The 72,089-nt window shown below is 41.0% G+C and overlaps 2 protein-coding genes across 2 annotated transcripts; one reads left to right on the top strand and one right to left on the bottom strand.

Annotated features, from left to right (window-relative positions):
- Positions 1–25,245: 25,245 nt before the first annotated feature.
- igfbp3 (insulin-like growth factor binding protein 3) lies at positions 25,246–45,404 on the top strand. Its single transcript, XM_085376691.1, has 4 exons — positions 25,246–25,781; positions 29,394–29,641; positions 32,447–32,566; positions 45,274–45,404. Exons 1-4 carry the CDS (start codon positions 25,424–25,426, stop codon positions 45,397–45,399), a joined length of 852 nt encoding a protein of 283 aa, XP_085232817.1. The 5' UTR covers positions 25,246–25,423; the 3' UTR covers positions 45,400–45,404.
- A 5,105-nt stretch (positions 45,405–50,509) lies between these two features.
- igfbp1a (insulin-like growth factor binding protein 1a) lies at positions 50,510–53,196 on the bottom strand. Its single transcript, XM_085376712.1, has 4 exons — positions 52,663–53,196; positions 52,356–52,528; positions 51,919–52,047; positions 50,510–51,671 (listed from the first exon to the last, which is right to left on the bottom strand). Exons 1-4 carry the CDS (start codon positions 53,042–53,044, stop codon positions 51,561–51,563), a joined length of 795 nt encoding a protein of 264 aa, XP_085232838.1. The 5' UTR covers positions 53,045–53,196; the 3' UTR covers positions 50,510–51,560.
- Between the last annotated feature and the right edge of the window lie 18,893 nt (positions 53,197–72,089).

Genomic DNA, 72,089 nt, shown 5'->3' with positions numbered 1-72,089 from the left:
CACTGCCTCACTTTGGACCCAATCTATATGCTCTTTCTTCTCCCCTTGTATCTGATTCTGAAAGTGTGTCAAAACCAATCATTATGTTTGTTGCGGATATCGTTGACCTCTGTGTGTGTTCATGCACGTATCTGTGTGTACTTGGAAGGGAAACCTGCAGGCGTTTTTTTCTCATGCGCTGACTGTTCAGCATTGTACCAAAACCACACAGCAGAGGCTCTCTCTGGGAAACACAGCATTTCTGTCAAATCTGTTTTGAGATGCATGCAGCTCCAGAGGTCTAATTATGCTCGGTTTGAAAGTACAGACACCCCGATGTCAAAGACAGACTCTATAAATCACACACAGTCATTAGTGGGAAAATATACTTTTTTTCTCTATTCTTTTGAGGGCTTGGCAATACAACATAAGCCATGACAAATAAAAGCAATAAACTATTTATTGTTGAAGGCTTAGAAATGGTTGCATTACTCCACACAGACAGGAATGGCATTTACGCAAACGAATTGGCTGTAAACGCTTTTTATTTGAAACCCGGGATATAACTAGAAACTTGTGGCTTTCCATGAAAGGATATGTATATATGCATGTCTGTGTGTAAGCATGTGTGTGCGTGTAAGGCTGACAATCCCGTGTGCATGTGTGACAGTGTGTTTTCCTTCTCACTCACTTTCTCTTCTACAATATGTCAAGTAGCTTCCAAATATTTTGTGTCAGAAATAAAGTTTGCATGAGGAATTTCACAGAAGGCCGTGGCAAAAGTACATTAGACTATATGGTCAGGAAATATGAATCTGAATGTGTACAAGTTAGGTGAACAGAAACACTCCCGAGTCTTTCTTTTCCCTACTTGTGGGCCTCCAAGTGTGAAGCCTCCTACAGGAACCAAAAGAGAGAAAAAAAAGAAAAACAAAAAAAAAGAAAACATAATTTTACCAGCCACAATCATGTGAGTTTGTGTGTATATATGTGACATGACAAAATGAGGTCCTGGAGACCATGGCAGAAACACAGGTTGTTTTGGGTACTTTGCCTGGTGTAAGTTTCTGTGGGTACACCTTACATACAGGTGAGTAATTCAGGTCAGAATAAAGGAAAAAGATATGGCCTGACCCACTAATACTAGAGCAAGTATTCAGATAATAATGTGACATCAGGGAAAAAGAGTTAGAATAAGAAATCATTTATTCGTACAACATCATCTAGCAAAACTGTTGCTAGATCCCACCAATAATGGACAGTTCATGATTTTCATGGTTCTATATGGACACCCTGCACATACTGCACATGTGCAGTCACACTTCACATGCAACCTCTTGGTTGAAAATAACCAAGCTAATATCCTGTGGGACTTCCAGATACAGATGGAGAAACTAATGATGGCTAATCAACCAGACATACTAGTGATGGATAAGCAGAGGAAGATGGCCGTATCGATAGACGTAACTTTACCAAATGATAGCAACATCAAGAAGAATCAACACAAGATTGTGGGCTGATAGAGGAGCTAGAGAAGATGTGAAAGGATGGAGGTAACAGTGGTCCCTGTGGTAATCGGAACACTTGGGGCAGTGACTTCAAAACTTTGTGTCTCAAGCAGATTCCAGGAACGACATCTGAAATCTGTGTGTGTCACAAGATCAGGTACTGTCAGAACCCAAGAAGGCAGTTTGGCCATGCATGCTCAGTTAAGTGGACTGTATTATATAGTGAGGGGTCATGAATAAGCATGTTCAACTTGGGAGAGATCACAGGTCTTCTGCCAGAAAAGAGTATAAATTAGAGTGGAATCCAACAGGAAGATGTTGAAAATGTATGTTTTAGTGATCTCTACTTGGATCTAGCGTGGGTGGTGAGCTGAGTTGGCAGGTGAATTTCTAGAGTGGGTAGGGAATGAGCTGTAAGTCAGTTGGAGTGCAGGCAAGTGTTCCTTTGATTGATGAGGAGGTGCAAAAAGGGACCAGATTTGTTGGAGCCATCACCAAAAAATGCAGGCCAGTGGGTTCCAGACATACACGGTCCAGATGAGATTTTCAAGTTAGTTACTGGTGGAAGGATTTACAGACAAGGTAGCTGTGGCAGGGTGTGGACTATAGTGATGCTGCAGGGAGACTGTCACACCGGAGCTGCATCAGCTCATCACGCCTCCCCTGCATTAAAGTCTTTGCTGGGTCCTGACTGTGTTGTTGTTGTTGGTCTGTATGTTCGGAGGATAGTCAAGTGAGGAACCATGGCACCACCTGTGCGTGATATACTCTGCCTAATGACTGCAATGCAACCAGGTGTGGGAGAAATGACTTGCACTGAGATGGTCCACCTCTGGGCGGAAACCATCAACAAAGCCAGCACAGCAATTTCACCTGAGAATAATGAACAGAGGGCAGGAAGGATGGGAGAAAAAGAAAAATAACAAAAAAGACTTCTGCATTTATCAGTTATTAGGCTCACATCTGCTTCCACATTTTAATTCTTGGACTGCGTGAGAGTAGCTTTTCACAGTTCAAAATAATCTTCATTTTCAACTATTTCTTGGCGAAGCTTCATCCAACTTTATCCATTTGGGGGTGGCTGTAGCTCAGGAGGTGGAGCAGGTTTTCTGCTATTTGGAAGGTTGGTGGTTTGATCCCTGACTGCCCCAGTCTGTGTGACAAATATCCCTGAGCAAGCAACTGAACCCCAAGTTGCTCTCCAATGCGTCCATTAAAGTGTGAATCTTAGATAGAATGCACTTTCATAGAAAAAACATTGTATGAATGGGTAAATGAAGCTTTGAGTAGTCTGATAGAATAGAAAAGCAATATATAAGAACCAGTCCATTTACCATAGTCTGAAACAAGCCATTTTGAGTCAAAGCTGTGTGAGCAGAGCATTCTCATTCCCAACGCAAAAATACGGACAACTTGTCACGCCCCTAGGCGTCTCATAGTGAAGCAAAAGGTAACCTTCCACATATATATAAACCAGCTTGCGGCGGTAAGACACGCTTAGAGAAGAGGCTCCAGCTGCTCATTTGAACACAAAAATAAAAAAGTCTCATTGATAAGTCAACAATAAAATAGCTTGATGTAGTGGCCATCACATAGTGTTTTCCCTAGTGACTCAGGATCTGAAAATGAACAGATTTAATGTACATAATGCTTTATTAGGTTTATTATTTTTACTTGGCACGAAAAACACATCAATTCATTTCAACCCGCTCTCATTCCCAAAGGGTAAAGACGACTTATCACAATCGTCTGTATTTTACACATTGGGATGAGAATGTGTTGGTGTGAGACAACGGTATAAAGCTCCTACCACTTATGTCATAAAGAGCCATGGAAACCAACTGACTGGAGGAGTTTGAAGTTTGCGTTGATAGACATGCGGACCTCATTATTTGAAACATTTTGTGGTGACAGACGTTTTTGTTGCGTTTGGTGATGGTTTGTGCTGCTATCATTTTAAAGATATTAAGAAAAGTTTCTAGAGGTCATCAGAGGTCAACCACACACACACACACACTTATCAAATCAAACAAATATTATGTCAGTCAGTTTTACTTTCATTTCTGAAGACATTTAAAAAGGCCTGCCACTTGGTGAGTATCGGTCGGACCTGAATCAGAGGTTCTGTTGATGAGTTTGGTCATCAAAGGTTAATGGTTGGTTGACCTTGGATGACCTACAAGCATGGCACACCTAGAAACTTTTATCAATATCTTTTAAATGATAGTGGCACAAACAACAATTTTTGCAGCACAAACCAGCACAAATGTTTGTGGGGGGGTCAACTTCACTCTGATGTGAGAGGGGATGGGGTGGAGCAGAGCAGTAGCACCAGTGATGACAGCAAGTAGATGAGAACTCGTCAGTCTGCAACCAAAGTTTTCTAACAAGTGGTAACTTGTGTAAAACCACAGTAGGACAGAGGCTGGCAGACCCCAAGCGTATCGAAGACCGATGGCAAGGAAGCTTATTCTGGTTAAAGCACTAGCAGCCCTGCTGCTCGGTTACAGCTGAACAAACACAAGAGGGCACGATTGAAATCTCCTTTCATTTAGCAGGCATAGGTGGAGTAACACATTAGAAGCAGTGAAAAACTTCCTTGGTGGAGAACAGTGAACTAGATTAGTTTGAGATATTTTCCTTGATAACATCAAACTGATTTTCTGACTGATGAGTTTGTGTAAAGCTATGTCATGAAATGTTGAATTCTGCCTTCTTAAAGCTAAAGAATCCTTCAAAAAAAGAAATTCTGCATCTGCATGTACTTAAAACGTTAATCACCCTATTAGTTTGCACTGATTAAAAAAAAGAAAGAAAAGGTAATCCTGCTAACACAGACAAACACACAAGCCAAACCAGTCACACAACATCCTAGGCAGAGGCAATAAAATGAAAAAAGAGTTGTAAAAGTAAAAAGAACTAAAAGTAAATCATCTGTCAGCACTGGAGGATTATCACAGACTGACATTATGCAACTTACTTTTTACTTCTAACAGGTTCTTGCCATGTTTGGAACATCTGTGAAATTATCCATTAACATGATTTAGATTTTGTTAAAAGTGACTTATCCTGACAAGGTTTGTACAAACACTCCAGCATTCTGCAGCTGCACAATGCAGAGCAGGTGGCATGGAAACACAAGTTATAGGAGGCTGGAGACAGTGATTTTAGTTTCACTCCTGGCATCTTTATTATTGCTCTCCCCCACACTCCCCAAAAATCAGATAATACTATGCACGCTTTAAGCCTTTCCTAGCATCTTCGCCTGTCATCTCTCCCACGCAGCCTTCCCAGCACTGTGAGAGGACAGGATATGACCGCGCATGAGTTACACAAGATTAATCTGCCACTTGATGGGAAATGTGTTCTCGAGGTCTCGCATGGGAGTTAGGATTTAAAAGCCGGAGTGAGATTACATTTCTGTTCTTCTCTTTTTCCATTGCTGACAAAAGGAGCCCACTTTATTTACTTTACCAACCTTTTACTGCCACTCCTCCCCACCACCACCACTGTCTCAACCAGCATCTCTGCTAAGCCATGAGCTGGGGAACCATTTACACCCCCCCTCACCACCACCACCACCACCCCATGGTCACTCTTTTTGTTCCTTTAAACAATCTTCACAACTCAACTTGACACATGAATAAGGTAGTTTTTTATTTTATTTATTTTATTTTTTACAAAACACACACTGTGTGGAACTTTTCCTTCAAGGGTTTACTTAGTCAAGATTAAATGAAAAGAAGGAGTAGTGAAGCAGCGTGGAGCCTACAAGACTTATTTTCTTCAACAGCCTCACATTAAAAATTGATCTGATGTGCAAGGTTGCAGATTGTCCTGTTTCTGGCATGTGACACACACTTTTACTTTTAACCTCACAGAGTAAAGACCAGCCTCAAAGCCAGTCCTCTTGAAAGAAAGCACATTATTTCCTTGTTTTTTTAATAAAAGACATGTGAGGTCATCAGACTTGTTCCACATTTCAGCACTACTCCAACACTCGTCCATAAATGCCAGAAAAAATGCATTTGACATGTTTGATTTGCCCAGAGGCATGACTGACTGTAAGCGGTTATTAATCAGATTCACCAGTGAAGCCCAATCCTGGTTTGTCAAAAGTGTCCAAAGATGCTGAAGTTGCATTTTTTGCTTTCAGCCATTCAGGTTTATTAAGAGCCTTCAGAGGATCCACAGACATGCCTCCAAAGCTGGAGAGTAGCACAAATTTACAAACATGGCCCAAAAGCAGTACTCCATTAATATTCCATGACTACCAGTGGTCAGTCAAGACCTAATAGTGAAACACAAGCTACAAAAGCTGACACTCAGAGGCACAGTTTTCACTGTTAAATCAGGTTTTACAGAGCAAATTTTTCAGGATCACAAGTTCTAAGCTGCACTGCAGAGGTAATATTTATTTATATAGCCACAAATCACAACAGTCGTCACCTCCAGGGACTTTATTTTGTAAGTTAAAGTCCCTACAATAACACAAAGAAAACCCCAACAATCAGACAACCCCCTTTGAGCAAGTACTTGGCAATAACGGGAAGAAAAAACTCTCTTTTGACAGGAAGAAATATCCCGCAGTGCTAGGCTCAGGAAGGGGCAGTCGTCTGCTGTGACCAGCTTGCAGTGAGGGAAGAAAGAAAAATTAAAGCTTAGATAGAAATACTGCAAAGTCATTCAGTGTTACATAGCATGAATTCCCTGATTTTATGCATTTTATAGCTTAACTGTGGAAGTAGCAGTCTGCTGTCCACTCACATGTTTCTTAATTATTTGACATTTTTTTCTAGAGGCAGCGGCCATTGAGAAAGCCCTGGAGATCTATGCTCTCACGTGGATATTACCGTATTTTTCAGACCATAAGGCACACCGGATTATAAGCCGCATTAGGCAAAACAAAACAGTCAGATAAGTCAAATTTTACTCATCTCATTCTTCTTGCTTCCTCCACTTCCGTACCATTGATTCATTAATGTTGAATTCTCTTGCAGCTGCTCTATTCCCATGTTGTTGCAGTATATTAATGACTAACCTCATATTGTGGATGGATTATCTCAGTTGTTCTCTCGACTGAAGTTTGGTCCATTTACAGCATCCTGCCATGCAATTGCCTTTGTCCCTAACCATCAGGAACCCTCACGTTAACTGTTATCCAGTGGAAAAAAGTTAGCGTTCATCCTCCAGCTTAACTTTGTTTATATTATGCTAACATAGCTGTGTCGCTAGCGATCACATAGCACATCATTATATACCAGCTAGTCCAACTTCAGTAACCCTACAAACATGCTGCTGTTTAGTTTTCTGTCTTCATTTATGTTGGAAGTGAGTGTTAATTTTTTCAGAAATCTCTCAGTCAGAATATGCTATATCATGTTTAGTTGGAAACTAGCGAGCTAACTTCCTGCTAACTTCTAACTCCGTTAAATGTAATAAATTCTGTTTTCATGGGTGCCTGGATGTTAAACTTAATTGTTTCACCTTGTAAAGCAGTAACGCTGATCATTTTATTAAAGATGAAAGAATTTAGACAGTTTTTAATTCTCAGCGATGCCGCAGTGTTCGTTTGACTTTGGGACCTGAGGCGGATGGAGTTTTGGTCCCAGATTACTCCGCGAGGCTCCTGACTACGGTAGCTGTAATGCTCCGAAAATCCATCAAGCAGTGCGGATTATAAGGTGCATTGACAACTTTTGAGAAAATTAAAGGTTTTTAAGTGTGCCTTATAGTGCGGAAAATACTGTAATCACATTACATGCATACTATGCCTGACACCAGCTGAAATTAATCTGGGCTCACCCTTTGAAGTATGCATGCAATGATCATAACAGTGGTCCAATGAACTGGACAAGAGAACAGTTGCACCCAGATAGCCTGTGAGTATGGCCTGTAGAACATAGCAATAAGTGTCATGGTAACAAATTAAAATACATTCAGTTATGTTATTAACTGCTGAATGAAGACGAATACTATCCATCTGGAAAGAATTTGCAGTGCTTCACTTGTTCCACATTTTGCCTTGTTACAGTCTGATTCAAAAATTTATTACATTCATTTTTCACCCTAAAATTCTACATAAAAGACCCCATAGTGACAAAGTGAAAAGGTTTGTTTGAAAAAAATGTATTAAAATAAATAAAAAAGTAAGACAACATGTACATAAGTTTTCAGCCTTTGCCATGAAACTCAAAACTGCGCCCCGGGTCACACTGTTTCCACTGGTGTTTCTACAACTGGATTAGATTTCACTTAGGGTCAATTCAGTTGACTGGATGTGATTTGGAAGGGCACAAACCTGTCTATGTGGGATCCCATAGTTGACAATGAATGCTGAGGCACAAACAAAGCCATGAAGTCAGAGGAATTGTCTGTAGACCTCTGAGACATGATTGTATCAAGGCACAGATTTGGGGAAGGGTACGGAAACATTTCTGAAGGTCCCAGTGAGCACAATCTGACTGATCAGTGTAGAAGGGCCTTATTTGGGGAGGTGACCAAGAACCTAATGGTCACAATGACAGAGCTTCAGCATCTCTCTCTGGAGCAAGGCGATCCTTCCAGAGGACAACCATTTCTGTAGCAATCCACCAATCAGGCTGGTATGGTAGAGTGGTCAGAAAGAAGCCGCTTTCTAGTGACACATGACACTCTGCCTGGAGTTTGCCAAAAGGCACCTGAAGGGGTCTCACATAATGAGAAACAAAATTCTCTGGTCTGATGAAACAAAGATTGAACTGTTTAGCGTGAATATCTGGGGTACACCAGGCACCACTTATCACCTTGCCAATACATCCCTACAGTGGAAGCATGGTGGTAGCAGCATTGTGCTGTGGGGATGTTTTTCAGTGGCAAGAACTGGGAGACAAGTTAGGGTCAAAGGAAAGATACAGCAATGTACAGAGACATCCTTGGTGCTAATCTTCTCTGGTCCAAGTTGTTGTGGACCTTAGACTGGTGCACAGGTTCATGACCTTCTGCACACTGTGAATGTCTGAGAGCTCAGACTTAAACCCAGTTAAATATCTCTCATCTGTAAATGGTTGTACACAAATCCAGCCTGAAGCAGCTTTACAGGCTCTACAAAGAAGAATATGAGAAGCTACCCAAAATAGGTGTGCCATGCTTGTAGCGTCACAGAACTAAAATGGTTTTGGGAGCAACAAAGAAAAGTATTGTGCTGTAACATCTTTTTGTGTCTTTCACGCACAGGGGACCTCTGGCCTATTCAGGCTTGACTAAATTTGTTCTTAGGAGCCTGTGGCAATAACATGTGTAAATGTTACATACTATACCTTTAAAGAAGCATTCTAGTTTCATGGCAAAAAAAAAAATTGCACTTTACAGGTAGCACATACATGCACACAAATACATGTACAATATTATTAGGAACATAGAGCTTCTAATAATAGCAAAAACTGAGGAATGGATGTCAGAAAGTGAGTGCCATGCATTACCTTACAGGTGGAACATTGCGGCAGCGCCCCACCAAAATTTTCTGTTAAAGCCTGTAAGTCCCTTCACATGCAGAAGATGGAAGACATCCATAAGAACATGGCTAGGTGGACTGAGCAGCTGTTAGTTGGATGACTGTAAGAGTTTAGAAACATTGTGGTGTAAAGGGCTCCACATCCTGACCTAATCAGTTACCCACAATCCAAACAGCATGTCAGACGCACAGGTTTAGCAGGCGGTAGGGTTTAGACAGATCCACTCTGCAACTGGTGCCAAGGACATGCTGCTTTTTACCCAATTCAAACACACAACTGCTCAGTGTCAGATCAGGCCCCAATGTATGTCAAAATACAAAGTGTTACACTCATACATAATGGCCTACACTCTGATGTTTTTGACAGCACACTCTGGAGCAGTAACATTTTATCAGAAACAGAGGTTTTTTTAAGAGGTCTTTTAATTTGAAATCCATAACCCTCTTAATATTTAGGATAAGATTAACTTTATTCCCAGAGTTGGGAAATTCAGATTGTTATAGCAGCAGAATGGACAGGGCAGGAATAAATAGATGGAGCATAACTTAACAACACACACACACACACACACACCCATTGGAAATGTGCACCCATGCAATCCTCCGAAATCCCAACACGCACATTGCATAATGTGAATAGAGCAACATCCAGGGGTCACAACTTTACTCCTCCAAGGTAAAATTTCAAAGCCAGCAAACCTGAACATGACATCCTAAATCATTGCATTTTTTTTTTTAGTTTAAGCAGTCGTGCCAGCATAAAACTGCAAATCAAACTACATGTCTTGTTCAGATTGGGCTGAAATGAGCGTCAAACAAAATTTGGGAACTACTGCCAATAAGAGCTAGCTGGTGATACCATATAGTAACATCAGAAACTTTGCCACATTAGAGTTCTTTAGCAATAGGTGAAGCACAAAATAAAGATCAAAGATTAAAAATAGAGTGAAAGGTACAGACAGTGGCTGCACCAGACACTTTTCATTTTTTTTTAAACACTTGGTATGTTGGAACTTGTTTTTTGGGCCAACAACATCACAAAGACGAGTAGCCCCCAGACTAGTTTTACTATATATTTTTTACACTGCCCCCACCTGACAACAGACACTCCCTGCAGGTAGATGGGTCGTCTACCACTGACAGTTTTAGTGTTTTCTCTGGATTAAAACTTGAGTCACTGCAATGCTTTTGTGCAAGTCTCAAGACTTTACCTCTGTGAGATCTTACATGGTGAAGTCTATTCATCTTATGGTCAACGTCAAGTCTTTGTCTGTTTGTCCTCATTAACTCTTTTAATTTAAATTGTTATCAAGGAGCATTGCAACAAGGAATGAGCTTAAGATTGACACATCTCTGTGTAACATCCACCAGGTGATTTGTGATCCAGCTTATGTTCTTTAAACATTCACTCCTTTTAATAGAATTCAACTGTTTGAAACACCAAATGGTGCTTTACCTTTAATGCCAAAATGAATAACACTTTACATGAAATGTAACGTGTTAAAGTTTCATAAAATTTGAAGTTCTTAAAGGTTGAAGAAGAAGCGTCTGCAAACATTGTTGCTTTTTGAAACAGCATGCATAGGCTGAACACATACTGGTGACTTTGTTAGATAAACCTTGCTAGTTAGTACGAGGTTGGACCAACTTTTGCCTTCATCATTACACCACCACCAGCGTGAACAGTCGATATATGGCAAGATGGATCCATGCTTTCATGTTCCTTGCAACATATTCTGACACTACCATCTAAATGTCACAGCAGAATTCAGACTAATCAGTGCATACAGAAATTTTCTAATCTTTTATCTTCCTATTTTGGTAATCTCGTGCAAATTGTAGCCTCTTTTTTGTTCTTACCTAACAGGAACAGCATCCAATGTGGTCTTCTGCTGCTGTAACCCATGTACAACAAGATGTGTCCAGAGATGCTCTTCTTAATAAATTAGCTGTAACGAGTGGTTATTTGAGTTATTGTTGCCTTTCCATCAGTTCAAGAGTGTCTGGCCAGTCTCATCTGAAATCAATTTGACATTTTCACCCTGTCACTGTGTCAAGACTAAGAGCATTTAAATCAAGCCTTTGATTTAAATGCTGGTCAGAGAAGTTCAACAGGTTAACTGTGAAGATTAAGGGCTGACACATTAATAAAGCTGTTTAGGAATGAGGGAATGAGGCAGCAGACAAGTAGGTAAGTCAACAGATTTAGTTTGTTTCCACTGCAATATCTCAAAGTCACAAAGCACAGAGGGAAGTGAGGTGAGTTCTAAAAAAAATCAACACATAACCCCAAAAATCCACAAGGCAAAACAGCACAAAGAAGCCAAACCACGGGTAGTGGTGTCTGATCGGACTGCTGTCGAACAAGGGAATTCTTCAGCTTTAAACCCTGGTGACCTATCCAGGGTGTACCCTAAGACAGCCCCCCCTGTCTTAGGGTACACCCTAAGGCAGATGGAAACAACTGATTGTACCCAGTTGAATAATTGCTCTCTCTCTCTCTCTCTCTCTCTCTCTCTCTCTCTCTCTCTCTCTGAAATACTGTACATTTCACGTTGAAAAATGTTAATAAGGTTTGATCAAATTTCCCACACAACCTCAGGCAGAATAAAACCATGCTCAGAGAGGGGCAGCCATCTGCTGAAAGAGCAGAAAGTAGAGAGAGACAGGATAAAAGGTAAACAATAGGAGAGACAGCCAGAATTTAATAATTGTTAATGATTAAGTACATCAGTGTTGTACAAGCACACAGAGAGTGAAAAGAGCGAATGAGCTGCGCCACTGTCCCGGAAAGAGCTGAGGAGAGTCCCAGATGAGGGCTCACTCAGCAGCCGCGGAGCAGAAGCCAGGGGGAGTTGCAGTGACGCGCCCGTGAGCTCCGCCGGCAGCCAGCTGCGCCTGAGTGACCGAGCCCCAGGCCGAGAGGCCGGGGGCACCCCACCTCCGAAGTGGCCCGAGCGAGCCCCAGGCTCCAGGCCCCGATAAGCGGCCGCCAAGGAGTGAGCCGGTGTGTACCTGGACGCCCATCCCCGGACACAAAGAACCACCAACGCACCGATGTCTGAGGGGGTCCGCCACTGGCAGGGGAAGTTGCCCCTCTGTTGGTCTTCCTTGGTCTCTTGTGTTCTGGGGGCCTCTGGATGTCTGGAGTTTTGATCTCCTCCACACCTGCTTCACGCCCTGGAGGACGGGGCTGTGGCCCCCCCACACCCTCTAGCAGATTATTACATGAAGGAACCTTTTAAAAAACAAAAAACAAGCGCGTCCATGCTCACAGGTGTACACACGGGTGATCACACCCACAAACTACACCCTTTTTGGCTCCTACCTCAAAGCACACTGTGTTCTGTTGATCTTATGTGCTGCACAATAATGTTTAACATTTAGTATTTACTGTCATATTCCCATATATCATTGTGATGTTGTTTATTCTATTACTCTTGTTCTCTTCTGCTTGCTTTCTTTTTTCTTTCTCAGCAGGTGATTGATATATGCATTTTTTTTTCTCTGCCCGTTCTGTTGGTTTTTGTCTTTTGCCCTTCTCCCCCGTCCCTCTTCTCAGCTGTTTCTCTTTCCCTCTTTCTTTCTCCCCTTCTTTCCCCCAGTCAAGTCTGTCCCGTATTCAGTAAGTGAAAATAAAATAAACAATAAAAGGTGAATCAAATGGACCATTACGGCAAGGCTGGGATGGTCAGTTTGGTAAAGTAAATCCGTTGGGCATCTTTCTTTGCCTTTAGACAACAATTCTGATGGCAAAAGAGCCAAACGGGACAGGCCAAAAAAAAAACAAAAAACAAAAAAAAACAAAACAGTAATTTCCAGCTGTAGTTGGAATAATAACAAACAGTGAATATAAAATGCAGTACTTTAGTTTTCCATTGAGGCAAAGTGTTGAAAATGAGTGGAACTGCAGTGTGTCATAATGTGGATTGATGCTCTCATAATAATCATGCTCCACTGTAAAAAAAAAACAAAAAACAAAAACCCTTCAGCTATCTGTCTTTCCTGCTCTTTTTATTTCTCTTTCACTTCGACTGCATGGCAACTCCAACCACAACTGGTCTCACTTATCTTGTAGCCTGACGTGATGTGCACAGCCGTGAGTGATTGCATATAATGAAATATTGCCGTTTAATATATCTGCATAGTGTGTACAGTGTCACTTTAGTGTCTTGTTTTAATCAACTTTTGTTACACACACACAATGGCGGTGTGGTTGGAACAGAGCGCTGGTTTAGTTTCACAGAGAAAGTCTGAATATTTGTCCTTTTATCTTTTCTTTGCAAAAGCCACACACTTATTTGATTTGAAAGTTGTTTAATTTACTTTTGAACAACAACATAAAAACAAATCAATATTTCAAACTGGAGAGACTGAGGCAATCAGCCCATCTCAGTCTGCAACAAAGCTCCATGAAATGTTTTACATCTTAGTCTAATTCATGCTCCTGTAAACAGACATTTTTTTAACATAAAGGAAGCAGGAAGCTTAGAAAACAACAATTGTGCTCTCAGTCAGAAAGCCATCTATATAAATACGTGCTAGTTCAAATACGTGAAAATGCAAATCGATCGTGGAGACAGTTTTCACGCTAAACTCTCTATAGGCTAGTTTGGAGTGGAAACAATGGTTACATCGCACGAGTTGTACATTCGATCAGGAGAAAAGCAGCAGAAACAAAAGTCCTGCTGGATTTCAGAACAAAATACTGTTGTCGAAGGCAAAAACACAGTTGACTGTAAATCGTTGGATGGACTAAATGAAATAATTCAGAACTAGAGTTCACTTCTTATCAGGCTACATTTCGAGGTTTTGCTCAATATGACACACAGTAAAAACAAAGTTAACAATCTAATTACCAAGCATACATTTGCAGCTGCAAAGGTGGCACTTCCAGCTGACATTGGACACAATGTGAGCAACAGTTTATACCACTCTATATAATTTATGCAAGCTTTTGGTGAATTAATAGAGCATATGGTGATATTACGTCTACAATATAAAATTTCCTTTAAAAGAAAAAGAGGAGAAAAAAAAAAAAAAAAAGAAAAGAGCGAATGAGCGAAGAAGAAACAGTACATAATCAAAAGTACCCAAGCAGCCTAGGTCAATAGCAGCATAACTAAGGGTTCAGGGTCACCTACAAGCCTTCACTGTAAGCTTCATAAAAGCCTAATCTTAAAAGTAGAGTCCTGAATCCAAATTGGGAGCAGGTTCCATAAAAGAGGGACCAGAAAGCTGAAGGTTCTGCCTCCCATTTTACTTTAATATCCTAGGAGCCACAAGTATGCCAGCAGTCTGAGAACGAAGTGTAATAGTAGTGATGCTCAATAGTGTAGTGGTTAACACATTTACTTAGCAAGTGAAAAGTTGGTGGGTCATTCTAGCCATGAACATAAATCCCTTTTGTGGTCGTCTCAGAAAGAACAAAACTCTGCCAAATCAAACATTTGGAGCAACCTGTTTAGAAAAGAGAGGAAAGTAGCTTTTTCATCTACATAGCAATTACATGTATGCACCATTTTCAAATAATACCTGCTAATGGAAGCATGTATAATTTAAAATACTCTAATCTCTGTAATAAAAAATTGTGGTCAGCAGCATTGAACATGGCACTGAGGTAAAGCAGGACAAGCACAGAGATGAGTCCACTGTCAGATGCTATAAGAAAATTATTTGTAACCTTCACCATAGGTCATGCATCATAGCTGTTTCTGTGCTATGATGCATTCTTAACCCTGACTGAAACCATACCTTTGCAAATGACATTAATGACATGTCTGTGGGATGGCTGTGAGTAACTTTTTTTTTCTCTAATGGTTAAGCTTTTATTCACAAGGCTGTGTTCAGCTCTTTTGAAAAGAAATCTAAGGTTGTTTCAGTTTCCTGTTCAGTGATAAATAGTGAGATGTCCATTTCCTCTCCAGCTAACGTGTTATCTGCTTTATGGTGTGTTTGTGAGTTCTAACAGGGAGTCAAGCATTTGGGGCTTCCTTTTTCAGAGAAAAAGGACGTACACACAGTATGGATGTAACACTATTAATCAGATAATCAACCTCTGTCAGAGGAGAGTGAAGGTAGCTGCTCTGCACTGTGCTGGCACATGGCATTGAAGAAGAGCACAGTGGAGGAATCACTTCCTCACACTTAAAGCACTCCCAGAAAAGCTTGTGCTTGTGCTTTAACGTCAGATGCTGTGTATTCTATAACTGTAAAATTCAATATTATCAAAAAACAATCAGACAAAAGACTGTTTTCAGGAAAAACTGTTGCATATCCAGTTTGTATGTCATACGTGTGTGTGAGTGTGATTAAAACAATGAATGAGATTTTGAGAGAAGCCAATTGAGTCTAATAATGAATTAAATGTTGAAGATGTTATTTTCAACATATACAGGGTGGGCCATTTATATGGATACACCGTAATAACATGGGAATGGTTGGTGATATTAAAGTCCTGTTTGTGGCACATTAGTATATGTGAGGGGGCAAACTCCTCCAGATGGGTGGTGACCATGGTGGCCATTTAGAAGTTGGCCATCTTGGATACAACTTTTGTTTTTTCAATAGGAAGAGTCCATGTGACACATCAAACTTATTGGTAATGTCACAAGAAAAACAATGGTGTGCTTGGTTTCAACGTAACTTTATTCTTTCATGAGTTATTTACAAGTTTCTCTTTGTTCAAAGGAGCTTGCAAAGAAAAACGTCTGGACTTCTTTAAGTTACTTGAAGACGTTTCACCTCTCATCCAAGAAGCTTCTTCAGTTCTAAGGTCAAATGGTGGAGAGTCCCAGATATAAACCTAGTGGGAGTAACCCCCCACAGAGGGACAAAAGGACCCCCTGATGATCCTCTAATCGCCTGAGCCAAGGTGTGAAACTGGGTGCGGGTCCCAATCAGCCAGAGTTTCGGGTGAGTTCATTGTGAAACCTGGCCCCACCTTATCATGCGAATTCCTGAGATCAGATGGCCCAGGATGTGAGTGGGCGTTAAGGCGTCTGGGAAGGGATCTCAAAACTGGATTATAGATGGCAGAGAGTTGGTGTCGTAAACCCCCGCCTCTGTTCAAAGATGGTTGCTCACAGTGGACATAGATGGCTTCTTTCACTCCTCTTTCAAACCATCTGTCCTCTCTGTCCAAAATGTGAACATTGGCATCCTCGAAAGAGTGTCCTTTATCCTTAAGATGCAGATGGACTGCTGAGTCTTGTCCTGTGGAGGTGGCTCTTCTGTGTTGTGCCATGCGCTTGTGAAGTGGCTGTTTGGTCTCTCCAATGTAGAGGTCTGGGCATTCCTCGCTGCACTGTACAGCATACACCACATTGTTAAGTCTGTGTTTTGGCGTTTTGTCTTTCGTGTGAACCAGTTTTTGTCTGAGCGTGTTGCTGGGTCTGAAATGCACCGGGATGTCGTGCTTGGAGAAAACTCTCCTGAGTTTTTCTGATACACCAGCTACATAGGGGATGACAATGTTGTTCCGTCTGTCTTTCTTATCCTCCCTCGCTGGTGTCTGGTCTTCTTTTCTGTGCCTCTTTGCTGACTTTAAGAACGCCCATTTAGGATAGCCGCACGTTTTGAGTGCTTCCTTTACATGTGTGTGTTCCTTCTTTTTTCCTTCAGGCTTAGAGGGAACATGTTCTGCCCGGTGGTGTAGGGTCCTAATTACTCCAAGTTTGTGTTCCAGAGGGTGATGGGAGTCGAACAGGAGGTACTGGTCCGTGTGTGTGGGCTTCCGGTAAACTTCGATGTTGAGTTTGCCGTTCTCTTCAATGTGCACAGCGCAGTCCAGGAAAGGCAAACTGTCGCGGCCTTTTACGTTCCAAACACCAAAAAGGTCCAAGAAAAGGCCGTGGGTGGCAACGGGAGGTTTGTTTTAGAACGCACTTCTGACTCCATTGTTTAAAAATCATATGCCGTTTATTTCGTGGAAAATTATAAACAAAAATCAGCCAAATAACTTCTTAAAACTTAAAATTAAACGAAAGTTAACTTAATTTGCTTTAACAACTTCAAAAGTGTTCAAAAAATCATTTTCTAACCCTCCCATCTTCCCATCTGACATTTGGCAAACAAAAAACGAAAAACCTTTACCACACCCATCCGGGGTGCTCTTAATCTCTTGATTAATGGGAGGGTCCATAAGCTAATAAACCAATCACTTTCCAAAAGCTTCTCCAATAAAATTAATTACAAATTTACATAACAAAACCAGGTCAGAATATTCTTACACCTTTAAAGAAAAAACAAAAATGAATACAAATTGCATTTTATAAACATTCAACAAAAATGGCCACAACACAAACAGTTGTCCTTTGTGTCTTCCCTGGTGAACTTGATGTTTTTATCCACAGCGTTAATGTGCGCAGTGAAGGATTCCACTTCTTGTGTCTTGATTTTGACCCAGGTGTCATCTACATATCTGTACCAGTGGCTGGGTACTCTTCCTTTGAAAGAGCCAAGAGCCTTCCTTTCCACTTCCTCCATGTAAAGGTTGGCTACAATAGGTGACACGGGGGAGCCCATGGCACAGCCGTGTTTTTGTCTGTAAAAGCCTTTGTTGTATTTGAAATATGTAGTGGTGAGGCAGAGGTCTAACAGTGTGCAAATCTGATCGGGTGTGAAGTTGGTCCTGTCCTCCAAGGAGCTGTCTTCTTGTAGTCGTTTTCTGACAGTCTCCACGGCCTCCGTGGTGGGTATGCAAGTGAAGAGAGAGACTACAAAGGACACCATGGTTTCATCTGGATCCAGGGTAAGTTTCTGGACCTTCTCGGTGAAGTCAGTGGAGTTCTTGATGTGGTGTGGGGTGTTCCCCACGAGAGGAGCAAGGATGGTAGCAAGGTGTTTAGCAATGTTATAAGTGGCTGAGTTTATGCTACTGACTATGGGTCTGAGTGGGACAGCTTCCTTGTGGATTTTAGGAAGTCCGTAAATGCAGGGTATGGCATCCCCTGGGTAAAGGCGGTGATATGTAAGGCGGTCAATAATTTTGTCCTTTTCAAAGTCTTGAAGGCAAGCTATAACTTTCTTTTTGTCGCTGCTTCTGGGGTCTCGCTTTAAGGCTTCGTAGGTATTGTTGTCACTGAGGAGAGTGGTGATCTTTGTATGGTAATCTGTAGTGTTTAGGACCACGGTGCATCTTCCCTTATCAGCTGGTAAAACAGTGATGTTGTGGTCTTTGCTCAGGGAAGCGACGGCCTTCTTTTCCTGTATTGTGAGGTTGGATGGAGGGACTTTGGCACTGGAGAGCGTGGCTGAGACTTTCATCCTGATTTGCTATGCTTCTGTCTGTGATAATTTATTAATCCGTATGGCAGATTCTGTGGCTGTGATGAGGTCCACTATGGGCAACTGTTGTGGAGAAATGGCAAAATTGAGTCCTTTGGCTAATACTCTCTTTTCAGGTTCAGTGAGAATCCTGTCTAAAAAGTTCTTAAACCATTTCTCCTGACTGACTTCAGGTGTGTTTTCTTCTTCCATTTGACCTTAGAACTGAAGAAGCTTCTCGGATGAGAGGTGAAACGTCTTCAAGTAACTTAAAGAAGTCCAGACGCTTTTCTTTGCAAGCTCCTTTGACTACGATGACCTGGATGACTGAGAACCTTCACAGACATATTTCTCTTTGTTCACAACCATTGACATGTCGAAGAGGTTAACACATGAGGAGCGGATCGAAATTGTGTTGATATCTGGTGAATGCAGTAACCAGGTCATTGCAGCAGATTTCAATGCAAGACACCCTACGAGTCCACCCATCTCCCATGCTACAGTTAGCAAACTGCTTGCTAAGTTTCGTGAACCTGGTTCAGTGTTGGATTTGCCAAAATGTGGACGCAAAAAAAACTGTCACTAATGAAGAAACATCAGTGGCTGTCCTAGCTTCATTCAGCAAGAGCCCACAGCGTAGCACTCGCCACATGTCACTGGAGAGTGGCATTAGTCTAACATCCCTTCGGCGGATATTAGCTACTCAAAAATGGCACCCTTACAAACTCCAGCTACTGCAGCATCTCAACGAGGATGACCCAGATGAATTTGCAGAATGGGCAAAACAAAAATTGGAACAGGACCCTCAGTTTACGCAGAAGATTTTGTTCAGTGATGAGGCAAACTTTTATGTGAATGGTGAAGTTAACAAACAAAAACACCGCTATTGGTCTGACACTAACCCACATTGGATGGATCCCTCCAAGACTGTTGGAACAACAAAAGTGATGGTTTGGTGTGGTATGTGGGGTACAACGGTAGTGGGTCCATTCTTCATCAATGGAAACCTCAAGGCCACTGGATATTTGAAATTGCTACATGATGATGTGTTTCCCTCTTTGTGCACTGAAGCTGGCACGTTCCCTGAGTTTTTCCAGCAAGATGGTGCACCACCACATTATGGGTGCCAGGTCCGAGCATTCCTAGATGAACAGTTTCCTGGAAAGCAGATTGGTCGTCGTGGGCCAGTTGAATGGCCCCCTGTCACGATCCTGGGTCTTATGACCCAGCGTTTTGAGTTTTAGATTATTTTGATGTTTATAGTATATGGTTAAGCTCATTAGGTTTTCTAGTTCATTTGTTATTAGATTCCCCTTGTGTCTTCCAACCCCTGTTAAGTCTTCCTTGCTCTTCATGTGTTTCATGTCTGTTATATTGTCAAGTTCATGTAGTCATGTCTGCGTTTCATTAGGTTTCCTATTTTATTTTCTAAGAGGTTTTGTGTTTTGTTTTACTCTTTCCCTGTGGCGTTGTTATGTTCACCTTGTGTCTACTGTGCCTTTCTGTCCCATGTTTCAGGTTCCCATGTTCTGTCTCCCCAGTTGCTGTTAAGTTTACATGTTTAGAGTTCAGTCAGTGTGTTTCCTGTTTTACTTTCAAGGTCCGTGTCTCATGTCAGCGTTTCTAGTTTTGCTTCCCTTGTCTCGTCCAGCCTGATTACTCCTAGCTGTGCTCTCCTTCTGTGGCTCATTCCCTTGTTATCCCTCAGTGTATTTAAGCCCTGTGTTTCTCTTTGTCAGTGTTGTAGTCTCCCTCATGGCTGTCTTTCCCTATGTGTCAGTTTATCCATGTCCCAGTTTAGTTTTGTTATTTTTTGTGCCATTCTGCAATAAAGCAGCTTTTTGAGTTTAATTCCTGTGTGGTGAGTTTTGCGTTTGGGTCCTTCTCCTGCCTGCGCACAGCCAAAACATGACACCCCCAAGGTCTCCCGATCTGACCCCTTAACACTTTTATCTTTGGGGTCATCTGAAGGCAATTGTCTATGGTGTTAAGTAAATTAATTTGATTTGTGTTATTATTACTTTTATGTGATTTGGGTCTTGTAATAATACCACGGTGGTATTATGGTTTCTCTGTCCCAAATACCCATTCACAGATTCTGCTAATGGATTTGTTAGCCTGCCTGTTCAGCTGTCATGTGACTGCATGTGAAGTCCCAGAGCAAGCTGTGCTACACCAAGATCCAAGATTAGACACGTCTCTACGTCACATACTATGTCATAATGCTTTTCCTCTGTCTGGATGTTCCCTTTCTATAGAACCGATTCCAATACCTTACCTCACAAATCTATTTTGCTCCTCTAGCAGACCTTTGCCTGCTTCTGACCAGTAGAGTTTCTTGTGTTTTTGTTGTTTCCGTTAGACTGAGTCCAGATTCCATACTGCAAAACCCCACTAATTTTGGAAAGCTTGGAAAAGTGTCTGAAAAGTTGGTGCCTGATGAACAGCAATCCTGAAGATTACTGAGTAGTGCTAGCTGAGTATGTGTGTCATGGCAGAAAGGGGAAACTGATCCTCTTAGCAGCCTGGAATTGGCCCACTCTCAGGAAAGTGTCACTTGAGTTGGTCAACCTGAGAGTGCCAGGCAAGATTGTCTAGCCGTGTATCTCCTTCCCATAGCAACCTCCTACCTCCGCCAACTCGCAGTGGGAGTACTTCTGACCTGAAGACAATCAGCACTTGTGAGCACATGACTCTGATCTTTCCTTGAAAGTATGCCAAAGCATGCTGTACCTGGCCTCAAGGCACAAGTTCAATCCAAGGTGCCACACTGCCTGTTTGTACAATTAGTGAGCTTCTGCTGGGCAGGACCTCCTGCTGAGAGCTGCCAGGCATACCAAACTCTAGTCCAACAGAGCCCAACAAAAGACACAGACCTCACCGCAAACACATCATAACACATACGCGAACCCTAACTTCTTTGCGTCTCTTTGCTCCCACATGTAGTTTCCTTGATTTAAAAAATGTAGAGCTTGTGATCTTTTTTTATTCTTCCTTCACCTTTTTAACTCCCCACATTCTTCTTCTCGTCTTTCTTTCTTGCCTCCAGATGTTTCTCTGCACATGTCACGCAGACAGTGACAGAGGGCCGTCAAGCCATGCTCATTCCATCAATTTATTGAAAACAGATACAAATATGAGTTCATTCCTGAAGTGCAGCCCCCATTGTAACAATCAATAAAAGAAGGGCTGGTTTTGAAAGCATGCTTGGCATCTGACTGATATCAACAAAAAGCTGTACCATTGTCTCTAGGAAAGGCCTCCATTATGTTATTGAAGAAAAACCTGTGTCACAAATTTGCAAGTGAAATAACAAAAAAACATATTCTATTTTTGTATATTGTTTCAAAAGTCAGCACTATGCTTTCTAAGAATGTACATCCCTATGTCACTCTGGTTGCTGCGTGGAAGAGTCATGTCTATGCAAGTGGGAAAAACTATCAGGGAACATTAAGAGAAACTCTAACTGATGTGACTACAGTAACATCAACTGCAGGCCTTTAAGTTTCTGGAAAACAATTCAACTGTCAGTCCTGACCTCAAAACAGCCAAATTAATAGGGCCCAAGGATGGTGGTTAACAAAGGCAGATGACTGCCACCCAAGTTGGCATCCAACATATGGTTACATCCCTTCTTCTTTAATTTGCTGAAGTCAAAAGACAGCTAAAAGCATTAAACAGTAATGTTAAATGTCAGTTCTGATTATGATAGGGATAGCAGATTCCCATGATCCACCAAGAAATCCCTACATTCTTCTAAGTTTACCAGATTTTACTACATGCTTTACAGTCTTGTCATTTGAGGCCCCAAACAGCCCAGAAGCAATTATCAGCCTGCAGAAAAGATCCCGGCTTCATTAGCCCATCTACGTGTTCCACCATGATGGACGAGGCCTGTCTTTGCTGTCAGCACCCGGGTTGAGTTAAAGAGCACCAAATGATTTTCTTCAACATGCTGTTGGCAGTACACATTATTTATGCCTTTTCTCTGTAAGCCACAGTCAACATAATTCAGACAAATTACATGTTAATCATCCTTCTGATGGGAAAGCATCCCAACACCTTGGAAAAATAGTTAACATTGAAAGTGGCTCAGCAGTGCAAATAAGTGGAACTACATAGCAAAAAAATCTTCAAATATTTGTGCTGCAGTTTGAGGATGCATTCTGTTGATAAGAAAGACCCTTATTTGGCTGCTTAAAGGAATGCCTGATTATTTTTTTTCTCATTTCACTTCGCCCATTGGGATGCCATAGGAAGATACAATAAAACAAAAATATGTGAGGAAGTGTTGAACTAATTTTACTGTGATGAAGAGTCAAATTGGAACAGCAGAGTTCAGGTAAATTTAGGTTGTTTGTTCAGTCATCCTTTAAGAATGAGTTGCTCTTAAAAGACTATGGAGGGATATATTTCTTTTTTCAAGAGAGGAACTTTTTATATTAATTGATATCTTGTTTTTATGATTTTAATTTTGGCCATCATTTCAGTAATGTAACAGACCCTCAGAAACTCGGTGCACTGTCTTTGCTGTTCCTAGGACTGCTTCTGGACAGAGACCTCTGGTGTTCTCTTGGGAATCTGCTGGAGTCGCTCTTCCAGTTAGTACGGTCACAGCTCCGAATGCTCCTGTTACCATTACGACCACTTTAGACTTCATATACACGTAGCCAATCACAAGGGGGGCTGAAACAGACTGAGTGCAGGGGCTCCACCAGTATCCCATTATTGCTGACAGCAAGTTGACCTAGTGTTTTTTGTGGGTCACATTTAAAGTCCAACAAAATCTATGCCAATCTCATTCTTTCCACTATTTCTTGATAAAAAAAATAAAAAAGAAAGAAAATAAGAAGAGATAAGAAAACAAGATCTCCTGTAAGCAAACTAGAGGATAACTGCAGCACACTGTGATGGGCTTGAAAGTCAGTCAAGTAACATATCACTAAGTAACAGTGCTGTCAACGTGATCTATGAATAGAATGTAAAATGAGTGTTTTTATATAAAGTGATCCGCAGGTCATAATGTGGTCAGTGAGTGCAATGCCTGCTGATGGCATAGCTTGAATATGAAGACAGTACATGTTGACAGAAAGGAAATTCACTTCTTGAATCACTCTTGGGAGAAGGAAATAAATAAATCAGCGCAGAACCTTTGGGCTTCACAAAACCACAAATTATAAAGTACATTGTGCCAGTGTTACTGAGGACCATCAGTGACTTTGTGTTTCCAATTAATGATTTATGGCCTGAAATGTGCTGCATTGTGAAACTGTATCACAAAGGAATGTTGACTGGGACACTTTAAAGAAGAGATTAATAACCAGAGGATATCAGATTCCCCGAGGCAGAGGAAGACAGAGAGGGTGAAAGACAAAAGTGCAGATGCAAGACCAAGACAAGATTGTTGAGTGAGACAAATAGTATCTCTTATTGCAGTTTGCTGAGACTGCAACAGAGACAAGTTGAACATATGGTTTAGGAAATGAGATGTGCATGTTTTTGCTAGCAGTTATCTGATTTCATTTCATCATTTTATTATACCCAAACTGTCCCGAGGCAAATTACAACATACTCTGTTCTGACTCCTGAATCTTGAAATCAGGAGGATCCAGTGAATGTCTGTTTACCTTTGCCACATGCCATTGTATATGTTTTTCGTTTCGCAATATCTAATCAAGCAAATTGTCATAAAACTGGAGAACAGCATATCAAGTCTGTTTACATGTTTTATATGAGGGCTGGTTTAGCCAGCCAAACAATAACAACGCATCACAATGAACCCGGTCACCCCTTATAGACACAAACCAGAAGTTTTCTGTATTCATACTAAGTGGACACAGTTTTCCAAAAGTGTCTTTCTGCTGAATTAGTCTAAACTGTACGTTTAGTTAAACCCAACCCTGGACAGATGGGCAGACAATAAACAAGCCACAGATCAGAATCTAAATATTTCAGATGCAAAAAAAGCTGAAAAATGCAAAAAGAGAAAAAAACATGTCAAGTAATGAGAAAACTAATCTCAGCTGGAGACGTTTTCTCGCTATTCTGGGAGTGTTTCCTTACCTAGTGCTTGTTTTTCATAATGGAGTCTCAACACTTTTTCTGCTTCTGTGGTGGAAATCACACAACGGACTATACTTATTACATTATTTTCTCAGCGTGTGCCCCCCTCTTGCGTTTGTTATTGCAGAACAGAAGGATATGCTGAACGTAGAGGGGGGCAGATGCTGAGCCTGCACAATCACAACATTTTCTTTTTAATAATTGGAAGTCCTGTGGGGTCAATGACAGGGTGGAGGCATCCAGGAGGAAAGGCACAAGGGGGTCTGGATACCGAGCGAAAAAGGGTCAGGTATGCAGTCTGGTCTGCACGTGCTTGGTAGCTGGCATGTGCATCCAATCTCTGCAGCTTTAGCAGACCAGAGCAGTTAAACAATACCTCTTTGGCTGCACCCACAGTCCAGCATGCGGTCACACTTATACAAACACTATATGCAAAGAAATTATTGTTATAGTATGAGGCCACCTATACACCTACCCAGAGGAATGTTTTATCAGTATTGCATGTGGGTGTGGTGGGGGAGCTTGGGGTAACACCAGTGGCACTCACTCACATAGGATTAATGCCAGCAGGAGATCGGACCAGTGGAGCAGAACCCTCAAATTCCCAAACCCGGAGTTTTGGGAGCAGTCACCACATGAGAACTGTCCTTGGTGCAGTTTGTCATCTTATCTGCAAAATGAAAATGAAAGTGATTTATACTAGTAAACAGTATATAAAAAAGCCAACAGCTTCAACCTGCTGACATAACTTGGCTTTTCCTTTTACAGGGGAACCAGATGGACGGAGCAGATTTGGAGCTGGAAGCGCACTAGAACTTAGTAAAATACGTTAAAGGATTCAAAGAGTTGAATGTTTTCAGCGGCTGCCCCCCACTCACCTCCACCCGAGACTGGATATAGCGGTCCCTCATATCGGGGCTCTCCATTTACATTATTCATACGGAGGAGGGTGTGACCTGTTGGCTGTTTTTTTCTGTCTGTATAAAAACGAGAACTTCGCGTAAAAGAAAATACAGATGGAGAAGGCTAGCCAGCTCGCTGTGTCACAGAGAGTCCCCTTAAGCCTACGTGACAACTCACATACTGTCCCTTTGTGACCAGCTTAATCGGTAGAATGCCCGATGTCTGTGTGCTTTGTCTGGTTGCCGCGCTGGCTGCATTCGCCCGGCTCGCCGGCACTGTGGGCCCCGTGGTTCGATGTGAGCCTTGCGACGCCGGCGCGCTCCTGCAGTGCAAGCCGCTGCCGAAAGACTGTGTGGAGCGGGTGAAGGAGCCCGGCTGCGGCTGCTGCATGACGTGCGCCCTCGGAGAGGGACAACCGTGTGGAGTGTACACGGGGCGCTGCGGCTCCGGCTTGACCTGTCGGCACCAGCCCGACGAGAGCAGACCCCTGCAGGCTCTCCTGGAGGGACGGGGAGTGTGTTCGAGTCCCAAAAAACTGAACAGCGTTCTCATGCCACCGCAAAAAGAAGGTGGGAAGTCTTTTCTTTTCTTTTTTTAATGATTCTCTGACACCTTGTTGCCCGTGTGTGCGTGTTTGTGTGGGTATGTTTGTGTGCGCCCCTGAATGCTATTATGCATTGACTTTGACAGGCGCCCTGCCCATTAGGGTGCTGTTCTTCGCTGACCAAGTCCAACAGTTCCCTCCTGGATTAAATGTGAGGCATTTATAGTGGCTGGGCTAAAGATGCTGTGACAGAGCTGCTTGTGATTAAAAAGCACAAAGAAAGATGCAAAAACGTATTTTCCGGGCTTTTTGGCAAATCACAACAATACGTGTGTGTCTGTGTTTGGGGGTGGGGGGTTACATTGCACAATTGTGCGCTGGCCTGCGTTAAACAAATCCCACTAGACTCCTAAAAGTTTGACTTCATAACAGGAGTCGTGACTTTCTAAGTTGGAGGGTCCCACGTCAGCTAATACTGCTTTCCTACAAGTCCCTTTGGAACATCGTCCGTAAATACGAAACAGAACACGAGGAGTTTTATGATTGACATGTTACACTTGAAAATAGTTTTAAGAAGAGGACACTACTGCTCCTTCCCTTTCTTCATAATGCACACAGTAGCATATGCACACACAGAGTCCCCCAAACCAGAATTTGCCATTTATATTCTGTAAGTTTATGGTTTATAGTATTTAGCTGAGGCCGAGTGCAGACCATGTCCCTATCTGCTGTGAAGCCCTTATGTTAAAGCTAATGGATTCTTGGACACAGCATGGATGTGCACAGTATGTGCTTCCCTGGTGCAGACAGCCTAGATCACAGCTGTCAATGTCATTTTATATCTAGGGCCAATACAGCCCACTTTGATCTTATGTGGGCTGGACCAGTGAAATTCCCCTCACTCATTTTTTCTACATGCCTCTGTAGTAAATGGAAAATATCTGTCATAACTATGGGGTCAAACTGTAAGTAGTAAATGTGTAAAATACAGATATGTATAACTTAACTATTTTGATTTAGTATAACTGGATGTGACAAAGGTCTTCATAAATAGGAAAAGCTGTAAAACTTGTGAAAATACAGTTAAAAGTCCAAAATGTATGTCCTTCACATTCTCCAAAGGTATCCAAAGGGCCGAATTGGCCTCCGGGCCTTATGTTTGATACCTCTGTCTGACAAAACAGGGATGAAATTCCCAACGCAAGTATTCAAACACACAATCACAGCCAATTAGCATTGAATACCAATGCTAGATTTCTTAACTGTCACACTGAGAGCCATCCTATGCCTGGTCTTTTATTTAAATGTATGGCTGCTGCTCACACTAGTCAAATGGCACACATGTCACCTACATGTGAATACACATGGTTGTGCGTCTGGGCACACAACTGACGTCAGGCACCCAAGAGCCCATGTGTGTGTTTTCTTTTTCGTGGTTGTTTGGTTTGGCCACACTAATGCGTGGTGTACAAGCACTCAGCAGTGACAGTGTCATACAAACATAAACACACACACACACACACACACACACACACACACACACACACACACACACACACACACACACACACACACACACACAAATACAAAGTTCTCATTCTTTCACTTACTTTCCAGCTTCCAGATCCACCTAAAATAAGAACTACCAGTAACAGTATTGACATGGGTATTGATCTGTTTCCTTCTCCATCTGCACAACTGGAGAAGAGATCCAGAAAAGGAGGCGGAGAGGAAGAAAATGACCCCAAGTGCCCCTGTTGGTCAGAGTGTGTTGATGCAGCTCAGCGGTTTCCACAGCCATGTCCCCAGATTCAGCACAGGATCTCCTCCCAGACATTAACAAGCTCTCCTCCTCACCGCAGTTTGTGCTGTTTACCCCTGTGCTATTATACAAACAAATTGCGTAATGTGTCAATCTAAAACACCCCAGACTTCCTAGAAGGGTTATAAAAAAGTTTATATTGACAATAAAAAGGAATGCTTGCAGAAATCTAAAACAGGGCATAATTCTTTTGTCCCTGCTTGTGGGCATATATGGCTGTTATTGAAAAGTTTGGGGCAAAACATGTGGAGGGTGCCTCAGGTTGAAAGGCACTTTCAGATTCTGCTCTATTGCAGCACACGCTGTTGTTGACATCCAAGTTGTTGTTCTCAGTTCTCGTGAGCCTGGGAGACTGTGGAGCTCCACCGCATCACTAACTGATCAGGTGGTCACAGAGAAAGGGTGGGCTGCTAGCCTGCCTGCCCACACGAGCTACACCCCTACATGCCCGTCCGCCGCCCTCACCACAGCTCTTAAACACAAAATCTGCTTTGAGTTAACAGTTTTAAACTGTGTTTGGGTGTGTATGTGTGTGTGTGTGTGTGTGAGTCGTTGCATGTGTGTTCCCATCATCCCTCTGCCTCTCCAGGACGTCGTCTCTGAGATCAGTAAGCTCCTTCCACTGTGGCCTTGCGGTGGTGTGGTCGACCGGGTGGCACATGGGTGGTAGTTTGGTCCTCTCCTATTTCAGTGAGGAACATCTGAAGCCCCCCTCTTCTTCTCAGACAGATGGTCCCTGCTTTGCTGTGTTTAACGATTTGACAGGAATCTTTGCCAACACCACTGGCTATTAATATACCTGTCCCAGCCTTCTCCCCACCTTATATATGCACACATAAACATATATACAACCGTTTCTTCTAAAGGTCCTTAAAAGGTCTTGTTTACGCTCAGTTCCTCCTTGTGACTCTATCTCTTGGCCTGCATACTGTGGAAATTTGTGGATATGAAATTGTCATGTTTCTGTTTATTACTTGGCTTCAATTCTGGCTCCAAACATCCCACAAGGCAATGAGCTAACTTTATTTTGTCTGCTTTTAACAGGGTCCTCATACACAGTCAAGAATTTCCTGCTGGATTGAATGAGCACAAGCGAGCATTTTGCAGTCATTTTGTAATATGGCAATTTCTATACAAAACAGAACAGCGATGACATGTTGGCTTTTGATTCTGAGGTCGCAGCTTAAGCTCCACTTGTGCTTCAGAAAAGAGATAATAGGAAGATGTTTCCATTAAATATTAATGAAAAAAAGAAATGGCAATTTTACGTCCATATCAAACAAACCTAAATACACTTTCAATTCAGTTTCATTTATACAGCGCCAAATCACAACTACAGTCACGTCAAGGCGCTTTATATTGTAAGGTTAACCCTACAACAATACATACAGATTATTGTATGTACAGAAAAAAAAACCTACAATCATATGACCCCATATGAGCAAGCACTTTGGCGACAGTAGGAAGGAAAAACTCCCTTTTAACAGGAAGAAACCTCCGACAGAATCAGGCTCAGGGAGGGGCAACGATCTGCCATGACCGGTTGGGGAGAGAGGACTAGGCTGACTCAGATTTCCAAAAGCTTCTTCTTTACATTTAGACAACTTAACACCTAACAATCTCTGGTGTCTTTTCTTAATTTAATCCAGATATGACAAGTTTTTAAACTGACTTGAGGGTTGTAAAATTTTTACAAGAATCAAGACAGAGAATCAACCATTAAATGTCACTATTTGTCTTTATTAAGCACCAATTTATATGTATGAAACCATAAAATTGTTAAATTGAGAACTTTTCTTTGCACTTTCCATGTAGAAAATGCTGGAAATCAGGTCGAAGACTCTGTCAATGTCACCCAGACAATTCCAGTGCTGCCTGGCGTGGGAACTGTGAAGGATGGACATAGTAGGGGCTCGATGGACACCAGGCCTCCTTTGCACAACATATTAATTCAGAGGGGTGAGAACAGGAAGACCCAGAGCTACAAGGTGGAATCATTATCAGGAGGCGCCAATACGGATGTGCACAACTTCTCTGTGGAGAGCAAGAGGGAGAATGAGTATGTAAGTCACACCAGGCAATGAGATTTCTGTTAAAACTATGAGATTATTGCTGTTTTGGAAAAAAAAATACCTGGAATCTCACTAAATCTATAAAATGCCCATGCCTTTCTTTGTATGTATTGTTTTGGGGGCATTTTAGCCTGACTTTAATAAGCTAGTGGACAGAAGACAGGAATGCTGGGAGAAGGACCAGGGAGAAGACACAGTAAATGCCCTCAGGGAAGCTTCAAACCTAGGCCTCAGTATTTAGGCCTTTACACACCAGACGTGTAAAATCTGTCTGACTATATCATGCGTTAATAGTAGTTTAAATTATGACCTCGTAATTTTGCTGGACAAATTTGCGGCATTTATTTTTTCTAACCAAGTTTGATATTTCAGATGTTTTGAATCTGATTAAACAGATTTGAGTAATGAGGCCACTGTAACAATTTTGACCATAGCTCATAATGTGCATCTGTACAGTAATAGTAAATAGTAAAGTAACACTATTTTTCCTCAGACGAATTTTCCCCAAACACAACACTTTCATTGTGGATATACATTACACGAGCAGTTCAGATCTGAAAAATTTGTTATTTTGTGTCACTTTTTTGCATCATGTGGATTGCTGAATCAGCAATCCAAATGCTTATGGCCATTTTTATTTGCTGTCAAATAAAAAGTGTTTACCAAAAGGACTACTGCACACCTGCTTTCTAACAACACTGCCTTGCACACTGCCCATCCCAGTAATGGCACAAATCCCAAGATGAGACGAAAGACTAGTGTCACAGTCTTAGCAGAATTTATTTATTTTTTGCTAGCCAATTAAAATGAGCTCTTTAGCCATTTTGTAGCACTATGGGGGAAAACAACTGCAACCAAAACAAAAACAACCAATTACAGAAATGAAAGTAAGTTGCTACTTGAAAAGTCTGCAACTGAGAGTTGTTAGGAGGTTGTTAGCTTGCTAGGTTTTTAGCTAGCTTTTCATCTGTCCTAGCTCTTTTCACTGCAATAATTATTGTACATTAAGACTAATATTGATTTTTGAACTCAAAAGTAACAGTAGTTGGTCAGCTGCATTATTTATAAGTACTTTTTATTAAAACTGTGCATCATAAAAATTATATATTCTGGGAAAGCAGCCTAGTCATAGAGTGTAACAGTCCGTAATAAAAATCCCATTTATATTCTCCACAGAGATTTTCATTATGAACCATAATTCTGTAACCATAAAAGCAGACTTACTGTGAGCTATTACATTATGACACAATGTAGAAATTCAGCATGATATCCACCTTGATTTAATACAAAAGCATTTTATTCATGATGTCATGGAAAATAACTATAATTGTAAACTGAAACAGAGATGTTTCTGATTTGTGAAGGCGATTGCAACCACAAATATTTAAACTGGCAAACTTCAGGTCACTTTTATACACACGTACAATACAAACTACAATATGTATGCAAAGCTATTATTATATGGCACTGATAACAAATATTTTTGAGACATTACATTTGAGAAAAAGGTTGGAAGTCGATCACTGTGGAATCAGGGATTTGCAATACATTATTTTCTTTACCATTAAAAGTAAATATGTACAGTCTTGTGGCGTTGCCCCTCCCTCCATTTCTTTTATTATTATTTTTTTCCAGAAGAAGTCTTTTTATGATTATGATTTAGCCTATAGCTAATCAGCTTGGTTCAAGGCTTAAAACTCTTTATATAATATTCCAGAAAATGAGAGGGAAATGCAGAGCAGAACTCTTCACCGTGTTTCAAACAACAGAACTTTTTTGCTAGCTAATTAACTCACCAACTTTATTATATTTTTTAACAACATTAAGTCTGGATAAGTTATTCTGAAGAAATGCCATTAGCAGTGAAAATAGAAGAGAGTTCAAATCAATAGCTGCAATCAAGACATGTATTATGCTTGCTGATATGCCACGATGCTGCGGCACCATTTGAAGCAGTGAAATGTAAATGATGATATGTGTTTGCACATTGTTGAGGAATATTTGCAATCCAGGTTTCAACAAACTATACCAAGTTCTGACACTATTTAGTGTTGAATTAACAAAAGAAAGCTCTCTATAAAGATCTATAATCTATAAAGAAGCAAACTGTGCATTAGCCAGTTTGTCTCATAGATAAAGTAGGTCAACATTCCACTGTGGCCCAACTATGATCGCATAAATGCATACTGTCAAGCCATGGTAGGTGGTATGAATGTGTAGCTTCTTTCATGTGCAGGAAAGAAACAAAATACAAACAATATGGCAAATCTCTCATTATAGCGGAGCTATACGGTGCAATTTGTGGTCCAAAAATCCACAGGGTACTTTTATGTTATCTACTATTGTTTAAACACCAGTAGTTTTGATTACAAACATTTTGTAACAGAAGGTACCACTTTTTCACAAAGTGACTATCTCATTTTGGGATTTAACCTCTTCAACCTGGACCTTACAGTGTGTTTGCTTCTGCACTTCGACACGGGCTCAGCATAGGTTGCTCAAACTTACAGAACTTTATTTAAAACTGCAGGAAAAATCCAGAAGCTCAATGGCATGTTAAACATATTATAAGAATAAGTATAAGAATAATGGATTACATCAGAATTGATATGATACGTTTAGCTTTGGAGCCGATTAGTAGGATAAAACATTAAAGGTTCAACACGGTACCTTTTATAGGCTTTGATGTTCACCACAAACTTTTGAACTTGCATGGCTGTGCCCGGTGTTCTTCCTGTTTGTGAATGTGTAAGGATGGCGGCCTAATATTAATGCTTTTGTTTGCTATGTTGCTAGGGGCCATGTCGGCGGGAGATGGAGAGCATCCTTAACAGCCTTAAAATCAGCAACGTGCTTAACCCGAGAGGCTTCCGCATACCCAACTGTGACAGAAAGGGTTTCTACAAGAAAAAGCAGGTGACTGGTTCTCCCTGCTGTTTTATCTCTGTTGTTTCTTTATACCTCGTCTCTGTCCCTCAAACACACACACACACCCACACACACACACACACCTGCGGACATACAAATAGACCCACCGCATGCCTGAACACTTCCAAAGAATCCTCAAAGACTCATCCCAACCACCCACACTTACACAATCCCCCTTTTTTGCAGCCCAGGTTGCCTTGACAGCCACATCAACACTATATTATCAGAATGGCTAATAACCATGTATTACTCCAGTAAATGCACTCCAGCCGTCTGACTCATGCCTCACAGGAAATGAAGTCGGTCAGGTGTGTTTGTGGGTGTGTGGTGTGGGAGAGTATGGGGGGTAGGGATGTAAGAATGTGGTCCAGGAGTGTGTGTGGCATGGTAGATGTGGCAGCAGGGGAGTATATGTATGGCGCTTGTTTGATGGCAGTAGTTTGGTGTGGGAGAGTAGGTGTGGGGTGCTGTTGGCGAGGTAAAAAAACAAACAGGCTGTCACTGGTTTAGTTTTTCACGTTCGTAGTGCAGACTGGGGCCACCCATAGGCTACTCATTTGAAAGATGGCAGGGGGGAGCAAAGAAGCTGACATTTGGCAGAGCACTGTAGGTGGGTGACATGTGCTGTGACCTGAGGGAAAAAGGGATAAGACGGCGGAAGGTGGTGGATGAAGAGGAGGGCTTGTGGGCCATTAGTGAGACACACAATGTGACAAATACCACTATCCAATTTCCTGGGGTGGGGAGTCTTATCGGAGGGATTCCACAGGCCCATTCTGAGAAAAGCATGAGTCACCGAAAACCCCCTACAAGCACCATGAGTCAGAGTCCAACTCAAGCCATAACACACACACAGAAAAAAAAAAGAAAGAATTGTCTTCTAAATTCTTACCTCACTCTTTCCCCACGGTCTCTCCACAGTAGTTTCATTGCTACTTTCATTAAAGTCAGCCTCTACCTTGCTCATTTCCTGGATTCCTTCAACAAAATATCTACCGGGAAAGTGTCAGTTCTGGTTGGAGTGTTTGCAAATGTGTGTGTGGCAGTGTGCCAGCTCCTGTCGCCCTTTTCTCAGAGCACCAGTGGGGTGCGGAGTGTTGTGTTAAATCCGTCTCAGGGGATGTGCCTTCACGGTGTGTTGTAGAGATTTATGACCGGAAACATGGTGAAGAGGAGACCGTGTGAACCGTCTAGGGTGACAATACTTTGAAAAGAAGGGAGCAGGGAAAGGAGGTGGGAGGGATGAGGTTGGGGGGAAGGACTAAACAGAGAAAAAAGTAGCATAACTTTATACCTAATATGCAGGTTCTGTACCTCTGTATGAGTATATCCCCTCAAATATGAAATGCTGTAGAAATGTAGCTTTTTATTTAACTTTTAGCGATGATGGCTCAGGGGGAACTAAAATTAAGAACTTTAAGTCAGCGTTTTGCATCCTTAATTGCGTTACAGCACTTTTGAAGTGCTTGTCAGGAAGACGCTGATGATGGATTAAATAACATTTTCACACACAGATTCACAGAAGTGAAAAAGGAGAACAGAAGTTATACTATTCCAATTGTGTCTATGTTTCTGAAGTTCCAGTAAATAACTGTGTGTTTATCTAAATCTGAATAGTGCATGCTGCGTGTCCGTATCTGCAGCTTAAGATGAAAAGCCCTTAAAGGCCACATATAATTGTCATTTGATTTTTTTTTAAGTACAACAGCAGACAAAAGCGATTTAATAGATGTTGAATTTCAGTTGCAGTTTTTTTATGACAAGAGTTTTTTTTTCCACAACTTTTGCTTAAAGTACTATCACGTCCGACAGTTGATAATACAAGACCTCTTCCTGGTAGTTTCAGGGAAACCAGAAAGTCCTGTATTCAGCTTAGGGACTTTTTTTTTGAAAGGCAGGAGCTCAAACCATTTTATGTGCTAAGTGTAACTGCTTTTCTCATTGAAATCAGGAAATGGGCCTTAAAGATTTTTTCAAAGTCACTGCATGTGGGCGGGCATGGATTTGACTCATTTCAGTAACAGTTAATTCTAACAGTGACATTTTTAATGGCCAAAGACAAAAAAAAATCAATTAAATAACCACTTGATAGCTTATATAGCTTATATTTCTGCTGAACTCTCCGTGTAATTTGCTCAGTTGTTGCAGAATGTATCTTTCTGGGATTATGCTGGCATGTTTGTTGTTGAGCCATTGACTGTGAAAGGTTTTAATTAGAGTTGGGGAGTAGAGAACGGCATGTAATAAAACTAGTAATTTAACAGCATTTTCCCGGAGCTTGCTGGTAGTTAATTAACTTCTAAAACTAAAACTAAAATTGTGGGCCATAAAAAGACTGGAAGTTTAAAAAATATGACTTGTCTACTGTAATGAAGGCTCTTTTCCTGTCCAGATCCTTCCCACTATGATGGCATACCCAGGTGAAGATCCTGTCATGGTACTGTGGTGGCCATCCATAGGCATCCATAAGCTGTATTGCATCAGCAGGGGTCATTGTTAAAATGTGATAACTTTTTTTGTAGTGGGCTGAAGCTGGACTTTGCCCTTTGCCACTATTTCTATTTGCATTTTTTTTTTTTTTTTGGATAGAATTTGTTGGTTCAGTCAAAGTGCGGTCAAGAAATGGTGGTGGTCTCAGGCCATGTCCACACTAATACGTTTTCATTTGAAAACACATCTTTTTCTCTTTGTTTTGGCCTTCCGTCCACACTGAGGCGGCGTTTTGAAAACGGTGTGGACAGTGAACCTGGAGCCTTTTTGAAAACGATGACACATTTTAGTCATGTGATGCAGTCGTGTGACCAATTAAACTAAGATAGTGGAGGCATTAAACAGCAGTTGTTTTGTTTGCTCTCAATCTATTAAAGATTAATATCAGTCTGTACATGCTCCAGATAGCTTTTCTTCAAATTCTTTAATTCTCACTCGCTTTTGCAACTTTGCACTTTTGTGTTACTCACAGCAACAACTCCACCTCATTGTCAGTCCATTTAAAAAAAAGGTCGAATCGTCTTGCGTTTCACGCATGCGCAGTACTGGCGTGTAAGTGTTTTCGACCTTTTCAATGTGGACGCACAACTCTGTGAAAGCGACTGAAAATGATAGTGCAGACAAAAACACCGTTTTCAAATTCATCCAGGCTACTGTAGACGTGGCCTCAGGATCTACTCTCTGCTTTTTGCAGACGATGTGGTTCTGTCATCAGACAGTAACCTCCAGGTCACAGTGGCAGTGGGGTGGTTTGCAACAAAGCGTGAAGCGGCTTTGGTGAGAATTAGCACCTCCAAGTCTGAGGCTATGGCTCTCAATGGGGAAATGGCGGCATTCATACTTGCCCCCAATGGAGGAGTTCATATCTCAGGGTCATGTTCATGGGTACCCTGCCATCCTTTATGATGGAAGGATGGTGTGGTGTCTATGATCAAGAGCTGTGTGCGAGGAGCTCATTTCCAGTCAGGGCAGGAAATAAGTTTCTTGTTCCGACTCTACAATAGAGGCAGGTTGAGGAGCTTTGTGATTCAGAAGGGATCCTTCCACATTGGAAGAGCTGGTCTAGGCATCTGAATAGGATGCCTGCTGGTTGCCTGCTTAGTTAGGTGTTTTGGGCATATCAATGTGTGGGCTGATCTCAGGACTAAACCAGGATACACTAGAGAGAGAGTGCCTCTGGGCTGGTTTGGGAATGCCTCAGAGTCTAAGTGCCTGCCATGGATAAGTGACAGAAAGTGGATGTTTGCCATCCCTTTTCTCTTCCAGAGACATTTATAATAAAATAGGATTTGTAATGTGTCCACCCTCATTGCGGTCTGCTGTTAGATTTTTAGAGGACTGAATGCAGTTTTCATTCCATTCCATCATCCTTCTCCCTGCATAGCTATAGGAGTATGTAAATGAAGACATTTATGAAAACAATGCGTGGCTATGAATATGGCTTAATGCATTTGTCAAAACAAAGTAGACGCTTCTGGCACACCATAACTTACTTCCAAGACAACAAATTGTGAAGCTGTCAAAGCTGACCCTAAAGACACATGCGTTTGGTCAAACATTGTTGCACGAGTCAAACAAAAAGGTTGTTATGTATCCTGCAAGTGTTGCTGGAGTTTTAAACAGGTAACCCAGTGACGACCCTAACTTTAACCCCAACCCTATATTTTTGAGAAATATATGGTTTTTGAAAAAAAAAAAAATGTAAACAGTTTTTAGGATCAGTTTGAATAGTTATTTTCTTTTTTCACTGTTAGCCAAGACTTGAGAAGAACATTTTCTTAAATAAAATAAGTTAGGTTATAGTTAGGGTTAGGGTTTGAATTGTCATGAATCCATAGGCAACTTGTGGAACATGTGCAAAAGGGTGAGTGTGGCTCAGAGCTCATACAGCAATGTCATTATAGATAAACAAATGTTCAGACAAGTTGTCGCATGCTATTTGAGCTGAATGAGTTATTCTGCTGCGTGCAATACCCCCACCTGGACTCAAGTCTCTAGAAGGCAGGGTTCTGACTCACAGACATGTATGTAAACCCAAAGCTGACTCAGTTACCAACTGAATAATGTACATTGAACTACTTTTGTCTCAACAGTTTAACATTATTTTACACCATTGGTTAGGTTTGCTATGGTTCAGCTTGTTCCACTGTCAAGTTAGTGGTAATTTGGAAAACAACACTTTCAAAGTGGTTCCCCGGCACTATTTTTATTTAATCATATTTTGGAAAAAGAAAAAGTATTAGACTATTTAGCTCCTATGGACTGTCCATATAAGTGCATATACTCCCTCTCAAGTCAGTTCCTCCCATCCTGGAATGACTCCAACTCCACTATAATGAACTGTAGGTAGCAAGGTTAGTCGTGGCTCTACTGCAGCCCTGGTGAGTTTGCTTGCGTGGCACATGGACTGTTTCACTATCCGAGACAGATTCTAGTAAGAGTCGCTGTATAGCTAATTCCATTTTTCTAGAGCAGAAGAAGAATCACTGTCCCAGTTGCATTCTGCAGCTATGGGGTTTAAGTGTCTGGATTTTAGCTAAATGACACTGAGGTCCATCACAGCACTAGTCAGACTAGTGTTAGGGGAAGGACTAGAGATAGGGGGTTAACAGCACCTGAACTTTCAAAAATAAGAGCAATAGAATGAAAATGAAATAAATGCTGAAATAAGTCATAATTAATTTATTCCTCCAATAAAAAATCTATGTGTCGGAAACACTTCAAGTTGCGTTAATCATTCAAGCTTCATTCAACCTCTGTTGCTGTACTTTTCTATTTAAATGCAAAATGGTGCAGCAATGTAGCCAGTGAGGAGAGTGGAAGCAGTAGCCTTGACCTCTTAACATTCACCCAGTCACAGGTGACTGGTTTAAGGGTGGGGTCAGGGTTAAGGTTAGGCTTCCATCTTACCTCTTTGGCATACCCATGCTCACGTATCAACCCTATAGTTGTGTTATTTTCATATAAGAAAGGTACGTGCCATTAGCAAAAAACTGCAAGGAGGAACCTATTTTTAGCTGGAGTTATATGAATTGGCTCAGTATCCCCATTCAGGCCAGGCATTCCCAACACTGACCACTCATTACATCCCTCAAAATCTCACTCTCTCTTTAATTCATCATTTCACCACCCATCATTACCCCCATTGTGCCGTGCCTACGGTCATCCACACATCTTTTGTTCTGCTTGCCCGCTCCATCATTCCGTCCATCCTGCCCTTCCACCCACCTGGCTTTTCCTTCCTTGTTTGGACAGGAATCACCCTGCAGAGGGTTGTGAATGGAACGACAGTGTGTGTCTCTGTGTGTACTCTTTTAGAGTTTTGAGTGTGTGTCAAGAGGAAGAGGAGCAGGAGGAGGAGGCTGTGGGTTAAGGATTTGAGCCAGGTGCCTGTGTACCCTTCTGCGTCCTCATTCACTAGGTCCTGACACTGCCAGGCCCATAAGGGTTGACTTATTGAGCGTGACTCAGAAGGATCTGTGGAAATGTACACACCAACCACAATGGCTTTATAATAACTGGCCAACCTTTGGGGATCCAGACAGCTATTTTCACCCTGTCTCTCTCTAGTTCTCTTCCCTCCCTAGATTTATAATCCATCTCTCTTTCTTCTTCACTTTGAAATATAAGCCCCTTTTTCCAGTGTCTCATGCATAATACGCAGAGCAGGGGAATATTTTTATTATTGATGCCAACACAGTACCTAAATTTAGATGCCGATAACCAAACTGTACTTCTCAGTAGTTTTACTTGAGCATATTAACATTTTCAATAAATAAAAAAAATCCCTTTTTCATGCTGCAAATTAGGCAACTCTGTAAAGTCCTGAAAGGTGTTATTCATATTCTTGTCAGAGGAATTTCCATTTATTTTCATATTTCAGATAAATGTTTGAAATGTATTCAGTTTGGTGGCAAAGTAAAGGAAATGTGTGATGATGATATTTCTGATGCTAAAAGTAAATACCTAATCTTTTATTGGTGATTGCGGCTCGTGAGAACCAATATTTAATAGCGCAAACAAAACAAAGTGACAGACCTAAATCACCTAAATCAAAGTCTGAATCAGTTGCCACAAGGTGTCAGCAGCAGCATCCTGTAGTGTAACAGTAGTGATACAGCGTAAGTCAATATGTAAGCACAACAGCAGCATAGGTGGTGTTTTTCTCTGAAATTTTAAGTAAAAGTATAGGTTACACACAAGTAAAACTTTGAAACTCTTCCCCAACCTTGTCACACAAAAAAGCTGAAAGTGAACATTATTTTCTACCTACAGTATTGTGTTATGTCCCGGTCTAGGAGTACAGAAGCGCAACAAAGGGGTTCAAAAGGGTGTCCCCACCCCGTCCCATAAGCCAGACCCAATAGCCATTTTATCATTAAAGGTGAGGTTTATTGCTATACCAATAACACCAAAACTGAAAGGATAAACTCCAGGGTGAACAAAGGCCAAAATAACAAACCAAACAAGCTATTCCCGAAAAGTGCTACCTCAACCCTACATGAAACAAAACCAAACAAAAGACAAGTGCTACCTCGAACTCCCTAGCTTCATAAACAAGACAAAGCGTCCAAAATTATATAGACAGTTCACCTCTTCTGCTTTAGTGCTATTTACAGATGGACACGACTATTTACAATACTATATAAAAAACCTAGTTGTTGTCAAAATACACACAAGATCAAGCACTGCAAGTTTGGAGGCTGAAGACAGATCTGCTGCTGCCAGTTGCTGCCAGGGGAACAACTGCTGGAGACGGGCTTTTTGAAGCAGCCAGTTGATAATAGGGGCCAATCAGCAGCCGCCAGACCAAAGCCAGCCCAAAACAGCTCAACCAATCAGGAGGACCTGGAGAGACTCTTAAAGGCACAGAAGACACATACAAAACAGTCCAGACATGCTGACACACACTAATTCAAAATATGGCTGTATCTTGGGTCCACCTTTTTAAGTAGTTGCTTAAAGCCCTGCCTTAAGCAACTACTTAAAGCAGCACCATTAACTCCATCAGTAATCCATAAACGATTTATTCTTCCTCTCATATGGAATGCAGATAGCAAGCGCTCCGGCAGTGCTGGGTTTGAGCCATTTATTTATTTTTTTATTTATCTTTCCATGCTATGTGTTTTTGCCTCAAGTGGTGAAACAAGTTTGTTTCTTCCACTTTTAGCAGGAAGATCTTTCTTGCATATTTTGCATTGTTGGGGTTGCTGAAGTAGCTCTCTGTTTAGGCTCTCAGATATGCCTGTCTTGTCGTTCGTGATAGGGAACGTAAATGCACAGTGCTCTACCATTAACAGTAATGTAAATATAATTTTTTTAACATGAAAAAGTATATCTGTTTTTCAATAAATTATAATATTTCCAAAGTTACTGACCAAAAATAATGGCGATTATTATTTTTGCTTTAATTGAACTCAATTACATGTGCCAACAAACATGTATGAATGTTTTTTGGGAGGTATACATCCATTAGCTGCAACATTAAAATCACTTGCCTAATATTATGTCTCAGCTCTGTTCTGACAGGACATGCTGGCAGAACCTCTGGGGGTGTCCTGGTTGTCACTGGAATGTTGGCAGTGTTTCCTTTAGGATTCTGTGTGTTACTGGATGCAGACTGTGGAGCAGCGCATCCATAGACACTTGATCAGGTTAGCATCTTGTACTGCGAGAGCCTGCTCTTATTGGGGTGTGCCATTGGCATTTTAAGATTCATAGTACGTATGTGTCAAATTAACATTCACATAAGTAGTTAGACTTAAGGGTTACCAGGATAACACAGAATGATCGATGTTATTCACCTACACATTTTTTTCCCAAAATATCCCTTTTTGCTTTTCGCTAAAACAGAGTAGGGTCTTGATAAGGATTATCAGCTATGATGACTTGGATCTCAGAGGGTTAATGTAGCTGACTCTGTCACACTAACTATATTACACTATATGTAACACTGTTGTATCTAAAAGATAATCAATGTTTATCATAATAATATTAAATAGATCGATGTAGCTTTAACACAAGTAGAAATAAATGAAGCTTTAATGTGCAAATATTGGCTAGTAGGTGGTTATGTTTATGGTTAACAGATAGAGTGCTTAACAAATTATTGATGTTATAAATTATACATGTCAAAAACGTGTTTGAAATTAGACATGACTTTAATCACTGAGCTGAGTTAAATTAGTTATTAAATTAAACCCAAACTTGACTACCATTAAAATGAATTTTCTGCTGCAAGTAAACAGCAATTTGGCATTTGAATTGAATTTGAACTGTAAAACAGTACATTTGGAAATTATTATTACATGAAACAGCAATAGTTATATTTTATTAGTAAATACTTTTTAATCATCTTTAAAGAGCTTGTGCAAACTGGGGGATGAGCCATTAGAGAAACATCAAAAATTAAATATGTAATTTTTAATAATGTTAATAAACCTTACATTGGGTGGTGGTCTAATAAATTTGTTAAGCAGTGTATATGTAGAAATCTTTCTCTTAGAGATAATCATCCAAATACACTGTTTTAAATTTACCCTCTTCTCCCTCTATGGTTTGACCACATCGAGTCATTACTTATATTGATCTCCCTTCTTCCAGTCTACCACTTTGTAAACTTGTGAAGCAATATTTAAGACTCTATTTTAAAGTTTGTGTGTTGCCAATATTCTAAAACAAACAAATTATTCTGGAGTTCTCTTCACTTAGACACTTTTTTAAAGAAAAAGCAATATCCTGCAGCTACTCCCAAATGCACTTGCAAGCACATACAGATGCCCGCTTGATTACATAAATACATATACATGCGCCCATACACACACACACAAACACATTGCATTTTATGAGCTGGTGTTTATCCAGTGGTCAGACCAGGCTCTTTTTAATGTGCGTGAAGCCCAGCAGCCTTGCTGTTAGCTATTAAGATCAGCATTACAAGAGCTTGCATTCATGCACACAACGCACATGCATGCACACCTCATAAAGGTAGCATTATGGCTTTGCAAGGTAGATGAAATATGCTTTGTTTTTTGTTGCTTTTTTTAGTGACAACCATGTGGACCAGGCAGGGCTAGTTTTGGGGCTATGAGGCTCAGAATATAGGGCATGGGATTTAGGCTGGCGCAGGGTTTGGACTCTGCATGTGATCGGGTGACTGTGGAGGCTGTTTGAGTAAAGCAAACTCATCGTTATGTTAAGAAACCAGTTTGAAATGATCTGAGCTTTGTGCCATGGCTGTTATGCTGCACTAAGCCAGCATAAGATAGATACACTGTGTCATGAAGGGATGGACATATTCAGCAGAGAGAGTACATCCATGGAGAGTAAGAGAGAGTAAGAGAAATCAGGTGAAAAAAAACAAACAATGAAAACCATCCACTGCAGCTGCTGTCTGCTCTTTTTGTGCTACTTTTTGTTAACTTTTGTTCTCCCTTCTTGGTGAACTTAGCTGTTGTTCCCTTTCCAGCTTTTCAACCGGTCAGCATTGGCTCTGTGCGCAGCATCATCTGTAGTGACATTCACTGCTTAGTGGATGTTTTGTACTTATGCGTGTGTTTGGAGTGAAGCACTAAAGAAAGGACTGCAGAGGCTGGAATAGAAATTAAAAGGTAGCCAAGCAACAGGGATAAGCACACATGCACATTTTTCCTCTCCTTTCCATCTTTCCAAGGGGACAGGAGTAGGAAGACGATAACAACCAAAATACTGAGTTCACAGACAAGAATGCCTGGATGATGTTAGGGGCACATGTGGTCGTGTACCTATCTCCAGACTCCACTAGTTGTTAGTGAGGTATTTTAATAGATTGCTGTCTCTATAAAGCTGCCTTTGATCATGCACTCAGGCTGTACATGAATCTTGATTACACTGGAAAAAGGACACCTGATCACACTCCATCTGTCTCCCTGTGCCAAGGAACATTGCAGTTTTGTTTACAATGTTTACTGATAGATGTTAGAAATCTAAGTATAGCACTCAGTTTGAGATTGAAGTGCAGATTTTCAGCTTTTAATTTGTTGTTTTTTACATCCCTGACTGATACACTGGCAAGTTAAAACACTTTAACCTGTGTCTGACTTCCTTCACTGCTCGGGCCAACACCTTAAGCATGTTACTAAAATGCAATCTGACACTTTCCCTAAATGGGGTACTGCATTCATTTAGTTTAGTCTTTTTTTTTCTTTTTTTTAAGAAAAGTTGGGCTTAGAGATTAGAGATTCAGGTTCTCAGGTCATCATCAATGATAATTTAGACCTAACAGAGCTGTGGGTGATTGGTGTGCATAATGTAATAAAAGTTAAAAATTAAAATTAAGTATGAAAGGCTGAGTGAAACAGTGTTTGAACTCATGCAGAAAAGACATAGAAAGTGTTGGTGTGCAAAGAAAAACATATGTGCTCTTTACAGTACTGTCATGGTCCTGGGCCATGTTGGCCCAGTGTTCTTAGTTTTCTTGTATGTTTGTATTTTGTTCCCTATTTAGGCCATGTTTCCTGAGTTGCCCTGTTGTGTTGTTCCCTAAGTGTTTTCCCTTCGTGGCTTTTACCCCCTGTGTGCCCTCTGTGTATTTATGAGCCCTCGTCTCTCCTTATGTTTTATTCCATGTTTCCCCAGCCCGTTATGTCTTTTTTCCCCGTGCTCTCTCTCCTCCTGTCTGAACCTCTGTACTTCCTGTTTGACTCTGCCCGTCTCCCGTCAGTGTTATGTTCACCCCGCCCTGTCTCGTTATGGTTATCTGTGTCAGCTGTGTTCCCCGTGTGTTCCCACTTTCCTCGTTAACCCTCTGTGTATTTCTGTCTGCGTCTCCTCTGTTCGGCGTCGCGTTCTCCCTCATGTTGTGTGGATCTTCCTGTGTCTACCTGCGAGTGTTAGTTTACTTTTCCCCAGTTTAGTTTTGTATTTCCTGTGTTCTGCCGTGCCAGCATTAAAGCTGTGTTTCTCGAGTTCATCCCCGTGTCTGTGAGTTTTGCATTTGGGTCCTCCTCCTGCTTGCCACACAGCGATCCATGACAAGTACATACTTTCTGATCACACACCTAGACTGCCGGTACTTACCGACGGTTGCCATCGAGGCAGACAGGCGTATCTCGGTCGTGGCTGGACTTCTTACCTCTCTCTCACCACTCCCACGGTGGGAGATGATGGGAGCTAAGAGGAGTGGGACAATTTGAGATCTGAACCTGGTTTAACTGATTGTGCTGTTCCATGTGTACCCCCAAAATGCACCTCATAAAGTTGCCACTCTACAAAGCCGAACCTCCTGTGGGACATCTGATATTACTGCGTACATGTGTGGGAGCAGGTGGGGGGGTGGGGGTATGTGTGCAGCACATACAATTCTTGTTTGTGTGCTGCTGCGTATTTGCTAACGTGTGTTTATACTCACATGCGCCCCGTGCACTGGGGCAGGCCATAATTAACTCCAGATGATTTTGAGTGCCTGCCAGCTTCCCAGAATAGCAGCACTGGTTTGCAGCCCTCCAACTGGCCTTGGCAAATATTTTAGCAACCCCATGTTTACCTTCACACTCTACACTCTCACTCACTCAGAGCATTCCTCATTCCAAGCGCCTCTCTATCAGAAATAATCTGCTTTTTCATCATTTACCCCCAGTGGCCGGTAGCACAAAGTAAACTCCTCCACAGCACCTAAATTGGGCAAACTCAACAGCACGCTGCCCACACATAATGCTGCTGCAAAAGCTCTCCTGCTCTAATCATGATGCATTTATTACTGTCTTACACAAAGCAAACCCCTGCATTGTGTGTGTTGTGTATCGCTGATGTTTTACTCACATAAAAACTCAGGTAGCAGGGCATTCCACTCCGTGATCGACGGGTTTGTCTAATGAGAGTTCTGCTGAGGCATGACTTGGCCTGCTGACAAGCATCTGAGATCTGAAAACCAACAGAGGGATGGGGTGTTATTATAATACAAGCATGCACATTGAAGGTGGTGTTGTTAAAGCTGTGTCAAGGCATTAATTCCTCTCCGTGGAAACGCTAATCTGTTTTCCCAGTGTGTCTCAGAGGGATAAGTCCTCTGCTACCTTTTTAACCCCACCCAAACTAGAGGTGGATGTCAAAGCTCGATGAGCGATGATCTTGCTTATGACACCGGTTGGTGTACCTTTGGTTCTGTGAAATCGAACAAGTGGCAGACTAAACTTCTTTGTCTTCTCTTCCTCGTGTTTTTTTTACAGTGCCGTCCGTCCAAAGGCAGGAGGCGGGGCTACTGCTGGTGCGTGGACAAATATGGGCAGCCTCTCCCCGGCTACGATGGCAGGCAGTGGGGCGAGAAGCAGTGCTACAACCTGGAGAGCAAATGAGAGGATGGAGGAACAAAAAGTGGATGGAAAGGGGAAGACGGTGTAATATGGGGGAGGGATGGGCGAGGGGGTGAGGGGGGCGAGAAAGAACGAGATCCCACTGTGCTCTTGCATTTAGTTTTATGTAAACATCTGAAGGAACTCTGGACCTCTGATTTCAGGTCCTGCTTCTGTTGGAGGGAGGGAAGGGGGGACTAGGGGAAGGTGAGGGGGAGGGGTAAAGGATAGCGCACAGCCTTCTGTCCATCACAGCTATCTGTCCTGTGCTAGGGGGAACCACCTCTGTCCTTTTTTTAAAATAAAGGTTTAAGCTGAAAGCTGGGGAGGGGAGGGGGACCCGTCAACTGCACTATTCTTTTAGAGAGAGGAAGGAGGGATTTTTCCACTCACTTTAAAGAGGAGTTGTTTGTGACTGTGACCTGCACCCCCACCTCTTAAAAAACCAACGCCATTGTTTGTTTGTTTGTTTGTTTGTGTTTGTGTGCCCATCTGCCAGTTAGTAACTGCGTGTGTGTGTGGCTGTGTAACATGCATGCACAGCTCCATGTCTGCATGCAAGTGGCGTGTGAGTTTGTGTGTTTGTTTGTGTAAATACTGCATGTCACTAAACTCAGTTTAGAGATGTCTGACTGCCCATCCCCAGGCCCTGCTCCATTAAACAATGCAGAAAAAACATAGCACTCTGGCTCAGGGTCCATTATTAAGTGAAGGATTATAAAATATTAGATGGTAGGGCTTCAACTTTTTAGTGCAGCTCGGGGGGCAGCCTTGCTGTTTCTAGTTCCTTGTTACTAACCTGCAGGGCAAAGGGATTGGAGGCAGTCCATGCAGCCACAGTGCCTTAAAAACTAGCCTTTCATTACCTCCTCTTCAGATTCAGCTCTTCCTCTTCTTCAGTAGCATAAAGCAATACTTCACTGAAAAGCTACCTTATGAGTATCGTGCTTGACAATTTTGAGGCTTGCATCTTTGATGAGGAGAGCAGCTATAACTAAAACAGTATACACAAAGATCCTGATACAGTGCCATGAAACAGTATTTTCTCCTTCTCTTCTTCCTTTTTTTGTATATTTGCCATACCCAATTGTTTCAGGTCATCAAATGAATTCTAATATTGGACACAGATAGCCAAAGGAAAGACAAAATGCAGTTTTCAAATAATGTTTTTGTTTAGCAAGGGGAAAAGCTGTTCAAACTTAGCTGCATCTGGGTGCATTTCAATGATATTGGAGACGCAAACCCGAGTGCAGAATTTATAAAATTAGGAGCTGGCTAAGGTGATCCTAATTTTTTTTTTTTCATTGTGGAAAACAAAAGTTTTCAAACTTTTCCAGGCCTTAAACCTGATGCGTATTCTCCCTCATAGTAAATCTATAAAAACAAGGCGTTTAGGAAAACAGTGAATAAAAAATTGCTTTTCTAAAAAAGACAAAAATTGCAGTTCAGTATTGAATATTACATAAAATAACCTATATATAAAGTTTCTTTTAATGGCAGAGATGCGGAAATGTGTGCATGTAGCACAGAGCCGTGGCTCAGTGTCTAAGTGTCTTAATGAAAATGTGCGTTGAAGCTATTTAGAATTCTTATCTTGTTTGATCTGCTGCTCACCATAAACAAGCACAAACAGAAGTTTTGGATTTTTAACTGTATTTTCATAAGTTTGACGGCTTTTCATATTGATAAAAACCTCCTGTTTTGGCCATTCATACTAAAAAAAAGTAATGGGATTTCTGCTCTTCTAGAAAATCCTGAATGAGAATTTCCGACCATCAGTTTGTGCCATGTGCCCGAAGGGCACGTAAGGTAATGCAGCAATACAATACATTCAGGGCACCCCAGCAAGTCCACCTCTGCATGGCTCAAGAAAACAGTGGACTAGGAGTGAACTAGTCGAGGTCTAGTCTGATTAAGATGCTTTGGCGTGACCTTAAACAGACCATTCATGTTCGAAAACCAGGGCTATCTCTGTCTAACATTAAAATTTGTTAAGTGTGATTAAAATGCAAAATAACAAAAAAAATCAGGGAAAAAAACGTTTTCATGGCACTGTAAACTTCTTAAACTGCTTTTGAAGGAAAGTCCAGTTCTTCGGGACACATTTTAAGAGTGTAAACTTATAGTTCTATTGGATGCTAAAGCTACGTTATTATTACGTTATATCTACAGATGCTGCTTGGCCAAGGAGACAATGCAATAAAGCTCCTGGAATACAGTTTTTGTTCTGTTAATGTCAAGTGATCACAGAATATGTAAGAGGGAAGATTTTCTGACTCAGTATATATTTTGTCTTGTCTCCCTCCCATCACCCCCAAGTGTTCATGGCAGATGGCTGCTCCTTCCCGAGCTTGGTTCTGCTCAAGGTTTCTTCCTGTTAAAAGGGAGTTTTCCTTTCCACTTTTGCCAAGTGCTTGCTCATATGGGGTCATCTGATTTTGGGGGTTTTCCCTTTATTATTGTTGGGTTTTTACCTTGGAGTATAAAGTGCCTGATGTGACTGTTGTTGTGTTTTGCAACTATTGAATTGAATTGAATTGAATTGAATTGAATTGAATTGAATTTCACCAGCTTCTGAAAACACATCCACTAAATTGGCATAAAAAGAAAGAAAATGATACTTTATGAAGGTTGGTCAACTCTTTTGTTGATGTGAAAAGCCAACCAAAGTGAAAATGACAATGGGAATGAGCAGTGGAAAGATGGCTTATGTAGCAACAGCAGGAATGGTTAGTGGAATTTTGCATATTTTTTTGGTAACTGCAGCTGCCAGTCCCTGCAGCAATAGCAAGTCACAAGCTCTTCAGAGTGTCCTGTCATGCTAACAGGTTCACATTTGATATCTGAAAGACATGTTTTCAGAGGAGTATTAAGCACTTGCATGCTGCTCTGCAATTTTAGGGATCACTTTGGCTAGTTTAACTTCTCGTCTTTCTTTTTGGTGCCCCTGCTGTTCTTGTCTTCATCCATGTCCCCCTTTGGCCTTCAGCCCCTCTGTCATACATCTTCTCACTTAGCCCATCCAACCCTTCTTGTCTTCACCCCTACTGTTGGAAGGTGTGTCCAATCCGTGTGCCTAATTTCCTCTCTCCAGCACCCTGCCCACCTCCAGTACTCCTCTCTTGTCAGTGATGCAACCTGGTGTAGGTTTTTTTTTTTTTAATCGGGGTGAGCCCGGTATGACTGGCTTGCATTGCCACAGGTGCCAGCTGCCCCTCATGCTTCAAGCACAAGCACTTAAAGCACTTTAGCTGCACTGCTACTTGTCAATGCATGCAGTTAAAGACAATTGGACCTATCAGCATCTGCATTCCTTTCCTAGGTAATGTCAGATGAAAGAGTGTGATACAGTTTGAAAAACAACAACAACAAAAAACAATACTAACCTATGGAGGAGGAGGAAAAAAATGTAAGAAAGAAAGAAACAAAACTACACCAGGACTTCTGACAGCAAACTTAGAGATCAGCCCCTTTAGAAGTTTTCCATTCAATGCAACTATTTCTTTTCTCTTTTCTTTTGGTTGTTGTTGTTGTTGTTGTTGTTGTTTCTTTGAAAAAACTTGCTTGTATGATCGTACGCCAACAAATCTCCACAAGGTGAACACGGCACCAAATATGCATTCACACAAGTGGTAGGGGGTCCGAGGGAGGAGGTGTGGTCCTCCTCGAGGAGCTTCCTGCCCTGATGCTCTCCTGCGTCCTGTGTAAAGACTTGAAAAGTGGAGAGAGCGCCGACAAAGAATGCTTGCCCAGTAGCTTGGTAGCATAAAAAACATCGGCTGTAAACTTCCTCTAACAGACAGCAACATCTTAGAACCAGCCTGTTGGTGCTATATCCAATCTATTCAAAGACTTGATGTTAAGGGGGAGGACACACATAAAAATATGTTTAAGCTATTCCCTCCCTAATATTTGTGTGTCTTTTTATATATTATTATTATTATTATTATTATTAGTATTAGTATTAGTATTAGTATTTCCTGGCCAGCTTTGTGTCTGACTAGACATCATGTACAGTACGTAAAAATAAAAAAACCTTATTTATATAAGAAAGAACTATAAGCTGATCCAAACTTCTTATGAACACCAGTGACTCACCAATTGCACAGCAAAAGTCTATGATTCAGTGTACTTTGGGGAATATAATCACTAATGAATGTTTTCTTCTTTTTTTAAATCAACCTTTTCCTTCTGTTGCTCTTTGGATAGCTCTGTGCACATCTACATCAGTCAGACATTCAGATACATCCTCATCGTAGTTCACTGCTTCTTAAGGCCAGTGAACCTCTCACCTCTCAGTAAGTCAGTTCTCTCCATGCACACCCAGCCATCCTGCCCCAGTCTGTTAGCAGAGCCAGGGTCACACTTGTGTAATGTCACCTTTTATCTTTTCCTTTCTTGCTTTTGTTTTCTTCTTGCTGGTAAGACTCTTCTCTGTTCACGGGTAAATGTATTCAAGTTTATCATGCAATGATTTTTTTTTTATCATAGCTAACTAGAAATCACACAGCTATTATTTTTCTCTGAGAAAGGAGATGATTTTGAATATTTAATGTCTTTTTTTTTTTTTAAATAAAAATGCAACACATTTTAAGCTGCTGCCTCAGTTGTGTCTTTTTCCCCACTTCTCTGACTTGTCTTCATCTTAATTTCAGGAACACTATTTTTTTTTGTGCTCCTGTTTTTTGAATGCAGTTGGGCTCCCTTCAGTCTTGGAATGTGTCAATAAGGATAAAGCAAAGGTTCAATTTGTAAAGAACAAAAATAAATGTGGTGGTGCCAGGCAGGCTGGCAGTGGGCATGAGAGGTTGAAGCAAATTCCTGTGCCCGACCAAGGCAAACAGAGAACAGGTCAAAAGGCAGCGCAGAGCTGCTTGTCCCAGAGAACCGGCTAAAGTTAGAAAAAGGACCTCCACTTTAGATCACTGTGATAACACTGCTCACAAACACACACTGAATATAGCAAAAGTGGTCCGGGAGAGCATCGACACAGCCTCTGCCAATCATGTCCTGATGAAGCTGTTATTATTATTCTCATGTTTTCTCCACCTTACAGTGCACAAAACAAGCCTGCTTGTGGGGAAAGAAATGTCAGGAGCACATAGCTGAGGTTAATGTTTTTATTAAATATATCACCATTTTTTCTCTCTTTCTCTTATATCTCAATTACAAAAGTGTACATACACACGAGTGAGCAGTTAGTCACTTTGGAATAGACTCACATAAACAATAATTCTCTCTCCAACAGCAGCATGTGGCTAGAGTCGAGCCAGCGCACACAGCAGGGCTCTTTTTTTCTCTCTTTTTTTCTTGTTGGTCAGAGAGGAATGGCAACATGTATAAAGTAGCAAATCTTTTTTTATGACATCTACACAGGTGACAACAGACACGTAAATATCGGAGGTAGGTAAATGTTGAAATACCCGTCTGAGAGGCGGCGAATGTGAGCAGCCGCCGCCTGTGATGTTATCTGCATCCCCACGGGATCATGGGGAACGTTTTCTGAGTATTTAAGGAGTTCCCGACTGAGAATTTTGCATTCACTGACAAAAAATAATAAAAAGACAGCAACAACACAAAGACAAAAACGAGGACAAACTGGAACATTAAAAAGATACAGCATTCAGAAATACTTCTAAATGACATTTGGTCACTCAGTGCTTTTGTTCTTGCTTGGTTCATCAAGCAAACCTCCAAACAACTCCTTAAGGGTAGAGCGAGCTCAACTCAGCAATGGAGCTACTTAGGGCCAAGATACATATATACACTTTATACATGTAGATAAAAATAATAATTATAATATAACAATAACAATAAGGCAACGCAAGATGATATAAATACTTATGAAATAATTACAAATAAAATGCAATACTATTGAAATAAATAAGGCTGAAGAGTAAATACATTAATATTAAAATCTCCTTTTCAGAAAAAACAAAAATATATTTTCTCTCTTTGGGATGGGTGTTTGAAGAAGGAGGAGGTGGGGGGTAGGGGATCGGGGTGGTTGGGACCCACAGTCCCGCAATGACAGTGTACCTGAATTAAACACCACCATGGACAAGAGCAATAAATAAACAGATATTAAAATAAAGGAAACATCAGTGGCTTGCGTCTTCTTTTTCTTCTTCTTCTCATGCGATCCGCTTCAGTGGTTGATCTCTTTAAGGGCATTCGGCACCTGCAGGCAGTTCTGTCGAACCTAAAATCCTCTTGCCATTCCAGGAATTCACACACCAGCATCGACCCCTCTGTCCGTCCAGCGAGGATTCACACTGTGCAGAGAAAGGGAAGAAGAAACCCTCTTATTCAGTGCCTTTGTTGGGTACACACACACACACACACATACAACAAAATCTCTCATTCACCCACAATTATATTACAGCAGGGTATTGGGAGCTCGCTCTCTCTCTCTCTCTCTCTCTCTCTCTCTCTCTCACACACACACACACACACACACACACACACACACACACACACACACACACACACACACACAGTCCTTTTACTGAAGGTACCAACCTGCTTGGGTTTGTAAAGCCCGTTTTTGTCACAGTTGGGGAGGTAGAATCTGGTTAACTTGTCCCCTAACTTCTGCTGGGATTTGGCAATCTTTTCCAAAGCCGTCTGCAGCTCTAGGTGACAGGGCCCCTGCACAGCACACACAGGATGGAGATGGGTTAATCTCAGTTGATACAAACAAAGTATAATCAGCCGCGTCTCATTATCAGCAAGCACGTGGGCTGACATAAAACTACATATCAAACTTGTAATAATAAGTCTTCAATAAATTCAATAAGTCTGCAGACACACACACGCACACATTTTCCATTATTTCAAACAGCACACGAGCGCGCCCTTGTGGCGCACCAGCCGTCTCTCAAACCTCCCAAAGAAACTTTTAGCAACACATCGCAGTGAGGATTTTCAGCACAGTAATGCGGACCCAGTGTCAGTACCTGCTCTATCAGCTTCTTGCGGATGGCGATGAGTTTGGCTTTCATGCTCTCCTGAGCGTCGGCGGCAGCCCGCGGGTCGTACGGCCTGCCGTGACCGGGGAGATAGTGGCTGTAGCCGGGGTCCGAGATGATGGCTGCGTTGTCCATCTCCAACGGCTCTGGCTCTTCCTGATCTGGAGAGAAAACACGAATGAATGAATGAATGAATGAATGAATGAATGAGTGCGACTGTAAAAGATCCCAATGTTGAGGGTTTGCTGAGATGATCTGAAACACTGATGGAGAATGTGGAGGTGATAGGCCTTACCTTGTGTCTGGGGCTCGGGGGTGGGCTCGGGCACAGGGCTCTCCGTGCACACGGCTTGTCCGCGGGTGAGGGAGTGCAGAGGCCGGGGGTCGCCGGGTCTCGGCACGCACCTCAGCCCGGAGCCGCACGGCGCCGTGTAGATCCCGCACAGCTCCCCTGCTTTCAGAGCGCAGGCGAGGCAGCATCCACAGCCGGGCTCCCGCAACACCTCGGCGCATCCGGGCGCCACCGCTGGACACTGGCTCAGCTTCTCCGGAGTACACGGGGCGCAGCGAATCGGCTCTGGCCCCACCACCGGGGACCCCAGCGTCCCTGTGAGCAGCACGGAGCACAGAGCCGCCGTCACGACGTGTCCTACGTATAATCCAGCCACGGCCAGCATTGTTATCTGGATACTAAATATGAAATGTAGCGCAAGGCAGAGATGATGATCAGAGGTACGAGCCGGGTCGCCTCCTGCTCCTCAGTTGTGTCTTTCGTTTGATTTTGGGAAAATGTCTAACTGTGCGTTGCGCGCAGCCGTATTTATAGCCGGCTCCTCTGCGAGTCTTTGACGCGTCGGCGTTATGAATGATTTCTGAAAAGAAGGTGTAATGATACGATGGGCTCTCATTGGTCCGTCCACGTCCGGTCAGGCAGCTCATTTGAATACAACATTCGCGTCAATATTTAGTTTGGAACAGGCAGCGCTTTTTGCGTGTACCGCCGATGAGTGACGACACCAGTGTTTGCTGTTGCAATCAAGGACCCCCTTTCCTCACCCGGGTGCCACACTGAACTCCAGAGTACCACATTAAAGTAACAAGGCGCGGGCAATGAGTTATCAGCGCCGTTTTTCTCTTGTTTCTTTTTGTTTTTCTATAAGTTGTGAAGAGGACACGCATGAACTGACTGAGGGGAGAAATAGTTCCTTGTTTTTTGGAGTGGGGGGCTTTGCTGCAGATGACCTCCTCTGGAACAACACTGACTATTCATGAATTGGTCCATTCATAATAGGCGTTTATTAATTGTCCTCAACAAACTTCTTACACAACTTTGGAGAAGAAGCAAAAATAACAACAATGGGCGCAAATTACGCACGCCCACGCTGAGCGCCTGGAGCGTGGGCCTTCCGAGAGCGAACCGGTGGCTCTAATTTTGACATGAGAAAGCATCGGAGCGTTGCGAGGAGATAATAAAACTCCAGTTTCAGAAATTGCTCCGTGAAACGGGGTCGCCGTTTGGAGGGCTCGGGACTCTCTGTATGCGATCCCCGTCTACCCCTCGTGCGCGCACTGGAGACGCCTTTGAGTTTCATCCAGGAAATGTCCCGTCGTAATTATCTGTTTCCGGGGATAATAATAGACCAATGCTTTTGAATGGGGGCTAGCCTGACGTGGCCGCAGACACGTCCCAGGCCTCCCAGCCGCTCTCTGGGGACTTTGATGGTCCCACAGTGGACGACATGCACATTTTCACGGCTTGCTGCAAGGTATTTTCAGTCCTGTCACTGCATGTGAGAATGTTCCCTCCAAAAGACCCCCCCCCCTCCTCCCCCAGCACACACACACACACACACACACACACACACACACACACACACACACACACACACACACTAAAGGAAAAACAGATTTTCCTTTCCCAGTGCACACTGCCCCCTATTTAAAAACCCTCTTTACACGCTATGATAAATTATCACCTAATATCTGACTTTCTGATGCAATGCCCTGCATGGTGTCATTATCTCTATGTAACTGCTTTGTGAGATTGCATCATCTGCCAATTGGTTTAACAGCCACTCAAACTCATTGCCCAGATTTCTGTTCCTCCAAGCCCTGGGGTGAAATAAAGATTTGGGGGACTCGTAGCTAACAAGCTGAAGTCCTGTTTGAATGTAATATGTGGATCCTGGGGTTTATTTGAGCTGGTTGTCCTCCTCTGGAAATTTTGAACATCCAATTCACTTTTTTGCGCACATTTTTGTAAAGAAAACATAAAAATCAGTAGCAAGGTGTCAGTTCAATACTGCATTCATATGCTACAGTAAACAATGTGCTTTTATATAATTTTCCAATAAATACTCATTCTCAACTTCTCTGATTTGATATCATCCCTGCTGAGTCCACATGAGTAGAGAGTTTCTTTACTTCTCGTTTGGGGAGGCCACTTGTTTAAATGTGTTTTTAACCTCTTTTTATAAGTGAACACATAAAGCCCCAGATTTATTATATGTTTTGGCATATTTTGAAAACACATCTCGACTACATTACTGATTCTGACCCAAAAAAAAACTGAAAGGGAAAATTTTTGATCTTGAATTCATGGTCTCAGAAGATACTTTCAGGTCTTCTTGAACAAAACATGATATGAAGCAATGTCCAAGCATGGCGCAGTTTAAAAAGCGGTTTAAGGATATGGTTTTTACAGGGTACAGGGAAGGGTAGAGATTTGATAGGGTGTTCTTGTCTAACATTTTCATGTGTGTGTGGGTGCACGGGTATGTTGGTATGGGTATATATATATATATTTGTAGGTTGTGTATCCTTGAGGTGAAAATGTGTATATGTGCGTATGTGTATATACGTATGTATGGATAGACAGAAACATATATGTATATATAAAAAATAAAAAAAATAAAAAAAATTACACATGCCATATAATGTAATTGCAAGGAGGTATTTTTGTAGTCTATTGATACTATATAGTGGAAAAGGGGTGGGATTAAATAAGCTTATGCTTCTTTCTCCTCCTTTTTGAACATGAACTTTATTTGGAGTTGTGGTTGCTCGTTTTCCTTTTGTTTTGCTTTGTTCATTTGTCTCTTTTAATTCTATTTTGTTGTATTTTTTCAACATGTTCAAAATAAAGATTTAATCAATCAATCAATCAAACATATTCAATATGTGAATTATGGTTCCATTACGAAAACGAACTAATTCTGGGCCACGTACAGCCCACTTTGAGCTCAAGTGGGTAAAACACCCATTTCTGTTCTTGTAAAGAAGTTTAACCAAACTTTTTTACCTTGGAAAATAAAAAGGATATTTCTATAGGAGATACTAAAAAACAGCAATCTTTTTGTCGTGTAATTGTTTGTAATTGTTTGTCTGTTACTCAGTTACTTTGTTGTTATATGAATGGCCATGGGGCAAGTCTTTATCAGTAGTAAAAGCTGAAAGCCATGTTAAATACAGTTAGAAATCCAAAATTTATGTCCTCTAAAGCGTTTCCAAAAACCATCCAGTGGGCCTCATTAGAGTCTTTGCCGGGCCAGTCCTGGTCCTTGGACCTGGTTTAGGGTGAAGCAGAACTTTAGTGTGTGTTTCCATGTGTGATGTTCAAGTTGGTATGGATGTGAGTGTCCGATGTCCTCAGTTTCAACATGAGATGACAATGACCAAAATTATAAACTCGAGGGCTTGAAAACAGGACAAACCAAAAGGTGACGTCAATAGTCCATCTGGTAACAGACCAGTGAGGTTTAAACATAGTGGTATTTATGTACGATATTTAAAAACTTTATTAAGTACTCAAATGCCTTTACTCTACTCCCACGCAGCACTTTATTGTATGCACTTTAGTCACTTGTTGTTAGCACTATGACCATATTAGTTTTTCCTTGTTCGACATAAACATAAAGACTTGAGGAGCCGAGGGATCAAACCACTGGCCTTCTGATGGCTTCTGAAGTCTGGGTGACCCCCTGAGCCACAGCAGCTCCTTTTACGAGGGTTAAAAGGACAGAGGCAGCATTCAGGCCATTCACCAATAAAACACGTGCACATGTGCAGCTTATACACTATGTCCTACAGGATGTCCTAATGGTGTTTATTTTTTCTCACTCTCACAGGACAGGAAGTCCTTTGACAGCATCCTTTCTCGACTTAGAGTTGGCAAAACATATTTTTTTTCTTTTGCAAGGGCTGTACAGCATTTTATTTTATGTTTACTTGTATTTTATTTATCTCATATATCACTTTGAGAGTTGCACTTGATTGCATTTAATTCACAGTTTTGAGTAGGCAGGAGATAAATGCTGGTTTGATAAGCTGACTGGGAAACAGAAACATCACAATTCAGCCCAAATTATCTTACAGTCCATGTTTGTTTATTTTGGTCTCATAGTTGTGAAGCTATTACTAACTGAATATGAGGAACACCTTTTTAATCTTAAAAAAAATTGGCTAGTGCATAAAGGGTTGAAACTGTCAGACAATTAGTTCAATCCTAACGAGCTACTACACAGGAAAGCAGCTCACATCTAAGGTCCTTTAATGTTCCTGACAAAAGTTCAGCTGTCTCTGGGGCTTTGAACCATAATCCATAGTCACTGTGCACATAATACAGTATCCCATTAATCTAATGTAATGTCAGCATAACAAAACAGTCCTGGTGTAAAGTTTAAAAAACAAAAACTCCTATAAAGCTTTTTAAACTTTACAGGAGTATATAGTTTACAAGAGTGTATAATTTCATATCAAAGGATTTTAACCAAGTTTTCAAACAGTTCGATATCGTTTTATTCATAATGCTGCAGAGTAGTACTCATAATATTGGACATTATTTTACAGATGCAGTGCCAGTGCTATTAGCAGTACATTTCCACTTATTAATGTTATTACTGCAACCAAGGAGGTTATGCTTTTGGTAGTTTTTGTGTGCATGCGTGCCATTCTGTCTGCAAACATAGTTTTGAACGAATTCTGATAAAACTTTGTATGGGTGTAGAGTTCGGTCATGTTATGATCCATGAACATGTGACTTACTTCCACCAAGGTCTCCGAAGTCAGCTTACTGTAATGATTTATAGGTGAAAACTGGACAAACTTCTAACTTTGAAAATATAAGGTGGTGTGTGTTGTAAAAATATATACAAAGCATCGTATAATGATTTAAAATGTCATGTCACATCTGACCTCTGACCTCTCCTTCAAGGTCAATAAATTAACCTGAAGGTCAAAGTTATAATAATGCAATATAGAGCTATTTAAAACCATGTTTCTTCCTGCCATTGTTTAAATTGACACCATATAGATGTATAAGGAATGATATCTAGGAATAATATAGGGATAAACATAATGTTAGTTTGGACCTCTGACTTCTGCTTCAAGGTCAAATTAGCCCAACCTTTCATAAAATGTCTTTTATCTGCAAAACAGAGCCTAAAATTCTGCAGCTCAAGTTATTCATGTCCACTTATTTACAAATCAGTTATCCATGACCTACTCCTGCATCACCAGTGCGTCACTGTGTAATAACAGTAAACATCTGTCATGCTTCCCTTATCTGAGTTTTACTCCACTACAAATTTCTTAAAGTATGTTTAAAGAGAACAAAGAAAACAGCATGAATAGATACAAAATACAATACTATTCACTTAAAAGTAAATACTTCCTGTTCTGTTTGTTTTTTTAACAAAGTCACCAAATGAGCAGACATAAAGTTGTGCTGAACATTTTTTTAACTTCAGTGTTAACTGCCACTTATCTCCCCTGCTGCCAGTTTACCTGTTCAAACAATACGCTGTCATCAAAGTTATGAAAGTCATGTTTCCTGGGGTATGTGCAGCATCTGTCCTCAGCTGAACTGTGATTTCAGGATGATGCTTGCAGTCTATGTCCTTGTGAGGGAATCTGGTCTCCAGGGTTGCTGGGAGCTGGCTGCACTTTTTATTTTCATGTGACCCAAATGTTCTTTGCTTTTTTAAAAAAATAATAAAGAATGTTCCTTAACCCTAAACAGTTCAAAATATTTTTTTACAAGCCCCCAAATGCCCCTGTTTAAAGCTGGTCCTTGTGATACTGTGTGATATTGCCTTACATAGCTTTAAAGCACACATCTGTGTAATTAAAGGTTGATATAAAGTGGGAGAGACATGAGGCATTAAAACATGTGAAGTATTCTCATAGAAAAGCTACATGTGGTAGCTGCCAGGCTGTGTGGGGTTTTCTTCTGCTGTCAGATCAGAGAGGCGGACTGGTCAAACAGAGCAGAGTTATCTCAGGTCAGAGTCGGCCCTACTTTTTCAAAAACACACGAACGCAGCCAGATCCCTAACAAGCCGGAGACCCTGAACACAAAGCCCCCCTCCCCGTGTGCTTTCTGCAGGGTTTGTGTTTGGGAGATCCACGATAAGAAGGGCTTTCTATCTCTTTCAGGTGTCACATGATGAGGAGATCAAACGGCACATGGCATTGAACGTCCCAAGACTGGAATGTTTACCTTTGACAAAGAGCAACGGGAAAAACAGTCTGGTTCTGTCAGGAGCTACTCACGCCCACATATATACGCAAGCACACACTGACACATACACAAACACGCATGCTGGTCCCCCAGATTCACTTAAGGTGATTTAAACCTTGCCCTCTTGAGGGCGTCGGGAGAGGCGGGTGGAGGGGGGAGGATTCCACGACAGAAGGGATGAGAAAAACAGGGCTGTTTGCAATCACACCCACTCAAGGAACGCACACCTGCACGAGCGCTGACGCTGAAAGTTCTCTGAGGTTTACATACAGCACTGTGCAAAAGTTTTACATCCACTTAATGTGTTTAGATTCTCATCTGTCACACATTAACACCATCAGTACGTGTTTGTTATTAATCAGGCAACATCTGTGGCATGATGACACAGGAGTACTGCAACAGATGGTCTGGCCCCCACAGTACTCTCTCCATGAGTCAGTCCAGGATTACATGAGAATACGATAACAAATTCAACAAAGTCATCCCAAAGGACCCAACAAGAAACACCGTGCAAGAGGAAAATGCATGCTGCCTTATAGTCAAAGGCTGTTCACAGTAAATATTGATTGAATAACATGTTGTTTTTTTCTCTTTTTTACAAAATTATGAGATTTATACTTGTCTTTTATTTACTCTGTTCAGCTCTTTTCAACATTGTATTAATTGTCAGTCAGCTGTGCAGGACCTGGAATCACCCTAATCTCAAATCTAAGCTTTTGTTGAGACAAAAGCTTCTATACAAATAAAGTTATATAAACGAATTCTGAAAACACAGACTGCATATAACAGAGGAACGTAACTTTCAGCTATGAAAAATGAAAAGAACGTGGAAGTAGCTGTATTCTTTCCAATGGCCAGCAGGAGACAGATTGTCTGAATTCAAAATAAGTCAGATTGTATATATGAAAATGGCCCTTGACTGCTTTGATCTGTGACCTAAGCAAACTCTTATATCCTAGATGCTGTTCATTTTGTAATTTGTGGTCCCTATTAGAGTAAAGAAAGGGTGTAAAAGAGCCCACCCACCACTTTAATCACACTCTAGATCTTGTTTTAACATATGAACAGTGTTTCCTGAAAACCGTCTCTGTTCTGATCATTTCAGAACATTGACAACATGACAACATTTAAATCTGATGTCTTTCTGAAAGCGCTGTAACTAAGTTTAAGAATATAATCCAAACACTGTTATCGTCTTCAATGCCCTGTACCAACACAGAGCAGAGCAGCTACCTGAACACTACTCCAACAGAAGTCAATTATCTTGTTAATAATTTTACTGCCTCACTACGTATGACACTGGATACTGTAGCTTCTGTGAAAAATAGAGCCTCAAATCAGAAGTACTTCCTGGTATAATTCTCAAACACGTAGCCTAAAACAGACAAGTCGTAAGCCGGAGGGGAAATCGCGTGTCACAAATTTAGAAGATCATCATTTAGCCTGGAGAAATAGTTTGTTGCTTTATAAGAAAGCCCTCCGTAAAGCTAGAACATCTTATTATTTATCAATGATTGAGGAAAATAAGAACAATCGTTGCAGACCAATCTCCAACTTTCTTTTCATATGAAAAATTCTTTTTGAATGAGTAGTTGTCAAACAGCTAACAGTTTGTCTGCAGAGGAATAGGTTATTTAAAGGGTTTCAGTCAGACACAGTGACCCATGGCACAAATGACAAAGAGATCTTGTGACATAATTATCCACACTTGTTACCGTCATAACACTGACATCTTGATTGATGTCTTGGGGATGAGAATTTCATTTCAATTTAATTATTCACTTTTATTTACATAGCGCCAAATCACATCAACAGTCCCCTCAAAGCGCTTTATAACATAGGGTAAAGACTGTACAATAATACAGCAAAAACCCCAAAAATTAGCTGGTTGGCTATGAGCAAACAGTCGGTGACAGTGGAAAGAAAAACTCCCTTTTAACGGGAAGAAACCTTCAGCAGAACCAGGCTCAGGGAAGTTTACCCATCTGGCTCAGTGCGGTGTGAGAGGAGGGAGACGGGACAAAAACCACACTAGAGAATGAGATGGAAATTCCCTTCAGTGGGTCTCAACTAATAATTAGCCATTCAGTCTTACGTCATAGACACCTCAGCTTCACTACTGGAACTTCAACATTATGCACTCCACACTGTATATAAATGCCACTTGTTTTGCACATATTCAACTCTGTATATTTTATATATTTTATTATTATTATTATTATTATTTTATTTTATTTTTTTACTATTTAATTTGTAAAAATTAAATAGTAACACACACACACACACACACACACACACACACACACACACACACACACACACACACATGTAGGAAAATATTTAGTATACACATCCAGAAATGCATACACTATTATATATTGTACATATATTTATTAGTTTCAGGTTGGCCATTCTTGTATTTTGCTCGTTTGTGTTGTTGTGTTTGCACATCTCTGTTGCTTGTGGGGCTCGCACACAAGAATTTCACTCGCATGTGCTGTGCCAGTGTGCCTGCACATGTGATGTGACAATAAAAAGTGATTTGATTTGATTTGATTTGATGACATCATCTGTTAGCCTCCTAAAATCCACCAAGCACTTCTGCAAGTAGGAATTTTGTTTGGTTGAAGCTGGTCAATCTAACACCCATAAGTTACCGTATCTGTGACTGGAAGACTATTTACTTCACGGTTATCACATATTATAAAAAATATGCATTCAGTGTCTTATCGTTTGATCAGCCTCAATTATGTCTTATCTTTTCATTTTACATAAGAACAAAAAGGAAGTGTTTTGATAGCAATAATAAAAAACGAACAACCTTTCATGACAGGCATAAAGATACAACAATGTGGGCAAATCTGTGTCTATACAGTCATACTATACATTATTACTTACAGCTTATGGTGCAAAACAATCACCAGATTCTTACATGGCTGTGGATGGTGGTTAATGATTGTTGGGTTTTCTCTGAATCTAATATTGTATGATCTACTGTGCAACATAAAGCACCTTAAGGCGACTGTTGTTGTGATTTGGCGCTATATAAATAAAATTGAATTGAATTGAATAATGCTACTCTCTATCTACTTCTCCTGAAAAACTGCTTGAATTGCCTCTATGTACTTATTATTGTCTTCATGCACAATAATAGTAATCACAGTGAACTTTATATTTTAAAGGCTCTATAGAATTACAAATGGAACCTCCAACTATCCAGTAATCCTCTTTGTGCCAGCACTAAAACTCCCTTTTATCAGGAAGAATCCTCTGGAAATACCAGGTACAGGATGAGGAGAAAGCAGTGAGAGAACAAAAGAGTGTAGAGGTAACAAATAACATTCAATGCAACAAACAATCGAAGCGTGGCTGGATAGTGAGGCCATTAACCACAGAGCAGGAACACGCAGCTCTGCAGCCTGAGATACCTGCAGAAAGGAACAAGGAGACTGGACAGAGAGAGAGAATCACAGACTGTGGGAGAGATGGCTAACAGTGCATCTATGATCTCTGGTAAGACATACGTGCAGGAGTGTACAGTAAGGTAATAAACAGACTCAAGTTTATGCTCAGAAATTTCAGCTCAGTCTTCAGTTGCTGCTCAGGAGGGCGGGTTGTCTCCCAATCAGAATGTTGGAGGTTCGATCCTCGTCTCCTCTAGTTCTTGGACAAGATGCTGAACTCTGAGTTGCTTCCAATGCATCCATGTGAGGGTGTTAATGTTATGTTAAATGTGTGCGCGAATGAAGTTTTCAGAAGAAAGTACCTTGAGTGTTCAAATAGAAAAGTGCCATATACAGTCCATCTTTCTTAGGTCTGAAACTGCAGAGATGTCAGCAGGATCAATCAAAGTAGTGAAAACCTGGAAATGTTTGATTGAGATGCAGACGATCCCTCAAGAAACGTCTCCACAATATGGGGAGCCCATCCAAAGCAATCCATGCCACAGAAAAATCTGTTTAGGAAATCATTCATACTTCTCACCATGTATGAGGCAAGGGGAACACACTTATAAACACATATTGTCTATAATGTTTACGCAATTTGCAAAGCTGTTCGTGTCTTTATCTTACTTTTTTTTAATGTAGCCTATATCTAATATATCTATATCTAATGGCCACATTTGTTTCATTTACTTTTTTATAGTATTATTTTTATCTAAATAAAAAAGAAACAAAAAGAAAACAGCAGAGATTCTAAAAACACCAACACCAAACTGATATCCAACTTACAACAAGTTTTGGTGAGGTCCAAAACAAACAGCTGTCCTGATTTACCCTCTGCCAGATCCAAATTCTTTACAGTGTGTTTCTAGAGGAAGGTTTTGCATCATTTGATGTGTGTAAAGTTTGGATTTTCTTCCCTCTAATACAATACCATTGTGTTTTTGGCATTTCAAAGTCTGACGTCCGTTAGTGTCTGTTCATTTTTATTATAATTGTGTCCTTTTGGATACAAAACCTGTAAAAATAGCTTTGGGTCTACTGGGATTTGTTTTGAAATAATCTCCCCATGTGTCAATTTGACCTCTTGCTCAAAATGTTTTAATCTTTCTGACATTTAATTTCGCAGGACTTACATATGCTAACATTAACTAGAGGTGTATAATCAAAGTCTGAGCTCCAGCACAAAGTGATTAAGTGACTAAGTCTTTGTTTCATGCTCTCAGGTTGTAATGTTAACTTTCTGATGGACAGAATGGAACATTTCACGCACTTTCACAAAAATTCCTGCATGATCTGTGTTTCATCAGGTGCTTGTCGAGGGTCTACTGAGTTGAGTCCACCTGCTTTTACAAAACTTCTTAGGTGTAGCTATTTGAGTGAAAAAGAAGCTTCCCGTTAAAGCAGCATTATGCTTCAATTCTTCAAAATCATCAGTTTAGATGATAGAGATCTTGAATTTTATAAAGTCCTTTGGAAGCCCAGACTTTGAATGTAGGACCTGCAAAACTGTTTCTCCAGTGTTGATATATATTGTGACGAAGACTCCATCTGTTTTAAATATTTTCCCACATCCCACATTCTTCAGAACTTTTTCTACACATCTTTGAAAGAAGTTGGGTGTATTTCCTTTTTGAAGAAAAGTTTCCAGAAAGCTTTATAAAGGGCCTGAGGATGTCAAGCGAGGCATTACATAGAGAAACAAAGTCCATGTGGGAGTGGGCTGGGCTGAGACGGTGTCAAATACAAGATTTTCAACCAGGACAGTTTTTGGATCCTGCTTGGGTTTTTAAAATTAGACTTCCAGTTTGTTTATCCACCAGCCAAAATCAATCACCATAAATGTGGACTATTCAACATTAGAGGACTGTCTTCCGACTTCACATTAGTAAATGATTTAATATTTGATTAATAGACTGGTTTATTTGCCTTACAGAAACCTGGTTACAGAAGGATTAATATGTCTGATGATACCCAGTTATATCTGTCTATGAAGCCAAATGATCAAAACAATTAATTAACAATTAAAATAGTTAATTAGTTGTTACTTGGTCTTAAATACATAAATACAAAAACAATACTTAAATACATCTGTACAATATTTCAAAAATTAGAAACCTAGATTATATTTCTCCTATTCCGCATTGGCTCCCAATCCCTGCAATCCTTCTTCTCACACACACGCTTTGAATAATCAGGTCCCGTCATAGCTTATAGTACCATATTATCCTAATAGAGCATTTTGCTGTCAGACAGCTGGCTTACTTGTAGTTCCTAGAGTTTCTAAAAGTAGGAGGCTTAAAACGTATAATTTATTTTTTGATGAAGCTTATAGTTAAAGCTGGATCAGGTGATCCTGAAGCGTCCCTTAGTTATGTTGCAATAGGCTGCAGGACTTTATGCAGGGCACTGAATACTTCTTCTCCACACACCTGTTTTCACTCCCCATGTATTTATATACCACGGCAGCATGTTATTACATTTTTGTCGTCTCTCGCCCTTATTTTTAGTTAGTTTTGTTCTGTAACTCTGTGCTCTGTGTTCCCTTTCTCTAGTTGTTCACAGAACAGTAGTACCAGGGGTCAGAATCAGCAGTCAGGAATATGATGTGAGTGGGCACAACGACGCTAATCCCCAGCAAAGTTGTTCTTTTTCTTCTCCTCCCCTTCTCACAAGATTTCCTTAATCGGATCATTTATGTCTTATTAAACAGCCAGTGCAGATCATAGATTGGGGTTTGGCATCGGGGGCTGCTCTCACCACTTTAAGGTTGTGAATAGGGGAACGGATTTATCCGTTAGACCCGAGCATCTTGGCATGCTACATGATAGCTCACGTGTGTGTGTCGGACAGTGTGTTTCCAAATGAGTGTATATGTTTGTGAGCTTGTGATCGTACACTTTTGTGTGGGAAACCCAGGAAATCCAGTCTCCCATGCGCCAGCATCCATTGTGTTTAGTTTCCTCCTCTCTCTCTCTTTCTGAGTGACTCTGTGTGTTTAGCTGCAATGCTTCCCTCTTCGCTGCGGCTCTAATGAGAAGTAGGAGGAAGCCCAAGCCAGAGGATTGCACTTGGCAAAGTTAACTGGAAACAGTCTCATGAATGGGTCAGGGGAGTTGTGTTGGTAGGATTAGCTGTTATTATCTCCCTGTGCAACAGAATGGAGTTTTCCATCCAGACTCATGGTTACTTAAGATACACTCCTCCCCTACATTCCATCCAACCTATGTCCGCAGATCCTTTCTTTATTCACAATAGAACGATCTGTCCAAAACATCCACATCAAAGAATCCCCACTTGAGTAAATAGAGACTGAAGGCTCATGTACAGTTAGGAAGAGCAACAGCGAATAAACACATTCACCACCCTTTGTGATACTGACAAAGGTTCAGCTTAACTCCTTTTGTCTTTTAACTTTATTATCTCCAAATGGGGTGAATAATACACTCACATAACACACTCGTCCAATCATACAGAGGTTTAAGAAAGATACATTTGATTTACATTAAAAGGACAATGTTGTGTTTTATTTTCCAGGTTAATTGTTTTATTCCAACACCAAGACAGAGAGGAAATGAATTCAAACCAAAAGTAATTAATATGTTCTCTGATTTGAGGTGTTGTATTTCTGCATCAATATCAAGACAGTGTAATGCAAACCGAAACCAACTTCTGCTCATGAAGTCATCACAAAGTCAAAGCAACAGATTGTACAGTTTTATTAACTATACAGCTGCACTACCAACTACAGTTATATTGCTTCTGAATTAAGTAGCCTACTGTTGATTTTGATGTGTCTAGATACTGTATGCAATTGATCCTTTAAGGCAGTGGTGTCCTGGGCACAAGGAAAGAGTTTTGTATCTTTTTTATAAAAAGTATTTCAGTTACATTAATGTACATATTGGATATGAGTCAAAATGTTTCAAGGTTTTTTTCCCCTTATACTAAATACACTGAAGCTATTACATAATACATGAAGAATTAGATCAAAATAAAACTTTGTAAACAAACCAATATTTGTGGATTTTGTATTTTCCAGTGTTTCGAGCTTTGCTCGACTACTGGCAATATGTTAATAAGCCAAAAATTTGTTGCTACACAGGTTGCAATGGTGATTACATCATAAAAGAATAAAAATCCAACTGCAAACGTTAAATGTGTCACCACCCACTCATTAGTAAACAATATGAAACAGTATATGAAAGCTAGGACTTTACAGCAGGTACATGGTAAACAGACTAGTTTTTCTACTCTGATGACTCAGATCACTTGACATGCAACAGCCTGCCCAATAGCTTTTCATGCTTTATCTTCCTATTTGACTATGCTGTTTATAAAATGGATATAATTTTTGTTCATTAAATGATGAAACTAATGACTGAGACCAGAAACCTGTCAGGAAAAGGGGAGAAAAAAAAAGAAAAACACAAAAGGCGTCGCCCCCTGCTGACCTTTATAAAGAATGCAGGTTTTGCTTAAGTTTTCAACATCGTTCATATACAGTCCAATATTAGCCATAATCTCTATTCTCAAGCAAGATCCTTTAATCTCAGTGTGTGACAGTCCACCTCTCACATTAACTGTACTTACATTGTGACAGGGAAATGTAAACATGTGACATGCCTCACAAGTTACAGCCACAGCCTGTGTCAAAAAATGTCAGCGTTTGGAAATAACTTCACATTTTATGCTCAAAGAGGTAACTACTGCTCTTTGAGAGGTAGATATCAAATTAAACAAAGCAAATTAACTTTGCTTACAACATATATTATATATTAAATATATATATTATAGTTTGGATGCTTTATGGCATTTTTCCAACATAGATCCAAACTCATGGAGGTTTAAAGTTATTTCAATAATAATAATGGATTTATATAGCGCTTTTCAAGGCACCCAAAGCGCTTGACAATGCCACTATTCATTCACACACTGGCAGAGGCAAGCTACGGTTGTAGCCACAGCTGCCCTGGGGCAGAGTGACAGAAGCGAGGCTGCCATATCGTGCCATCGGCCCCTCTGGCCAACACCAGTAGGGTAAAGTGTCTTGCCCAAGGACACAACAACCAAGACAGAGAGCCCGGGGATCGAACCGGCGACCTTCCAGTTACAGATATGCTTCCCAACCCCCTGAGCCACGGTCAGCGCACTGCTTTCATGTTTCTTGGAAGTGGCTTGTTAGATCTCTTTAACCAGAGGAATAAAAACAACCTTTGTAAAAGGGAAGTTCAACAGGCTGTCAACAGTCTCATCAGTAACCATAACAGATAGAGACAGATTGTTTCACCCCAATAACAAAAAACACAAGCCTTATTTTCTCACCACAAGACATAGTGTAGATGATTTCTGCTTTAAATTCCAGGATTTGTTTTTTACTATAAAGTAACAGCATAGCTGAGTACTAATTTGTGACTTTAAAGTATTGAAAATGCCTATAATCCAGTAGCTTGCATCTTGCATTACAGAAACCATATGCAGGATAATCCACAGGACAAGTTTGCCTGTGGATTATCCTAAGAAACCAACATGTGGTTCTTTGAAAGATCTGCCTCTGTGCATCCCCCTCAAAATATCACCTCTATTGTTTTGGGGTGGAGGCAGAAACTTCACATATTTCAAAGTCTTGACAAATAAACTCCACACTACCTGCTTGACTAGGGTAAGGGGGAAATATGTGTTTTGTAACAGTTGTGATGGGAGGTTCTCTGTGTGTGCTTACAGATGTAAGTCTCTAGGTCAAACTATTGTTATGCTGCTATGTTTTTCAAAGGATTCATCAATCTACAGCAGGTCACATTGATCTGCTCTGTTTGTAGAGGTTATTACAACATTTCTTGCATGTTTAAAGCTGTTTTCTGGCACCTCGTCACATTCCATCTTCATGGTTGTTCAGAAGAGACCAAACACGAAGGAGTGGTACGAGTAGGTTAGCAGGGGTCACTGCAGTTCTTACACAACATGGAGTTCACTGACCCTGCCTGTATCTGGGCTGATGTGCTTGTAGGAAAAACATATTGTAGAAGACAGAAGATAACACTCAGGCATTGAGGAAATCTGTGATGAGAAACAATCTAGTGGGAGGATGTTTTTTTTCCTCAGCTAATCAGAAAAGAGTAGTTTGTGTTTTGGGCTCCTTAGGAAGCATTTGGTTTCACAACCTTGCAGAAGCTTGGTTGTGAAACCGCTTTTCTTGGAAACTCATTGTAATGTTTTGTCCACTGAAAGTATTTGAAGATTTAGGGCTTCATATGGGTTTGATAAAACCTGAAAAAACAACAACAAACCTTAAGGATGACTCATGTGCTTGAGCTCTACAATTTGTCTTGTGCCTGACTGTATAATGTGAAGCCCTTTAAAGCTTAAAAACATTACTGTATGATCTTTGACACTCACTGATACCTAGAGTTTTAGAACCCTTGAGTTCAGATTTCTTGGAGTCTTAAAACTCTTCAGGATTTCACAGTAGAGAAAATATCACAAAAGAATGAGATCATTTTGAAAATAACAAAGTGATAGGAGACTGCACTGTGCTGTCAGGGGAGAATGTGGCTAGGCAGCATCGGATGGTAGCCTGCATGATGACTTTGGTAATCAAGAAGCAGTGAAGTGAAGGCAGAGAGCAGAGGTGTGGATTAAATGGTGGAAAATGAGGCTAGGCAAGGTGGAGGATGTACTCCTAGCCATGTGGCCAATGGTCCTTCGTTTATCACGGGAGTTACATTCTAAAAAAAATCCTCGAGGTAGCCAACTTTATTTTTTACAATTATTACAGATGTTTGTAAAACATCTGTAATACACACTTTAAACACTTTTCTCAGACAGGCATGGGCATTTTTACATTTTTCTCTCTTGTTTAAACCCTCTCAAAGTTCAAACCTTCGTTAAAAAACAAGTCCAGTATTATAGAATGAAATCAAAGGCACCCAAAGGCTCCTCAACATGTGTTTGTTGGGGAGAAAACTTACAAACATACAGTACAGCACTTCAGTCACACTGCTAGCAATCGAAGATTTATGTAAATTTGACCAGCTGAACACATTCTGTACTGTACAGGAGACACGGTACGAGATTGATTGACAATGGTCTACCGCCAATCAGGACGCAGAACACAAAAAAACCATGCAAAATTGCACAAAAGAAATCCTCGAAACGGGGAGGCCGCGAATTTCGGTGCGAACTGCTGGTGAACTGCGTTATAGCGAAGGGACCACAGTAGCTGGGAGGATAGGAGTAAAGCAAAGAGAGAGGTGCCAAAGGCAAAGGAAAAAGCTTATAGGAAACTGTACACTAAGGAAGGTGAAAATAACTTATATCAAGTGGATAGATAGAATCATTGAGCTGGAAAGGTTGTGTGGCAGCTTAGGGGCAGAGACGGAAATGTGCTAACAAATTAAGACAATGTGTTGAGAAGATGGAATAAGTACACTGATCAACTCATTGATCATGAAAATGAGAGAGGATGGATGTAATAACACAGCAGTACTGGAAGCACAGAGGATTAGTAGAAAGTGAGGGTAACTGTGAAGAGGTGTGCTGAGGTTAAGGGACTAGAGAGTAAATGGGAGACAGTGGACTTTTTAAGCACATTATTTAACACAGTCTTGGAGTTTGGGCAGATGTCTGAATGAAGAAAAAGTTTTCTGGTACCAGAGATGTAGAGAGATGTAGTAATTACAATGGGATAATGTTGATAAACCATAGCATGAAGATACGGGAATGACTTGTTCAAGCTAAGATCAGCAGTGTGGCATCATGCTAAAAAAAAAAGAAAAAAAAAGAGCACTATAGATTTAGTGTTAGATGATCAGAAAGAGTAGCATTGTGTCCTTGTGGATCTAGAGAAAGCATATAAGTTCACAAGCATTGTGGTACTGCATAAGGAAGTCAAAGAAGTATGTGACAGTGATGCAGGACACGTATGAGGATAGAGAGATTGTGGCGAGGTGCTTGGTAGGAGTGACAGATCGGTCCAAGGTGAGAGTGGGAAGGTTTGAATCCAAGCCATCTTGTACAATGGTGATGGACAGGTTGACAGATGAAGTCAGGCCAGAGTCTTCATCTACTATGATGTTCACAGAGAACATTGTGCAATCTGTAATGAGAATAGGGAGCAGATGGAAAAGAATCTGGAAAAGTTGGAGGTATGCACTGGAGAGAAGAGGAATGCAAGTCAGCAGAAACAAAACAGAATACATGTGTGTGAATGTTAATAAGGCAGTTGGAAAGGTGAGGATGCAGCTAGTAGAGATAGTTAAGGTAGATGAGTTTAAATACCTGGGGTCAACCATTGAAAAAAAAAGAGAGTGTATAAAACATAAGGTGGAGAACAGAGTGGAGGCCGGGTGGAATGGATAGAGATGAGTGTCAGGGTGTTGTGTGATGGAAGAGTAGTAGCAAGAGTGTAAGTGTTGCTCTTACCCAAGTCACGAATAAGACATCAAGATTGAGATACAGTGGTCCCTCGTTAATCGCTGGAGTTGCGTTCCGAAAATAACCCGCGATAGGTGAAATCCGCAAAGTAGCCAACTTTATTTTTTACAATTATTATAGATGTTTAAGGCTGTAAAGCCACTCACTACACACTTTATACACTTTTCTCAGACAGGCATGAGCATTTCCACACTTTTCTCTCTTGTTTAAACACTCTCAAATTTCAAACCTTTGTAGAAAATTAAGTCCAGTATTATAGAATGAAACCAAAGGCACCCGCGGTTGCTTTTGACAGTGCAAAACGTTTCATCAACATTTTGTTGTGTTTGTTGGGGAGAAAACTTACAAACATACATGTACGTAAACGTACAGCACCTCAGAGTCACACACTGCTAGCGATCGTAGATTTATGTAAATTTGACACGCTGAATGCATCATGTACTGTACAGGAGACACGGCACGAGATTGATTGACAGTGGTCTAGAGCCAATCAGGACGCAGAACACAATGTGCTGTAAAAAAACAAACAAACAGCAAGGCTGCCAAAGGTGAACCGCATTATAGCGAGGGACCATTGTATAGAGCAACTCCTCTCCAACAATGTTGTGTGTTTACAGTGTTGTTTTTCTTCTAATGATGATTTCATATGTCTTAGTGTATTATATTTTTGATCTAACAGCACTACTATACCTTAAATTTCTCTTTAACAGCCTTAGGCTAGTTAGGTTCTTGGGTGGATGTGGCCAATGCAATCCATGTTTGATGCCGAGCTGCTAGTTCATCACTTTGTTTGGTCTGACTCCCATACAAACTGTAGTTACCGACATTTGTAGACAAATACAAATATGTCTGCAAGTTAGTATAACAATGCTGACGGCCACTCAGCCTTCTAGTAGATGCAGCTGGTATCATTTTGAAAATCCTAAAGCGCCTCATCCTTGAGTTATCACACTCACAAACTTGAGAGTCCACCCCCAGCAGGGTGATGACACTATCCGATCATCCTTAGAGGGGTTAAAATGTTGCATACATCTATGCAGTTAATACACACAAACGCTGTTTTGGCAGTCAGGTTGTGTTTTTCCTCCTACGCTCCAGTGTTGAAATGACAGCAACATTTACAGTAAGTGATTCTATGACACACAGAGTCATTGAGTAAGCAGTGTAGTAAAACTATCCATAACCCTTCAAAGTGTCTCGGTCAGCCTCATTGCCGTCATCATCTCAGCTCTGCAGTGTCTGATTCAGGCTGCAGATAGACGGCTGTTCCACTACACCACAGCTGTAAATGAGGTCCAAAAAAGACCATTTCCGTCGCTTATCTCG

The sequence above is a fragment of the Diplotaxodon limnothrissa genome, linkage group LG17 (assembly GCF_057381915.1).
Source record: "Diplotaxodon limnothrissa isolate DT_005_m linkage group LG17, D_limnothrissa_male_GT1.1, whole genome shotgun sequence".
Lineage (NCBI taxonomy): Eukaryota > Metazoa > Chordata > Actinopteri > Cichliformes > Cichlidae > Diplotaxodon > Diplotaxodon limnothrissa.
Note: the sequence above shows the minus strand (reverse complement) of the source record. Positions and strands in the feature narration are given on the sequence as shown.

Excerpts from the sequence above, each read along its gene's own strand:
- igfbp3 (XM_085376691.1), top strand. The coding sequence starts at position 25,424 with ATGCCCGATGTCTGTGTGCTTTGTCTGGTTGCCGCGCTGGCTGCATTC. Across the intron at positions 25,782-29,393 it reads CATGCCACCGCAAAAAGAAG|AAAATGCTGGAAATCAGGTC; the intron begins GTGGGAAGTCTT and ends CTTTCCATGTAG. Across the intron at positions 29,642-32,446 it reads GCAAGAGGGAGAATGAGTAT|GGGCCATGTCGGCGGGAGAT; the intron begins GTAAGTCACACC and ends CTATGTTGCTAG.
- igfbp1a (XM_085376712.1), bottom strand. The coding sequence starts at position 53,044 with ATGCTGGCCGTGGCTGGATTATACGTAGGACACGTCGTGACGGCGGCT. Across the intron at positions 52,529-52,662 it reads CCCCGAGCCCCAGACACAAG|ATCAGGAAGAGCCAGAGCCG; the intron begins GTAAGGCCTATC and ends TTTTCTCTCCAG. Across the intron at positions 51,672-51,918 it reads GGCTTTACAAACCCAAGCAG|TGTGAATCCTCGCTGGACGG; the intron begins GTTGGTACCTTC and ends TTCTCTGCACAG.